Source organism: Corapipo altera, unplaced genomic scaffold (assembly GCF_003945725.1).
Source record: "Corapipo altera isolate COAL_440 unplaced genomic scaffold, ASM394572v1 255, whole genome shotgun sequence".
Taxonomy (NCBI): Eukaryota; Metazoa; Chordata; class Aves; order Passeriformes; family Pipridae; genus Corapipo; species Corapipo altera.
Window position 1 is genome coordinate 3,045,374 of NW_020884929.1, and position 71,119 is coordinate 3,116,492.

General features: G+C 43.7%; 1 protein-coding gene and 2 long non-coding RNA genes across 6 annotated transcripts; 2 read left to right on the forward strand and 1 right to left on the reverse strand.

Moving 5' to 3' along the window:
• The first annotated feature begins 1,089 nt into the window (after positions 1–1,089).
• On the forward strand, positions 1,090–19,235 carry SPRY1 (sprouty RTK signaling antagonist 1). 4 transcript variants are annotated; one of them, XM_027658916.1, is made up of 3 exons: positions 1,090–1,645; positions 1,898–2,089; positions 16,326–19,235. In XM_027658916.1, the coding sequence occupies exon 3, from the start codon at positions 16,381–16,383 to the stop codon at positions 17,341–17,343; it is 963 nt and encodes a 320-aa protein (XP_027514717.1). In that variant the 5' UTR covers positions 1,090–1,645; positions 1,898–2,089; positions 16,326–16,380; the 3' UTR covers positions 17,344–19,235. The 4 variants fall into 4 exon arrangements, with proteins under 4 accessions (XP_027514717.1, XP_027514716.1, XP_027514718.1 ...); XM_027658915.1 differs by lacking the exons at positions 1,090–1,645; positions 1,898–2,089 and adding an exon at positions 13,478–13,581 and having other exon boundaries at positions 16,326–19,081; XM_027658917.1 differs by lacking the exons at positions 1,090–1,645; positions 1,898–2,089 and adding an exon at positions 14,226–14,288.
• Positions 19,236–29,367: 10,132 nt separating this feature from the next.
• On the forward strand, positions 29,368–33,198 carry LOC113954518. The gene is made up of 2 exons (XR_003530254.1): positions 29,368–29,405; positions 31,212–33,198. It is a non-coding gene; the product is annotated as an uncharacterized LOC113954518 (long non-coding RNA).
• LOC113954517 lies at positions 33,080–44,760 on the reverse strand. Its single transcript, XR_003530253.1, has 4 exons — positions 41,124–44,760; positions 36,224–39,813; positions 33,464–34,229; positions 33,080–33,191 (listed from the first exon to the last, which is right to left on the reverse strand). It is a non-coding gene; the product is annotated as an uncharacterized LOC113954517 (long non-coding RNA).
• Positions 44,761–71,119: the final 26,359 nt, after the last annotated feature.

Sequence of the window (71,119 nt, forward strand, 5' to 3'; positions counted from 1 at the left end):
AGGAATTGAGAGCAGCAACTCTCAAAATACTGAGAAAAATGTTTTATCATCTTGTGCAAATATATCCTGTTTGCATAAATGTTTCTGGAAATGCCATTGGTATCTTCCTCTCATACCTGTGTGTGTGTGTGGGATGGCAATGTGCTCTTAACCACACAACCCCTGATTTTTTTTATCTCCTTTACCAATACAGAGGAGTTTTCACATCCCTCTTTGGTAAAATGGCTCTGCATCAGCCAAGTGTGGAAAGGGCTTTGATAACCTTCAAGGTGAAACACTTGTCAGCTCTCACTTTATCCAGGAAAGGATTATCTGGGCTGTGGAATAATGAGGTCATGTCTTTCCTCCACACCGCTGGCAAGAGCTTCAAATTTCACACAGGAGCAGCTGCTTACATCAAGCCTGCTCTGCTTAATGCTGCTTAAAGCTACCCCCCTTCTCTGTCAGCGAGTTCTCCCCAAACTGAGGGTGTGAAACGTGTTCACACAGCCTTGTTTGCAGGACGTGTGAGGGGTTTTCATGGTGCTTGGGTTGCTGTCTTGCCCCAGAGTTGGTTGGGTTGGATGCAAGAGTGCAGGATGCAAGCAGCAGAATGATTTGTGTGTGCTGCTGCAGCAACAAACACTGCCTGTGAGGGATGTAGAGGAGGATTTGGTGGGTGGCTGGACCAAAGCCATGTAGCTCTTTGCAGGTGAGTGTCCCATCCTCAGCTTGCTGCACTGCCTCGGGTCTAAACCTGCAGCTTTAATGCAGAGCTGTTGCACTGAGAGTGGCCACGGACATGAAAGATCCCTAAAGCACACAAATTGTGGGTGTTAAAGCCTATGGGTGCTTAAGTAGATTAGCAAACAAACAAATCCTTTAATATTCTGGAATGCTTCCTCACCACCTAAGTAGGGATTATTCCACCAAGCCAGCAAATTCTACCCTTCTACCTAGTGTACAGTCTGCCCTGCAGATAACTGTGCTCTTTAATAAGCAGTTCTCTTAGGCTAAAAAAAAAAAAAAAGGAAAAAAGAAAAATATGAAAGCATCTTGAAAACTTCAAGAAAAGTACAAAAATGGGAGAGACACCTGTTAAAAATGTTCAAGACCCCGTGAAAATTGAGGTTACTACAGTGCTGGCAGTAGCACACATAGGATGCTGCACCAGAAAGGTCCCTACAGCAGAAAAACATTAGTCTTAAAATTTGTTTTACAGAACTCTCCACCCTTTTTTTGTACAGATATGTGACATAGCTCATCCACCACTTTCTTCCTTGCACTGTAAAAATCTTGGTTAAACTGTCAGCTTTTTATCTGAAACATGTAGAAACAACTGGTTACCTTGGTCTGATTCCTCTTCCAGGCTTTCATCATCTGTAATTTTGGTAAAAAGCTGCTTTTGTTGATGTGTAATGCATCATAGTAACCGGTTACACTTTTACTACAAAAGGGTGTTTTATTTTCCCGAGGGATGAATAGTAATCAAGGATCAGCTGGTAGTGCCAAGTGCCTTGATAACACAATTGGCTGCATACAGCTTTGTTAGGCCCCTTCCTGCTTGCCGGGGAGACTTAAGAGAAGATGTTGGGAGAGCTGTTCTTTACCTACTTGGCTGTTGGGGAGCTGAATTTTGGGATCACTTTGTCTGCTGGGTGAGAAGGTAAGCTCCTGCTTTGAGCACGTGAAGCCCTTACTGATTAATGATGGTGAGGGGAGGGTGAAAGAGGAGAACAGATAGAGAGCATGCTTGAAAATAAACATGTGATTTGGGAAAATTACCCCGAAATTAATCACTGTCTGATTTTAATGTGGAGAGGTGAGGGGGCTGATGGAGTTGGAAGGAGACAGAAAGTGGGAATACTGATTCTAATCACAGTAGGGTCTGATTTGTGTTATTTTGATGCTGATTTAGGTGAGCTGGAGGAGGGCTACAGTGACCCTGGCCCTGTGGTAGGAAGTGTCTCACTGCTAAGCACAGAGTGGAATCTCTCTTTGATCTCATTAACCCCATCAGCACTGGATTAGCAGATGTGTTTCTGGAGCTTGACTCTCTCAGACACTTGAGGTGTATAGAAGGTGGCCGAGATTACTTCAGTAGAAAAAGGTAAGACACAGATTCTTCTCTTCTGAATTTTTGAGAAAATTTAGTATCTAGTAGAGGTATCATGAGGGAGGAGGGGAATTGTTCCCCTTTTCTCAATGAGAAGAGGATATGTTGGGAGAATAAAAATCTAAGAAAAAGCAGGGAGGAAGAGAGATGAGTAGAAAGCACGTGTGGACAGTTTCCTCCTTTCTTCAAAGTCTGCTCATTGTTTGTTTCTAAACTCCACAAGAAAAACAATGAGATGGAGAAGAAGGAAAACCCGCAGCAACAATAACAGGAAGAGCATCTTGGAGATGGTTTTGCACAAAGGTGGGCTTTATGTCTTGCAGTCAGTTCTGTTAGGACTGGACTTAGCCTGAATTTTTTGGGAATAGTCAATATCCTTAAGTGCCCTATAATTTTAAGCTGGATTTATCCTAATGCATTGTCTTGGGAAGAAGGGACACAAACCACAGAAGCTGAGACCAAGCTGTGCAGATCACTTTGAGATTTCTGATTAAAGAATAGAATATAAAAGTAAAGTTCTGTGTTAGCTCTAAAATTCCACTGTTACATCAATTAAAGATCCCCCTTCATGACCTTCATCGTGGTGTGTGTGAAGGGAAAATAATGGTGATTGTGGCTTGCTGAGACCCTCCAGTTGTAGCACACTTGTGCTGTCTTATGCGAGGGCTGGAGACAAAGCTCATATAATAACCTCAGGTTTTTAATCTCTGCAAAACATAATTAACTGTTTGAAAGGGTGGTTGGAGGGTTAAGCTAGGAAGAATAGACTAGTAGTATAATAACATCCATATTAAAAATAAAAAAAACCCCAACCAACACAGATGTAACGTGTTATATAATCTGTGTTAAACTTGCTCTGGGAAACCCTCCAAGAGCCAATGTCAGTCTCCATTTTGTACAAGTCTGTACATAACCTCTATAAGAATTCGTGTGAAGTTGGGTGGGGAGACAGTGAAAGAAAAAGTCAGAACAGAATGTAGCCTGACCAAAGTCTTTCTGTGGCGGCGCACTCAGAGCAGGGACGGAGGGACGTTTGTTCCTTCGCGGGTCTTTCCGCCAATCCACCCCCTCGGCACAGGTGGTTTCCAGAGCCTTGTCCCTGGCAGTGAGCTTCCCATCACCATCACATCTCACTCATCCTCAAGCAGCAGTCTGAAAGGCTTCTAGGTGTATTAACCTCTTAAGTAATTACTGGTTTGAGATGTTATGTTAAAAAATAGCCACCCTTCTCTCAGCAGGGTGCTGCCGTGCCTCTGGGAACCATGTAGTGTGTTGTCTCTGGCCCTGTCAGCCACACAGATGGTGCCTATCAGCTTGTGTTTGTTGCTTGATTTAATGATCACTAATAAATAATATATATAATAATAATAATAATATATGGACCATGCCACAGAGTGACTTGTTCTCCAGGAGCTCGGTCATTGTTTATGTTACCATTCACTTACTTCTAATCAGAGACTAACTTGGAGCAAAGTTTGAAGCATGTTGTTTGGATACAAGGGGGAAAGGTGCTGAAAACAGAGGAATTACAGTAATGTGTCCTTTTGTGAAATGTCAAAGAAGCTTTTAACACATTTCTGACAAAAGACAAGTCCATCTGTACCGATCTACTCCTCCCACTGAGCTCCTGTCAACTTCTGTTCCGTCCTTTCCACTGTCCTCCTTCCCTTGAACTACTGTCATGACACCTTTGGAAGCCATTTCTCTTAATAGAGATGTTGTAATGCTGCTTCCTTCCCATTCCCTGCCAGGAAGGATTGTTTTCCTCAAGCAGCAAGTAGCGCTGAAAATATTGATGATGTGGAAGTGATTTGGAACATGGCACATTTCCCCAAACAAACGAGTGATGCAGTAACATTCATAAGCTTTGGCTGAAGGCAGTGGGATATCCAGAGAAATGTGTAAGGAGATCAAGATTTGACTTTCCTGCTTTCATTTGCCTAAGGCCAGACTTCCTCTGATAAAGACATGAAGTTCTCCCCAGGGAAACAAAACTGTGACAAAGTGTATTGCAAAAAGTTACATCGTGTTTGGCTTTGCAAACAGCTCAGTTGATCTCCAAGAGTTTGACTCTTCAGTGAGGCTGTGACACTCATTTTGTATTATCAAGATTAAAAATGCATTTGACCTTTGTGAAGTCCACAGCACTGGGAACTCCAGTGTCTTTATTTTTAGCCAGAACCTGACTGAGCAGCATTTCAAGCATTCACTTGAAATCAAGTGAAATACACTGAGAAAATATATATATATATATATTTTATTTTTTTTTTAGTTCAAAGCCTAAGTTTATAACAGAGCCAATGGGTGAGCCATCTTCTGTCTTAACTATCTTTAATAGCCACAGTAGAGCTAGTTCAGCTGTTCCCCAAGGAACAAATTTGAAGTAAACAGTGAATAATTCCACATTTAATGCATCTCTCACATTTGCTTTGCATCTCTGTAGGTACAAACCAGTATACATAAGGGCATCTGAGTACCTAACTGCACATGGAAAGATGGATATGACTCCTAAGTCATGCATACCTTGGAAGTTCTCAGCTTCTCAGCTTGCTTTTCCTGACATGTTTTTTCCTTTCAACCTCCCTTTTCTTTGCCCAGGGAGGTTAGACAATAGGAACTCTCCCTTCCTGCCTTAGAAAGAACTCTCTGATCAAATGATTCTGTGTCTTCCTAAGAAGTGCTGAGTACTGTTACTTTAAAGCAGTTGGTACCCTGGAAAATTAAGTCTACAGCAGCTAATGAGTCTTCAGGAGTGTTTGTAATTGATTCAAAGTTGTTGTTTTTTCATGTGGCAAGTTTAAAAAATACAGCAAATGGTTTTGAAAGGTAATTCTTGACACCAGTCCAGCTTCAAAAATGTTGTTTTCCATTTACTTCCCATGTTTCAAACTGTTTTTGTGTGATGAAATATGAGTAGTGCTACTGCTATGCTCTTGCAGACTTGTGGTGAGAGATCTTTTCCATGTCTTTTCAACCATAAAAGAGAAAAAGAAAGGTGTGGTGTTGGTTTGTTTGGGTTTTTTCCCTGTACAGTACCCTCAGCATAGACTCAGAGTATGGTAAAATATACTGAAAATTGGATCTTACTTGCGGAAGGTTTCAATTTTCTGAAAATGGGGCATTTGGAGGAGAATTAGAAAAGTCATGTCAGTTTGCTATGAGGACAGAGTGGTGTTTAAGTTCTAACAGATTGATGTTTAGGTTTTGATAATTGCCCTCTACAGAGCTGAAATCCAGCCTGGTGATGACAGGTATTTCACTACTTTGAGAGGAATGGACATAAATAATAGCTGAGCAGTTGACCTCAATATCTGCTGAAGCTGAGGATGACCTTTTTTAAATACCCAGAGGTCTCTGTCTGGCCTTCCATGTAGAAAAGACTAGAACACACTGGGGAACTGTTATCAGGGATTTTTTTTCTTTTATTTAATAAACAGGACGTGGAATTACTGCAAAGACCGCCAGGCAATGATGTCCACAGTTCTAAGCTAAGGTAAAATGTGCTTTCTGTTTTTCAGCTGGGCACACTTGGCAATTTTGTCTTTATTCAGAGGCTTTTTAGGTTGGATTATGCCACTGTAAATCTACATGAATACCAACAGTGCAGTCCCTCCCTTGTGAATGCTTCAGTATTCCGGCAATGCTCCAAGAACTGTCACCTTGCAGTAGCATCACTGCAGTGTTCTGGAAGGTTAGTGGGTTACTTTAGGTGGAAATTCCATTTTCTGCATAGATTTTCAAAACTGCTGACCTTGGGAAGCAACAGATACAGGATCCTCATCAGGCTTTGAGGTGCTTTAAGCAGGGTACGTTTCAGTAGAAGGTGTGGCCTTTATACTTCGCAGTTCTTTTTGGCTTTTCAAGAACAATGTTTGATTGGTCGCAGAGAGAAACAAGAATCACAGGAGTGGTTTCAAAATAGAGGGTTATTGAGGGAATGGAAGAGAGGGGCCACCCTCCTCCCCAACACACACACACACAGAGCTTTTGGTGTCATAACCTCCCCGTGTTAAGTGTGTGTCTGTACACGTCCTGCTGGGTGAGAGCCAGCAGGAGAGGCAGTGCAAGCGTTCCCTATGGCCTGTGTGGAATTGGAGCAGCACAGCTACAGCCTGTCTCCCACCCCGATGGAAATGAGGGGGGTTTACATTAGCAGCGTGACAGTATGTGCATGGGCATGTGTGTTTTATGTTCTTCGTTGTCAAGGGTTTTCCCAGTTCTTTTTGGTGGGAGAAATCTGGCCTTTTCAACCCAAAAGCTCTTTGAGGGATGGTATTTTTTAATACTATCTCCAAAAGGAAGCCTCCTGACTTCATCAATCCCAAAGGAAACCGGTAATAACTTTGATTTCCCTAGGAGCAGAATCCAGCCCTTGACACTGAATATTCCTTGGCAGGTAGTTTTTGTTATTGTAGAGCACAGTTTCAAGATGTGACTAGCAAGCTCTCCTGGAGTACAACAGACCTGAGTACAACATGCAAGGGGCCCTTGACACTTGAATTGCCAAATGCAAAACAGAATCTCTCAGAGAAGTAAGACAGAGAAAATGAGAAAAGGAAGAAAAAATGCAGGTGAATAACAAATTATATTTTATCATTCTCACAATGGGATGCAACAAAATACCGGTGAGGTCACTGTGGAGTTGTAGTGAGAGATTTTCCATGTCTTTTCCACCATAAAAGAGTAAAGCAAAGGTGTGAGGTTTGTTTGTTTGTTTTTTCCTGTGAGAAGTCAAAATCTGTAAATATTTATGTACTGAAGTGGATGATGCTGCAGCCAGAAATCCATGTTGCATGTTCCTTTTCCTGTAGCCAATTTCTGATCCAAAAGCAATGACAACACCTAAGCTGTTTGAGAACTGGCTCTCTAGGCACACACTTTTATAGCATCATTTGGTATCATACACCTGTGCAAAGGCTCAGGGGAAGAAGTTTCTGTGAAAAGAACCCCTTGGTGCAAACTTCTCATCATGGGATCCGTGGAAAAGCTTCCTCCCTGTTTGCATTCCAGGGAATCCAAGGTGGTCTGTTAAAATCTCACTGAAATGCCTTTTGACTGGTAAAGCAGAACCAAGAACGTGACATAGATGTTAAGTTACTGCTTCTCCACAGAAGCTCCTACGGCCGTGGAGGGAACCTAAACTTTGGTTGTTGACACACCGTTCTTGAGAACGACAAGAGAGATTGTGTTCATTAGGCCAACCCCATCACTCTTGCTAAAAGCAGGCTCAGGTTTCCATGTATATTTTCAAATCAAATTAGAAACGCTGCTGCTGAGACCTCCTTCAGCTGACAGTGACGGATTGCACAACCTGATAAACAGGAGGCATTCCTGGAGCTGTGCTAACACCCGAGTCACCACAAGTGGTTGGATAATAGAAATCACACACAGAGCCATGTATTTAAATTAGCAGAGAGCTTTACCTCTTCCTCCAATAAAGCAGCCCACACCTGGGGAGCGGCCACTTCTCCAACAGCAATGGGAAAGGTTCGTTTCTGTGCAAGGACTCGTGTCTTAGTGGGTAGTAAAAGGCAATTTGCTTAGTGATAAGGCAGGAAACAATGAGTTGCAGGTAGCATAATTTACAATAGATGTGAACAAGTTATTTTTGCTATTAAGCAATAATGACAATTTTCCTTTTTTCATGTTTTTTTTTAATGCAGGCAGATGAAATAATATTAGTTAAATAGTTAACAATGAATGCAAAGTAACAAAGACATGGTCAGTACCTTAGCAGAGTGTCTTGTGGAAGCGCAGACAATTAGTGTAGCAGCTAAACATGAAGGCTACAGAGACAGTTCTCCGAGGAAGAATTAAACTTGTTCAGGAAACAAATAACTGTGGATACCTGAAGGAGAGAGGTAAAGGTACCCATTGCCTTTATGGCAAGTGAATAGTGAAAAATGAAGAGACAGGCCGTGGCCTGCACTTACGAGAATGAAGCTTTGCCTCTTGTTACCCAAGGAAAACACTGGTTTCTCTGATATGGTGCAAAAGATGGGGAAGGGAAAGCATGTTCTCAAACTCTCAACCTATTGTACAGACCCTGGCATTTTCTTTCTGTTTAGTTTGTGCTGAATTTGGGCACAGACCTTGTTCTGCTGCGTTTCCCCTGTGCTTTGATTCCACGTTTGAGTGCTCCTGAAGTAGGTTCACGCTGAGGTTCGTCCCTTTGTTCTCAGGTTTGCCTGGCTGCTGCCTGTTACTGTCTCTTCTGCCCCTAAGAAAAACTGATGTTATCTTTTGAAGTGAAAACCCCATGTTCTATTTGTAACTGAGGGTTTCCTGTGTGCCCTTCCCCAGCCTGCGCAGTGACGCCAAGGGGTAGCGGCGCACGGGCTGCGCTTCTTCAGAGAGCTTTGAGAGCAGTCCCTGCACAGAAGCTGAAGAAATCCCCAGCTACTGGTGCCTTTGATCTCAGATAAAGGTCAACCTGTCTGGCAGAAAGTGTGATCGGAAACGCTACCACATCAGCCTTCACTTTCTCTTCCTTACCCTGAAGTGATTCACTGTACCTGTCAGGGTAGTCCTTCACCACAGCACCCGTGGTTTTTACTTCGGCTCTTGGGAATACCTTCATTCATCTCATGCTCCAGCTTAAGCCAGGACTGCCAAGAATTTCTGTGAGCTGCTAAGAAACTGTCCACAGTGCTTATGATTAGAGTGGTGTTTCATAACTACTGTAGGATTTGATTTTGTTGGTTTGCTGGGGTTTTCCTAATTATAGAATCAATTAGGCTGGAAAAGACCTTTAAGATCATTGAGTTCAGCCATCAACCCAGCACTGCCAAGTCACCACTAAACCATGTCCCTAAGTACCACATCTGCATACCTTTTAAATCCCTCCACAGTTGGTGACTCAACCACCTCCCTGGGCAGCCTGTTCCAGTGCTTTTGGTGAAGAAATTTTTCATAATTTCCAATCTAAACCTTCACTGGTGAACTTCAGGCTGTTTCCACTTGTCTTGTAGTATTTGTAGGCCTACTAGTGTGTTAAAAAGTCAGTTATGGTGGTGTCGCACCAACAAGCACATACTGGTTCCTTGCACTGAGAGTTTCTGAGGCTCTTTGAGCATTAACACCTACAAAGTTCCATCGAGTGCAACCTCAAAGCTCTGGGGAGCTGCAGGTTCCAGTTGTTTCTCCTGACACCCACCTCTGCAAGATCATCGCTGCATGGCTGGTGGGGGGAATACCTGACTTACACATGCTACAGGTAAGGCTGGCACAACAATTCTGTTTGTAATTTCATTATAAATGCTAATGTGTGTGGGATTTTTTAATTGCTTTTGAATTCCTCTTAACTTCAGAAGTGTTGATGCATCTGTGGAGATTGGTTACTAACTGATAAGTAACTTGCACAAAGGGAAACGCATTATCTGCTGAGTTTCCTCAAAGCCATATTGGCTTTGTGACTGGGAGTGAGTGCATGTCCTCCTTCTGGACTGGGATCTGTGCCTTAGCAAGGGCTAAGAGATACTGCTTAGGGCGATTTATAATGGTATTCCCAGGTGGGAAGCAGTTTCTCATTACTGATAGTGGGAGGATCACAGTTTATCCGATTCATCTTTACAAAGGTATAGTTTGCTACCTATAAAGGTCAGTCAAGTGACCTAGAAATAAAAGTTGCTTCTAGGGGTGGATTAGGAAGAAAAGCAACCAAAAACCTAAAGATGGACTCTGCTTTTATTCTGCCCAATGTGCCTTTTGGCACGCTGAAGCTTGCATGAGGGAGAAGTAGCATCTGCCTGCAGAGGGTGGAGATTATCTCCAGTCTGTGATCCTCAAAGTGAAAGTGGAAATGGGAATTGAGTCACGGCTCTCAGCCATCGTTCAGTCCCTTGAACTCCGTTCTGGGAGGTTTTTTAGAAGGATTGACTTTGGGCATAGAGGGCTGGTCTCTCTTGACTTGTTGTCAGTGCAGGAGACGGGCACCTTTAGATGGCAGTTTGGAGATGGAAAATAACTTGGTTGCATCGGATTCCTGTCTGTGTGTCAATCCTCGAGTTCAGGCTGTGCCAGGATGTAGTCATAAGGTGTGTCAGCCCTCTTCCAAAGTGCCAGTTTATTCTCCAGAATGTAGCCCTCCTTTTTCTAACCCAAACTTCTGGCTGCTATAATTTCCAGGAAAAATCTAACGAGATGGCTTGTGTGAGGTGCAGGTATATCTGCTTGACTCTGTGGAGAGCCCTCTGAATCCACTGGAGGGTTTTCCCTTCTTTCAGTGAAGTATTAATTCGGGTGCCCGGTGATAGTAAACAGCTGCCAGTGTTCTTGGTGATTTTACTGACCCATTTAAGCCCAGTACTGTGTTTCTAAAATCAACCTCTTACACTTGGCATAGGTTTTTTAAGGTGGTATTAGTTTAGAGATGTGAAAAGAAAGGTGCTGAGATGTTTTTATGGTAGTATTCTAGGAAAAGTGCATATGGACTTCTGTGAGAACAAAGACAATTGCTAAATGTATTTTCAGTGGTGGAACAGAGCCCTGCTACCCCCAAAGGCTCCAAGATGGACTCACACCACCAAGGACTAACTCTGAAGGAGTAGGTTTTTTTCATTTTCTTAGTAATTTTGGGTCTTTGGTTGGATTTTTTTGTTGTTGTTGTTGTTAATTTGAACTCTGATAGGTTCCAAACTTATCAGATGGAGTTCACTGAAAATGGTTATGTAATTTGTGCTCGAGGTCTATCTGAGAATGCTTTTGGTGAGCAACCACATTTTCTAAATCCCCCAGCAACATTAATGCTGAATTGGGGTATTTTTATTCCATGCCAAAGATTTGTATGCCATTTTTTGCCCTTGAGCCTCTGTAATTGGCAGATGGTATTTGTGATTTGTCTATATCAGCAAACTGTTAATTACAAACTCAGAAGTATTAGAAGTCATATCATTACTAATATTAGTATTTTAGTATTCAGTATAGAACCTTTAATGCACAAAGATTTTATTTCCTAGAGAAATATGTGCTTGAGGTAAAGTTTTTGTATAATGATGAGATTTTCAAAATTTCAGTTTTGGTGTTCTTTCCAAGCTTAGTGAAGTTTAATGAAACACAACTGTGCTACGTCCATGAGTGTGAGCTGGGTGGACAGACTGTCACTGAGTGCCACCTCTGTACCAGTGTGTTCTGGTTTGTAGGGATTCTTTGCTTTTGGATGAACGTTCCTGCTAAGCAACTCCATGTATATTCTTTTTGTTGAGGCAAAAGGTGGGAGAATATGATTTGTGTGAAAGACACTGTAAAAAGCCAGTTAGAATGTTTCCGATAAACTTGGGGCTGCAGTGATGTTCAGCCAAGCACTGGAAGTCTCAACTTCTCCAATACTCTGCATGTTGTTATGAAATAATTCTCAGAATTTTGATGTCCTTTACATCATTTTCCCATATTCTTTTAGTTGCTTTTTAAAATTCTCCACTCAAAAAAAAAAAAAATAAAAAAATCAAAGATAGTATTTGGCCATAAAACTAATGGCTTGGAAGGCACCCCTGTACCTCTTCAGCACCATGGCAGGGATGCAGTGGTGAGCTTTGAATGGGACCTTGCTGAGGCTGGGCTGGAAAGGCGGGAGAGAAAGACAACCGGGTAAATAACCCGTGTCATGCCTCGGTGCTTCAGCGCCAGCTGTAACGCGGTGGGAAGCGCCGTTTCCTATCTCATGGAAGGATGACAGGAGCGAGTGCTTTCCGAGGTGCTCAGCTGCCTCTGTAACGGGCTGAAAGAAGCAGAAGATATCTTGTGAATATAAATAAGCGCGTGGCTGTTCCACCTGGCCAGACCCCGCTGGGAAGGCGCTGACGGTAAGAGACAGACCAGAATCTCTCTGCAGGGCTGTCAGGGGAGCGTGGCAGGACTTCAGCCCCTCGGCAGAGCCTCTGCGCGGCGGTGCCCCGGCGGCAGCGCGGCTGTGCCCGCCCGGCCGGCGCACGGGGGCGGCTGCGGGAGCGTGTGCGGGCCGGGCAGCGCCGGGACGAGCCCCCGGGGCGCTCCCTCTGCCGGCCGGGCCCCGGGGGCCGGGACAACGCGGGTCGGGGCCCGCAGAGGGGCCGGTTCTCCCTCCCGCCCCCGTCCCGGCGCGGAGAGCGGCGGTGACCCGCGCGGGGAGCGGCTCCCGGCGGGAGGGCGGGGAATCCACGCCGGGATTTCGGTGACACGCTGACATCAGGGGGGCGCGGCCGGCGGCGGGCGGGGGCTGCGCGCTGAAAGCGGCGGGGCGCGGCCCGGCTCACTCCGGCACGGCGGCGGGGCAGCGCGGAGCGGCCCCGGCACTGCCCCGGCGGCATCCGCGCCGCCAATGTGCCGCGGGAGGCGGGCGCTCACCCCGGCCCTAGGTAAGCCCGGGCGGCGCTCGCACAGCCCGTCCCGCCGGGTCAGGTGCGGGCGGGCGGCGGGGGCTCCCCGAGCCCGGGCTGCGCTCGGCTGGGCTGGGGGCGGCCGCCGGGCGAGGCGTGCGGGAGGTGCGGGAGAGCTGAGCTCCGCTGCGGGGCAGCGGGCGGGAGAGCCGGGGGGTCGGCTCCCCGGGCGAGCAGCGCCGAGCTGGTCGCGATTCGCTGGTCGTGTAGAACCTCCGGGTCGGTGCTTTGCCTGTCCCGCCCGACCTGACGGGGGGTCTCTCTGGCGTGACCCTCTCGGGATAGCGAGGAGCCTGCGGAGCCCCCGGTGCCAGGCTGCGGTGTGCGTGGCCACCAGGTTCTGCCCGTGCCCCGAGCCTGTCACCCGGCCCCCGGCAGCGACAGCCAGCACATGGCTGCGTGCAGGGAGCTCGCAGGGCCATTGCGCGCTGCCGCTGGCTTCGTTCGCAGCTTGCTCTGGAGAGCGAGAGCAGCTTCGTGGTTGGTTTAGAAAGGAAAAAAAAAAAAAAAAAAAAAGGGGGGCAAAAAACTGAAACGAAAAACCCCAACCAAAATTTCTCGCACCAGGGGTTGTGGTTGCACTTTGCCAGACGGGACTTGCGGCGAGGACCATGCGGTGAAGCCGAGCGCCGGAGCGGGACCGCAGCCCTGCACTCACGGGCCGAGGAGAACAAACAGCCCGAGCAGGAGCCGCGCACCCGCCGCCTCTTTCCAGAGACCTGCATCGCAACAGCTCCGCTGCCTGCCGCAGCCTGCCGCTGCCTGAGGCTCGATCCAGACACACCGCTCTGCAGGAAGGGCTGGATTTGCTGCCCGTCGCCTCCGGACCGAGAGCCCCGCTGCCGAAGCAGAGCACTGCTCCCCTGGGCGCCCCGCGGAGGAGCGAGCCCGGGGCGGGCGGCTGATGCTGACCCCCGGGAGAGGGGGGCTGCGCCGGGCAGCACAGCGGGGCTTCCCTCCGCTGGCCCACTAGGACGTGGAGATCGGCGAGCGAGGGCTGTGCGGGGACGAGGAGCGCAGCCCGCCGGCCTTCCCCGCCCCGCGGGGCCGGGAGGGCGAGGAGCCGGGGCCGCGGCCCCGCCGCCCCCCGCCCGCTGGATTTGCCGTTCCCGGTGACTCCCCGCAGATATATCAGTAAGTTGGGGACCCGCCGAGCGCTCGCAGCGGGGCCGGCGCTGCCGCGGCGAGCAGGTGCCGCGGGGCGCAGAGGCGCCCGCCTGGCGAGGGGCGGCCCCGGCCCCCCTCCCACCGGCCCCCTCCCGAAATACTGGGACCGGGATCCCGCGGGAGGGCTCGCGGGGGACCGCAGTGGGCTGGGAGCGAGCAGGAGGTCAAAAACACCCGGCAAACGCTCCTGGCAGGCGGGGGGCGGAGGGTGCCGGACCGCGGCGCGGGGAACCCCCGGGGCTGAGTGGCCTCTCTCCCCCCGGCGCTGCCGCTTTAAGCGCCGGGTATTCCGCCCTCCCGAGGCAGCGCCGGGCTGGGCTCTGCCCTCCCCTGCGGAAAGGAGAGAAGGAGGGAAAGAAAAATAAAAAAAAAAAAAAAAAGCCCATTTTCATTCATAACTTTTTTTTTTTTTTTTTTTTTCCCCTTTCCCCTCCTCTTCCTTCCTCTCCGTCAGCGCCGCGATCCGCTCCGCTCGGGGCGCAGAGGGCGCCGCGCCGCCGCCCGCCCGGGGCTGCGGGAGCGGGGCGGGACGGGGCGGGGGGGCTGGCGGCGCGTCCGAGCGGGTGCGGGGAAGGGGAGAGAAAGGAAGGGAAGGGGGATCCCACGCCCCGAGGTGTGCGGGGAGGGAGCGCAGCCCCGGGTGCAGAACCGTGAGGGCTCTCGCCGCCTGCACCGTACGTTGTTTTATTATTTTATCTTGCTTACTTTTATTTTATTGTCGGGGGGGGGGAACCAGTTTACGACCGATCTGCGCGGGGGTGGAGGTGGCTGGTTCAACTCTCGCCCCGGTCTGCAGCTGGGCTTGTCAGTCTGCGCCGCGTTGATGTTGCGCTTTCCCCCCAAAGATGGCACTGGATGTCTTTCGCATTTTCTTGGGATATTGTTTTTCATCCCCTGGGTAGCCCGGCTCCTGGCTGGTACAGCTGTAAATCTTTCCCTTTTCGCATTCATTCACCCTTGGTCTGTTGTGGATTTGTATTCAGTGCTCGTGAAGAAGGCGGCTTGTTGTGTGGGGTAGGAGGAAATTCTTTGCTGTGAGGGTGGTGAGGCCCTGGCACAGGTTGCCCAGAGAAGCTGTGGTTGCTCCATCCCTGGAAGTGTCCAAGGCCAGGTTGGATGGGGCTCTGAGCAACCTGGGCTAGTGGAAGGTGTCACTGCCCTTGGCCAGGGAGGTTGGAACTGGTTGGATGGTCTTTAAGGTCCCTTCCAACCCAAACCATTCTGAGATTGCATTTTATGAATTAGAAGTGAGCGTGTTTGGTTTTCTTTTTAATCTGGTGGCCCTAAAGCCCACACAGGTGACACTAGATGTAAAATGAAGTCTTTGACTGCTGGCTGAGCACAAAGACTTTGTGTCCTGGCAGAAGCTGTCGCTCACTGTTCATGCTGACTGTGTTAGAAGAAGCTTTCCTGTTCTTGTTGTCCCTGTTCTTCCACGACACAGTGCCCTTTTCTCTGTGGAGTGGGGAACAGCTCTGTGCTAGTTGTGTTCTGGGTAGATAAGACACTTTCTTAGGATTACTGGATGAATTTTGGAAATGCTAGATACCACTTAGCTTTCCCTGCTTTTCAGGTAAACAGGTATGACATCTTGGAGGGGAGTGAAAAGGGACTTTTCCTCTGGCTGACAGTAAAGAAAATCAGGTTTTTTTCTTTGGTTTCCTGTATAAGTGTGGCATTTAAATACTCAGCTAAATTTCTGTATAGGTCCAGAACTGTCACTGCAGTTTTCTGAGTGAGCATTGCAATCTTCATGTTGCCAGCTAGGCAGGATGAAAAGGGAAATATGTGACAGTTCTACTATTCTTCCACTATTTAAAAGACTAGAAGATGTTCTATTTATTTGAGAAGCTTTTAATCTGTCTGGTGAAAATGGATTTGTTCTTTGTTTGTGTTTTGAGGTTGTTGTTGGGGTTTTTTAATCTGCTCTTAACACTCTTAGGAATCCTCAGGTACTTTTTGTCTGACAGTTCATCTTAGCCTTTTCTACCCCATTTTTCTTTCACATCTTGGCCTGTGGTCAGGAAATACTTGAAAACAGGTTGTTTGCACCCTTGCTTTAATTTTATAAGGAGCCTGTTAGATCTGTAGGCTGAGTTACTTTCTCATAGAAAATGTCTTGGCCACTTGACAGCACTTAGTTCAGGACTCTGTAATGCATATACGTCACTTTAAGAAGGAGACTTTCCAAAGGCACTAGGAAGCAAATTTGTTGAGCTTTCTGATGCTGCAGATTCAGAGAGAAGAGAATTGGTCACGTTCCTTGCTCTGCCATGTGGAACACTAACACGGTGGTGTTCTTGCCTGTTTCCAACTCAGTTTTGGGGGCATTCAAAATTGCTATTGCTAGTTAGGCAGATGTTGAGTTCAGTAGCAAGGGAGAAGCACTTCCCATGACTTGCCAAGCAAGCATACCAGCTAATACTGGTTTTTTTTAGATGGCATGGGGTCTCCTTTGCATTCCTCATCTATGATGCCATATCCATGCTCTCCCCACTACTGGACTTTGGCCAGATCCTCAGCGTTGCTGTAATCCCCTGCTGAAAGAGATCAGTACCAGGTGGCTCAGGCAATTTGGGCTTTGTCAGATCATTTCTGTTTTCAGAAAGTCTCCGGTGCTTTATCCCTCTTCTGCCCTTGATCTTGTGTATGTGTGTGTACATGTACACACGCAGTGTTTATTTACACCTTCTGTCTTCTTCTTACTTTAGGGTTTCAGATGCATGCCAGGTTCCTGCTGAATGCCAGCAGTAGAGATCACTCCAGATGGAGCCCCAAGGTCAGCATGGCAGCGGCGGTTCCGTGGTGGTGATTCAGCAGCCCTCCTTGGACAGCCGGCAGCGCTTGGACTATGAAAGGGAGAGCCAGCCCACGACGATCTTGTCACTGGACCAGATCAAGGCCATCAGGGGTAGCAACGAATACACCGAAGGTCCTTCTGTGGTGAAAAAGTCTGCTCCGCGGACAGCACCGAGGCAGGAGAAGCATGAAAGGACTCACGAGATTATACCAATTAATGTGAATAATAATTACGAACACAGGTCCAGCCATGTGGGGCACGTGGCACATCAGCATAACGCGAGGGCTCCCGTCCTGAGCCGGTCGACCAGCACGGGGAGCGCGGCCAGCTCTGGGAGCAACAGCAGCGCCTCCTCGGAGCAAGGGCTGCTGGGGCGGTCACCCCCGTCCCGGCCGGGCTCCGGCCACAGATCCGATCGGACAATCCGGGCGCAGCCCAAGCAGTCGTCTCTGATTGTGGATGATCTGAAGGGTCCTTTGAAAGAGGACTTGACGCAGCACAAGTTCATCTGCGAACAGTGTGGGAAGTGCAAGTGCGGGGAGTGCACGGCGCCGAGGGCGCTGCCGTCCTGCCTGGCCTGCAACCGGCAGTGCCTGTGCTCGGCCGAGAGCATGGTGGAGTACGGCACCTGCATGTGCCTGGTCAAAGGGATCTTCTACCACTGTTCCAACGACGATGAAGGGGACTCTTACGCGGATAATCCCTGCTCCTGCTCCCAGTCACACTGCTGTTCTAGGTACCTGTGCATGGGAGCCATGTCCTTGTTCCTGCCTTGCTTGCTCTGCTACCCTCCGGCCAAAGGATGCCTAAAACTCTGCCGAGGATGCTACGACCGCGTCAATCGTCCGGGTTGCCGGTGCAAGAACTCCAACACAGTCTATTGTAAACTGGAGAGCTGCCCCTCCCGGGGTCAGGGCAAGCCCTCATGATTTTGGGAGGGAGGTTTACTTCCTCCAACTTCAGTTTTTCAGGTTGTAGCTGATTTTTTTTTTTTCCCCTTTCCTTCTTCCCCTTCCTCTCCCGTTTTGGGAGGACTGTTCTTTTCCTTTCCCTTCTGTCTCCCCAGCTTCAGATACACAAGTTCTTCCCTTTGCATCTTTGCTCTCCTCTTCCTATTGACTTGGCTGAGTGTGGAGCGTTTCACATAGTCGTTGCTGCTCTTTGGTAAGTGTGGACCTGGTATCTGCACCTGTTGCTCACTTGGGCAGGGTCTTTGAGTTTGTAACTGAACCACTCCTGAGAGAGACAGTGAGGGCTCACTGGGCTCTTGAAGCTTCTTGCTCTGTGAATATCTCTTCCCAAAGATGCTTTTCCTTCTCAGCAATTTATGTTGGTTTTTTTTTACTTAACCTTCCGGTAGCCAAGGAAGAATATCTTTCCTGAGTGAGCTGGATTGTGAAATAATTTTTTGTGTGTGTTCTTTCTGGAAAGGGATGTAAAATAAAGGCTTCACCAAATGAAAGGTCTGACTCTTCTATAAGCAGCCTGCTTCTTTTTGCATCTTTTTTTTCCCCACCCTCTCTTTTTGTCTGAACTTTCAGAACATTCTCATACCTGAGAATTACCCTGCCTCCTGCCTTTTTTTTTTTTTTTTTTTTACATTTTCAATGTAACTTCAGTTTTTGCTACACTGTGTAGATCTTCACATTGGAGACATTGTGGCTGCAGCATACTCATTTGTTTCTTTTGCTGTCCAATCTTTGAAGGATATTGCTCTCTCCACTCTCCTAATCCCGTTCTTATAGTCTGTCAGTATCAGCTGATATTAAAGTTGGTGGTGTTCATATATCCAAACAGCCTTCAGGTGTCATTGAGTCACCTAAATGTTCTTGAATCCTTCAAGTTTCTTGTGATCCTTTGGTTTAGTGAGTTTAGCTCTGCTCTGTACTTTATAATTTTATTCTGTCCCTGTTTTATTGCCTTAGCCACAAATTGTGGTCCTTTTTTGTATATTTTATGTATAAAACACAAAGTTGAATCCCAACTATTTTTAAGACAAAAGTCTGTTAAAACTTTTTTTATTGTAAAGAATATTTATTATGTGAATCTCTATTATTTTATGATATTTATTGCAAAAGACTTTGAAAATGTACTCATGTCTGAATATAACAAAATATCAATACTTAACGAAATAAGGATGACACGAAGAAAGTACATATGTTAACTATAATGCAGAAAATATATTAATTAATGAAAATGGCTCTTGAGTTCTTTTGTTACAACAACAGGCTGTGAGCTATGTGTGGAGTTTCTCCTTGAGGTCTGTCAGGTGGCAAATAACCTCCTATTGATACTTCAAAACCACTAGTCTGTGCTCTAGTTTATTTTACCTAATTTTAAGTTCACTAACTATATATCAAATAAGTTTTTTGCTATGGGATATTTAATACAATTGAATATATGTTGTGCTTAACAGTGCCAGAAAGTGGAGGCTCTATTTATTTATCAAAGCATTTGGAGGAATACAGTTGTGGAGGAGGAAACCACAACTTCCAAGTTCGTTGGTTTGTTTGTTTTTTTTTTTCCTTAAGGAATATCACATTAACATGTAAAGCCATTTTAAATTTTTCCTACATAAAACTTCCTGGCTGGTTAAATTGTGCAGCAACTGAAGAAATTAACCTCCCAAGCTCAAATCCAAATAAAAAGCAAGAGGCAGTATAAAAATAGTGGTTGTGTTGCTGCAGTTTTGCTAGCTTTGAAATTTGGGAATGTGTGTGTTTGGGCCTATGTCTATGGCTTATTTGGTTCTTTTCCCATACGTTTTCCAATGTCAGCTGAAACTATCTTCTGTCTTCAAATTAAAGGCTCTTAAGGGTGACCTAAGTGTCACAGCTACTTGTGGCCATTTAACACACATTCAACAGAAAAAGCTTTTCATTAGGAGTGAATGGGGAGACCTTATTCTTCTCCTCATGTGGGTCAAGGTTACATTGCAGTTCTCCTGAACTTAAAAGTTTATTAAATGGATGTAATTTCACATGGTGTTCAGAGTAAGTGGTTCTAGAGAAACTCCAGAACACAGTAATGACTTGACAAATGTGCCATATCTTGCTTTTTTGAGTCCTGATGCTTTGAATTGCCATATTCAAGCTGTCCTTACTCCCAGCACGCTGATGATTTGAATAAGCTCGTCTTTTTTAGTTAATGCTGTCAAAGCTGATTCAATGTCATGTAAAAGAGCTGACTGAAAAGCTGCATTTTTATCAAATGGCACAGATGACCTCTGGGAGGTATGAAGTGAAATGATCACGTGGCTACATCTAGGAAAGCCCTTGCTTTGCAGTGTGCATTTGGTACTGCTGCTCTCCCGGCCTCCGTGTGACAAATGTGTCGGGCTGGGAGACTTGTGGGGCAGTGGTGGACGTATAGGAATTCTGCTTTCCAAGATTTACTCTTCCTGAGATGAAGCAAAGCCAAGAGAAGAATGTTTCTGAGGAGCAGGCGACTTGCTTTGCACTACTTTGCCATCACTGATGCGTCTGTAACAGCAACAGCTGCAAACAGGCCTTGTGAGACAATGAAGTCCTTGTCCTGCAGTCGCCGCTGGTCAGATCTGTCCATTTGTAACTGTACTGACACCCAAAAACACCCAGCCAACTGCCTCTTCATAGCTGGATGGGGTCCAGCTCTGTGTTGAGTAAGTTTGCTCGAAGGGTGTAAGTTGTGCCTCTTCAAGAAAAATGTTACACTGTGTATCTGTCTCTTTTTTTTCAGCCAGGTGACTTATCTGGGGGTTTGGTTTGGTTCCTAGCAGAAGAAAACCCAAAGGGCCCACATGTACTTCATCTTTTAATTCTTCTCTTCCATCACAAGCTATATCACAGCATTGTTTTAGATTTCTTTTTAAAAAAATCAACAAAACCTAAGGTATAGTTAGTCCCACTAATGCTCCCTTTCACAACTAGACTTTGGGAATAACCTCAGGTTGCAGTCCCTTTGGAAGAAAATTTGGCTTGACCTACACAGCAATGAGAAAATAACAGTTCCTTGGATGTCTTAAATGGTTTTCTAATTGCCAGGTGTTACCTAGACAGGGCAGTGTTAAAACAATGAGAATAATGAGGGGTTTTTTTCTTGTGTTAGTTGATATATCATTTGTACTTAATATACGTGTGTATTTGAGTTCACTTTCAGGTCCTCTAGTTGTTGCCTTATGTTATGGAAATGACTGTGAATTCATTCAGGCAGGTGGATTTTGTTGTGTAGAACCATGCAGGGTTGCATGAGAGCACATGAATGTCTTTCTAGTGGAATAAGAATTGAGCAAGCTGACAGATGGATGAAGTAACTCCACAGCTTGAAGAGACAAAAGTTACTTTAAATATGCCCTGAGTGGTCAGTCATTGTAGCCCTGTTCTGCTTTCCACAATATAGCAACTGGAATGGCCTTCCAAGGGTGCTGTGTTCTGTTGTAAGGGGGTGTGCTGAGGCCCAATGGGATTTCTGGCGATTAGGAGGCTGAAATGCAAATTTCAGTCCTCCAGCCCAAAATTTGCCAGTAGGTGGTCCAGGGTTACTCCAACAGGTCTGTAGAGTGTCAGACTGTCACTGTTACAATGCAGGTCATAAAAATTACTTCTTGATTGTTTTCTGATAGTGTTGAGATCTTGTTTTGAAAAATAAAGAGAACTCTATATAAATGATGGTGTAATTAGTTGATAAGTTCAGCTGACCTACTAACCTAATTGTAAGGGTTGGTGATGGATTTGGCCAAGGCTGCCATCTGGTCATACGCAGCAGAGGCCTCAGATGTGTTACATAAGGTCTGGGCTGAAGGAAAAAGGGAAGTCCCTTCAGCAAGCCGGAATCCAAGTCTTGCTTTGCTTAGTGTCTTGAAACTCAGGGTAAGAGATGAGTTTTGGAAATGATAATTTACCAATAAAACCAGTTGGTAAATAATGTTTCCACATTTCCTGCTGGAGGAATCCATGGCTAGGGTGAGAATCTGAGCTCAGGGTTGGGGTGTTTCTCTAAAGACGGCTTCATTACACTAATGCTGGTGTGGGTGATAGCGTTATCCGAGGGGGGATAATGCTTAACAAATGAAAAGGACTTGCTCTTGTTTATGGTTCCATATCATAGAGACAGGTGGGAGAGGATTAGCTCCTCTGCCTGTGATAAAGCAAATCTGTTAAGAGGGATTAAAGGGGCTAGATGAAGTGTTTTAATGGACTTATATGAAGTAATAGATTTTTGTCCTGGAGGAATGTTCAGCACTCACTGATACTTCTGCATTTCTTGTTCTGCTAAAATTACCTCCAAATTCTAAGGAATCCTGATTAATTGTTGGCTTTCTTCCAGCTGCAGCATTTGTGTCAGTCATGTTGGTGCTTCAGAAACCTGGAATAAAATTTTGTTCTGCTGTCACACAGCTGGATTTACCAGCCTGACACAGCAAACGGGTTGCACAGGTCTCATTCTGATGAGCCTTCATTTGGTGGACAAGTTGCTTTCAGGGCAGATCTTCATCATTTGTACTTCCTTGCTGTGGCTGTTTCACCTTCCTCTGGTTTATGAGAGGAGCCAAGGCATGGCTTCTCCCCTTGGCATTAGTTACCCAGCCATATGAAGCCTTTGTTAACAAGCTCCGTACTTACTGGAAGGATCTATTCAAAAAACTTGTAATCTCCAGAGTGATATTTACAGCTTGGTTTATATTGGTGATAAAGAGATGCAGTGCTGTTGGTTTTCTCAGTATGATGCTTGCAGCTGCCATTCACACTCCTCCTGGTGAAGGTGTCTTGAGGTGAGATTCTTATTTACTTGTTGATAAATACAAATTCAGGACAGGTTTCCTGCAGACCACACATGGTCTTACTTCTTAGGTTTAATTATATGGGGGTGAAACCCTAATCTTAGTGAATAACTTTTGATTTTAGCATCAAAGAAGAACTAGAAGTTACCTGCATCTTTCAGTATCATCCTGATACATGAATGTGAGAGTATTAGAAAAGGAAGAGAAACAGTGTACTTCCAGGGGAAGTAATTCCAAAATTAGCTTGAAAGTGCGTGAATTGCTCTTTTTTTGAAGCAAGGAAACATACATTTGGTTAGTCCTTAGAGAAAGGTGTGCCCGATAGCAGTGCCTCTGGCATTGGAAGCACGCCCTGTTTTGTAAACCTTTGTATACACTTACAGTGCTGCGACCTGAAAACAAACATCCTCCAGAACACGTTGTCCGGAGGCACAAACGTCTGACAGAGGCTCTGCCCCAAGGGGCTGAACCCCATTGTGTTTGTGCAAGAAGGAGCACAATGGGACATCCTGCCTGACCCCTCGGGGTCGCTGCCATAGTATGACTGGGTTTATTCCATGGAATATTTCTTCTGAATGGAGTTGATGGATTTACACCAGTGATTGAGTTGGCCAGGGGACAGAGCTCTTACACTGCCTTAGGAATGTTGAGCGTTCATAAGTGTTAGGATGTGCTCAGTCTGTAGGATAAAGTGACTGAGAAGTAGCTGGAATACCCAAAACATTTGCTGAAATTACATAACTGATTAACTATTTAATGGATGTTTTGAATGAAACTGCTGGGGTTTTATGCTTCAGCTTTCGAACCACCTCACAGTTCTTCCAGTGCCACAAGGATTTGTCTTCCACAGTTCAAACAGGAGGAAGAGATGAATTTACATGACCTGGTAAAGGTCCTCTCTAAAGCATCGTTTCTTGTGTGATGTTTGATTTGTTGCTTTTTGATCCATGCACTTTATGTGTAGGACACTTCCAAATGAAAATGAATAAACGAGTTGCCTGGAAGGAAGGGGGAAGTGCTGGAGCTTTTCTCTAAACTGGATACTGGGAGATTGCAATGTACCTTCTTTTTATATCAAGGTCTCCTTATCTAAGTCTGGTCTCATTTGTCCAACCTCTTTTCTCTGAGAGAATAATTGTACACTTATTCACTTTTCTACATAGCATGGAAAGTTCTTCTGGATGAAATGACTTATGATTACATGAGCACCTGTGCTGTCACTGAGGCACTTGCTGATTTAATACATTTCTACATATTCTGTATCTTGTCCTAATCATGGTGAGGATCAGCCCGGTCAGTCAGGGTGGGAAATACATGTAGTTGGATCTTATGATATTGTTTCAGTCCAAAGTCCAGCTCTAGGTATGAACTTTGCCAAATTTTGGCCCTACCTGGGCTTGAATTTACTGATCTGCAAGAGATTGTGAGGAAATACTGTTATAGTTGAAAACGCATCAATTCTGCTGTGTCAAATAGTCAAAGGGTCTCTCTGGGAGCAAGTGGTAGACACATAAGACCCCCTTCTGGAGCCTCCACAGACATTTTTGTATGGGCTTTCAAACCTGGAGCTTTAAAGCCTGTGTGCTTGTTTCCTCCCTTTCCATCCCTTGCCCTGTACTGCAGCAGGAGCATTTGCCATGGTAGCTCTAGAGTCACCCATCACTGCTGCCAGGTGCAGATAACATCCCCTGGAAAAGTTGACCTGATTTGCTCTTCCTGCTGACAACTCTAATGCACTGGGTTTGGGAGAACTTTATCTGTTCAGGTGGAAAAATTGCAATACCTCCTTAGCAAGTAGCTGAAAGCATTCTGCACTTGGACTTATGTTATTTGAAATCAACTATGCCTGGTGACACAGCTCTGAGGGAAATACTCCCCTTTGGCTGGTGGGAAGAGCGAGGCTGGAGGGCTGCGAGGAGCCACGCTGTGAGGCACTGACACAACCAGGAGCCTTTGACCAGCAGTGGTTTAATTACTGAGTCATTCTTCTGTACAGAGAGATGAATGGATGGATAGAAGGATAGATGGGAAAACCTCTTCCTGCCTGAAACTGTAGCACTTTTTGGAGAATATTTCAAAGTCGTAGGTTGTAATATGCCATAGGTGGGTGGGTGTGATGGCTTAGAAGGATTGTTAATACTCTAGGGGGAAAATACATAATCCTAACACAGGGACCAATTTGAATTGGTCTTGGTACAACACACTGTACAGTGTGATCCATCTGTAATGAACAGTTTCCACATTTATTAGTTTTTGGGGTCTTTTTTTTTTTAAATAATATTTGAAAATGGCAGTGATGCTGATCTCTGGGTGTCAGCGTTTGGGTATGTGGGAAACGAGGCAGGAGCCTAAATAATACATGTTGCTTGCAGGGCTGGAAACTAGAGCCATATCCTATGGCCTTCTAATTAAAACTCTTTATTTCCACAGATTTATTCTGTGGGCCTTACTAAATAGATCAGCCTTGGGTTTCTAATGGTGACTACTTGAGGAGGAATGTCGCCTTTGTTCCCCTGAATGGTGGGGAGCAGATTACCGGGCTGCCAATTTCCTGCTGCCTTTCAGAGCTGCAATTTGAGCCCTATTTGCTCCTGGCTCTTGCACAATTGGAAACAATGGGTGGCTTCTTTCAGGTTTCACTTCAGAGCTCTTAGAAACTGGGGAAGTGGCAAAAGCCCTACTTTACAGGTAATTAACAATAGATAATGTTTGCTCTGTGTTTCCCCCCCTCTTTTTTTTTTTCTTTTTTTGAAAGCTGATAAAAGTAGAAGTACACACCGAGCCTCCCAATATAGATACTGCACGGGCAGTCTTGTGGATGCAGTCCCAGCCATAACCCCAGCAAGGTGATGGTGTGGGTCAAACCTCCAGGCAAACACATGAAAAGGCAGACCAGAAGAGCTGCTGGGTTGCCAGCAATGCTGAAGGCTGAGCAGCACAGTCTGGACAAGCTTTCAATCAGCCCAGTATGTGTGAGTGTTTGCTGGTGTGAACCTGCTCTTTGATTTAGGGCCCCTTTTTATTGTGGCCTCTATCTCCTTTATTAGGTGCACTCTTCTCATACCTTGTTGACGTTTATGTACGGTAGTTAAATGTTTTCTTGTGGATATTCCAGTCTAGGAAACCACCTGTCCTGTAAAGTTTATCTTAAATACAGAAGCTTGTTTTACCACATAAAGATGTAAGTAGCTGTTGTTTAGCCTTATCTTGTTAATGGAGAGCTGTGGATACCTACAAGGAAGAGAAAGACATGCTTCTTGCACTGTTATTAGTATTTATCTAAAAATTAATTGGGTCAGATGGAACTCCTCTAAATTGGGATGCTCAGGCTCCTTGCAGGTAAGAAATGGAGAACAGAGTAAGAGTCACCTGCCCTCAGAAGTGAATCCCATGTGCACATTGCAGGCTGTGAGGTAACGTGGTGGCAAGTTATGAAAAAAGAAATGGGGAAACTGAAAATAGAGCTTTGAACATGCTGATAGCAGAGATTTCTCTTTGGGAATGTAGAGCTAACATCTATCTGGCCTTCCTGTGTGTGTGAAGACTTCCTGAGAACTCAGGAGATTTGTGCACACACATAATGTAGTTGCTGGGTATGTAAATGCCCACTTGCATTCTGTATCTGCCGACTGACTGTATGTGTGCAGAAACTGGAGGAGAGATGGAAAAGCTCAGTCTGGTAAAACCTGCTCCAGTAAATCCTGCAATGGCAGAGGGCAGGTTTACATTAGATATTAGGAAGAAATTCTACCCTGTGAGGCCCTGGCACAGGTTGCCCAGAGAAGCTGTGGCTGCCCCATTCCTAGAAGTGTTCAAGGCCAGGTTGGATGGGTCTCAGAGCAACCTGGTCTAGTGCAAGGTGTTCCTGCCCATGGCAGGAGGTTGGAACTGGATGGTCTTTAAGGTACCTTCCAACCCAAACCATTGTGGGATTCTCAGCGAGGGCCCAGTTTGGTGGAGGGACCACTGGCCTGAGGAGTTGCTGCCTCTTTTGGTAATGCTGATGCAACTGTTTATAACAGACAGGGCACCCAGGAGAGAAGAAGGGAAGGAACTTCTTGTGCCTGACTGTGGTGGCAGGTGCCATACAGTGCCACACCTGGAGGCAGCACGTGGTCTTCAGGGCTGCCTCTCTGTGTTAAATGTGCTCTCAGGCACCGAGGCAGTCACCTGCTTTCCTTCCTTACCTCCCTGCCTGAAGACACAGCGTTGTGGGTGGTTACTGAGACTGCAGACATGGATACATGGCTATGATCCAAAAATGGGACATATCTAGCAGCACCTGAGGAAGTTCAGTCCCTGCACTCCATCCACATGCATTTTAACAAGTAAACAAGTAAAGTATTAAAAAGGAAACAAAACCAAGAAGGAATTCTGCACTTAATGCCTGTGTTTCTGAGTTTCCCATGAGGCTTGTAGAATTTCATTAGCTTTAACTGTGAACATGACTTTTGCTTCTTGTTCTCACCATCTGCTAGGCTTGGAAAAACTGTCTGACTCAATAACTTACTTCTGTTTCTCCTCCTTTCTGTTGTACCTGCCCCTCTTACTACTGTGACTTCAGTGATATCTTTTAGACTGCAAGTCTTACCATAGAAACTATCCCAGAAGGAGAAAAGGATTGCAGAGTTGCAACACTTTGGATGTACCTCTTCTCCAGAGTGGGAGCAGATGGAAGGATGCCCATGCCCTCTGTTGCTCATCTTCATCAGGAGCTCTAAAAAAGAGGAGGAAGAGATTCTGAGCAGAGGCTTAGAGCCAAGCTGTAGAACTGCCTCATTGATAGTGGTAGGTTTGTTCGGGGATTCTGATCGTTTCCTCCTTTCTGCAGTTCGTTGCAAATAGTTGAGGAATATACAGAGATATAAATGAAAAAAAAAGGTTTCCTTTCTTTAGAAAACCACAAAACATTTTAGCAGAAGTTCAATAATTTTGGCTTTTGGTATTAGTGCTCTAAATCCTGTACCCTTGTATTAGGGAAATGTGAGTTGCTATAACACTAAATGTATTTATGTGTATTTATGACATAAACTTACAATGTAGTTGTATTTGTAAACACAAGCTGCTTTGAACCACCACAGTCCACTTAAAATCCAGCCCTCTGTTCTCCATTATTCCACATTGAGGTGTTTCAAGTACCTTCCTTGGGCCTGTGCTTAGTTTCCAGGTTTCTTAGGTTCTGTTCTCCAGAGGGGAAGAAGAACTAGCCCTTGGTAACCAGTGTGCACTGCAGAGACCAGGCTGCTGTACCTCTGTGGTCTCTATGCTGTCAGAGCCCTTCCCAGGTATGTGCCCATCACCTTTCCCAGCTGTAACTGCAGCAGTACTTCCACGAGATGCCAATGTAAAGGGTCTTTCTGGCTCTTCTGTGTTTATGTACAATACAATTATATAATAAAATAATAATAAAAATGTCTCCCATGAAAGGAGCTGGGTGATAGATAACCCTTTCCTCCTCCTACGTTCTGTGGGCACAGAGATGTGTGGGGATATTTGCATATGCACTCAGCATAAGGCAAAGATTTTCCTCTCTTGCCTCTAACTCCCCCAGTGCCTTTGGGCAGACACTGCTGTTTGTCAGCCTCGCTCGTACATGATGTTCTGCTGTGGAAAATGATGCCTCTGTTATGTTTTCCAGAGGACGTAAATTTGCCAAAACAAATGATGGGCAGAGGAACACCTGACAACTCTGGTTTGATTTTACATAACCTTTACGGTATCTTCCTGCAATGCCTCCCAGATAAGGAGGTGCTGTGCCAGAAAGAGAGAATAGTTAAGACTCCTGGTGACCTCATCTGATCGCTCTCTTTTAAACAAGGCACTTGTTGATGGGTTATGAGACATGACATCAGAGTTTTCGGTTTCATGCCTGCAGCAACAATGGGAAGCATCCCACGGAGGTGAACCCCCTCGCTGGGTGGTGAGGGCAGCAGTAAGACACCACAAGTGTGAGCAACGACAGCAACAAAGCAATGGATGAGTTGGACAAGGTTGTGCGATGATACACCAGAGTCAGAAGGGAAAATGTTTTTTAAGGTTCCTTAAACTGGCTCGAGGCTTGGCTGAGACGCAAGGGTTAGGTTTCATCTCCTATTATTTAGAGATATTGCTCTTCCTGGCATTTTTGGACAAGTGGTAACATTTGTTTTTGCTTCCCCATCCTTTCCTGCTGTTGCACACCATCTCACCATGCTGTACCTCAGAGCAAGGCTGTGGGTTTTGTGCACCATAATCCGTACATCCTTCTTCTTTGGCCATCACCTTACTTTTAAAGCTGTCTGTCACAACAGGACAGCTACAGGGCATGGAATGGGCTGGAAGCTAAAGGCTGTCAGGCTCAGCCATAATTGGAGTTAAATACTTCCCCAAGTGAAGGAGCCAGACTGTACCAGGATATGGTTATAAAGGGAGCGTTTCAGGTGGCTCTGTCTGCTTTGCCCTCTTGCACTGAAAATGCAGGGATGGCCTGTAAAGCCAAGTTCAAGATGGCATTTCTTGTCTAAGGAGTCTTTGCTTCAAGTTTCTGCTGAAGCTTCTGCTCAGTCCAGGCATGGAGAGGAGATGCTACCTGGCAAAGAGAAACAGGTGAAAGCACTTAGTCATCTGCAATCATTTCCTTAACAAAAGGCCTTGGTGCTGTCAGCTGGTGCATAGCCTGGGGGGTATATTCTTATCTAGACTTAGGCAGGAAACGGTTTGATTTACAACTGGATGTAAGAAAGACTGGTGGCTTGCCTCATCGGCAAAGTACATTACTGGAATATATTTCCCTTAGGTTACAAACCTAAAGGATCCCACATCAGCAAGACAGAGCAGTGCCTGTGTGTGTTGTTGGCTAAACCAGTTAGGATACTGAGAGTATGGCAGACTAATGCACCAGGATCTGTAAATTCAGAGTAAAACGAAAAAAATCTGCTCTGAAAGCTTTTAGTAACACTCAGCTGGTGGAAAACTCATTTGTGCCTCTTGAGAGCAGCTGGGGTACTCCACAGAATTAGGAGATCCAAATTCACCACAGCTGAGGGGAGACACCCAGGACATGAGCCTTTGCTTATATATAGGGGCATTAAGCAGGCCTGTTCTTTTTGAGACAGGTTATGGTTTGTCTTGGTCTTCTTCAGGTTTGCCCTGAGACCTGCAGCCTTAAACCCAGGAGGTTATTTATTAAAGGAGAGCTGTGCTGTGTGCCTGAATCCCTTCTGGAGTCCCACTGGAGTACATGGTCTGCATTTGGTGAGTCTGTGCTAAGGATATCACATAAAAATGGTCTATAATCTGTGACCAAGCTACAGGGGTTTGGTAGAGAATTACAGTATCTGCTCTTGGCAAAGTGCTGGTTTTGGGTCAGCCAGAGAGACAAATCGAAGTTCTTACCAACTTAGTCTTTGTTGGGTGCCTAACTAGAGCTGAGCCTCCTCCAGAACAGGGGCTTTGAGTGGCTTTTGTGATACAAATGGGGCATGTTTAAAGCCTTGCAAGCCCTGTTTGTGACTGGGAATGGGAAGCTGTTTGTTTGAGGGTATTAACTGTCTGATAGCTTGGCCCTCCTCGAGGTGGCCCCAGGAGCAGGGTAGCTTGGAAATGCCACTTGCAATTAAAACCTGTATTTTTAAGTGCAGCTCTGCTGTTTGTTCATGCTGAGAAGGGTTTCCTATCTTTCAGAATCTTTTGGTCGCTGGGCTACACTTAATAGGATGAGATTTTATTTTTTTTTTCCCTTTCCCCCTTGAACCACAAAGCTGCCAAGCTATCCAAGAAAGAGGCTTGTAATTAATGCTAAGTGGAGTGGAAAGCAGGGTGGCTGCTCAGCATAGGGCATGCTCTGGCCTCAAAGAATGCTGGTGAAGCTCTGAAATAACTGTGGATCTCTAGGTTTTTAATCATGGTACGTGGGAGTAGGAACTGCCTCCACTGCAGTGAAGATGTTTGGCTCCGTTGCGACTGGAATGTGAATATTGTGCTGATGGCCATGGAAGCATCCCTTTGGGTGGATTTTTTTTTTTTTTTTTGGGCAATCCAGGAAAGGTTGGATTTGCTTCTCTTTAAAAGCTTTGTGGAAGTTCCTGTGGGTTGTGACCTTGGAGTTTGGGGCTGTGATCTTCCTGATGATAACCTTGTCATCTCCCCTTGTCTTGTCCCTAGAGGGGCTGTTCCAGGGACACATTTTCTTAGATATCCCCTCCTCCTTGCACAGAGCTTTGTTGTTCCAGTAAGTGGTTTCACTTTCTGAAGTGCTGAAAGTGGCTGTTAAAGAAGCAGTTGTCTTAACCTGAGGCTCACCTGCTTTACATTTGGTTTTGGTTTTTTTACCCCCCTCACCTTCAGCTTGTTTTCTCATTGGGTTTGATGAGCAAGTGGAATGCAGTTTCCACGTCTGATGTATGGGTTATAGACCTCACTATGAGCAACAGGACAGGGCTTTTGGCTCAACTCTAGAAGAAATAGGGAATGTGGTGGGAAAGTCCTTTGCCTGCGCTTTTCTAACACCTTCTGGTGTCCAAAAATCCTTAGAGAAAAATGTTTGTGACTGCTTAGAAACCCTTAGCTGGGTAAAAACTGAGAATAGATCAGTACTGAGTGGCAAAAAACTCATTTGACGAGCAGGAGGAGTGACACTGGGTTTTTTAACCTACTTTGTAATGGTCCATTTCAACTCCATAGTTTTCCTTGTTGTTTGTGTGTCCCAATTATGTTCTGCATTTCTATATCTGTTTGATGTCTAGACTTGTGTTGAGACTATAGTGGAACTCTACAATAGCAGAAACTCTGGTATCTTTGCACTGCCTTAACTTGCAGAGCTGTAGAGAATAAATACCACAGCTGTTGGCTTTGACCATTTGGTCAACTTGCTGTTGGGAGTGGGATTTTTTGGTCTTGTAACAAATAGGCTACAGCAGAGGACCTGCTGTGTCACGTTTCTCAGTTTTTACTCCTGCTTTGTGGGTTTTTTGTTTGTTTGTTTTTGCTTTTAAGACAAAGCCCCTCAGTTGTCAACCCATGTCTGGCTTAGAATTCCTGAGGTTTTTTTCCTTTTTGGAGGTGGGTGTATAGAGAATCAACGTATGGAATATTTTTCTCCTCCAACGTCTTCATGGATCTCTCTCTAAACTGTATGTCGGTGTTTCCCAGCTGCCTTGGTTTCTCATGCAGATGAGCCCTGCCAAACGGTTTCCTACTGCACCCTCTTAGGACAAAGGCTCAGTTGTTGTTTTCTGTTGATAAACTGGACATTTAACTGCTTCGTTTCCCCCCTACTACAGCAGAATTAGTCGGGGGCTATTTGCTCAGGCCCCAATCCCTGGGATTGCTGGGACAATCGCTCAAGAGGTTCCGATTTAGAAACCAATGAATGTCAAGCTGAGCCTCTGAACTAAACTTTCTTTGAGATGAGCCAGAGTGACCTGCAGCGAGCTGTAAAGAAGAGTGCAATGAACCCCCCCCCCCTCCCGTTCCCTTCCCCAAAGGAAAAATATTTCCCAGACCACTGGGAACCCTCCTGACTTCCTCTCCTGTGAATTCTGGATTAGTGTGATTTGCATGCTTAAAGTTAATTCACTAGTGAACGGAGGAGGTGTCTGGGCACTTGAATAGATTCAGCTCCTCGCTGCTGAGTGCCAAGGGCCTCCGGTGCAAACCACAGAGTGAGGGAAAGTGAGGACATGGAGGACAACTGCAGGGGTGAAGGGAGGGAGGAGGGATTGTACCATTTGTACTGAAGTGTTTGCAATTCTGCCCTCCCACAGGCCATGGCAACTGGACTGAATGTAATCTGGCCCTTTTATTTTCTTGCTTTCATTCAAGTGAGGCCATATAACAAGTGGAGAGCGAGAGGAAGGGGGGAAATGCATGAAGTATACATAATAAAGGTGATACTGCTGAAAACGCTGTTTGCTGTTGAAAAATGCAATCAAACTTGGTTTATTGGGAATTTGAGTGTGCTCGGTCCTTGGGAGCTTTCTCCTGAAGCCATTCTTAAAAACAAAGCAAACAAAAAAAAGCCTTGTCTGGTTATCCCCAGGCCTTGCTCCCTGATAAGAGCCATCTCTCATGACCAAATTAAAACGTGGGCTCCATCTTGCATCTTGCACTTGATAAGACACGTCCATCCGCGTGTTGGGAAAGTTCCCATTTCCAATTTTTTGGTGCCTGGGAAAAGCCTCTTTTAAATTGATGGGGGAGGAAGAAAAAAAAAAAGAAGAAAAGTTTGAATCATTGCATGGAGTCACTGGCCCCGCTGAGGGGGCTTTCTCTCTCCTCTGAAGAACAGACCACGCACAAAGCCAGATGGTTCCCGTCTGCTGGCTTTATTCAATGCACTTCCTCCCACAGACGGGAGCCCTTTTGCCCTCCTTCCACCCCCCTCTTTCAAGCATCCACCACTGGGCCTTTCTGTTCTGCGGCTGGAAATAATCTTTTATTGCCCAGTTGTTCGGAAGTGACCTTTTGCCCTTGATTAGATAGCACCAGGCTCTATCGCCGGATTGCTTTTGAGCTGGCAGTTGCTTTTTTGTGTCCGCTGATCCGGTGTCAGGGAGAACAATGCAAGGCTTTGCAAAATTTTAGTCCGGCTAAGGCTCCATGTGGGATGGCTGGGGGTAGGGAGGAACTGCGTTGGATAAAGCAGCCTCGCGGACCATGATTAATTATATGAAAACATTTCCTTTAATAAACTGCAAAACAAATCGTGCTTTGGTTTGGTTTTTATATTCATCTCGCGCACTGATGCGAACCGCTGCGTGCTCCTTTCCAAGCCGTTAGCTCCTCATTGGAGACAGGGAGCAAAACTGCTCCTTGTTTCTCTTCTATGGGATTTTTTGTGCCCAGCTGTGCAGGCAGGTGAGCTGAAATCTGCCCCAAAACCCTCCAGCTGGTGTTGAGCTGTGAAACCACTGTGTTTCACTGATGAAGTGGCCAGAGGAGTTATTTCAGGGAGATGCTCTCAGGCCCTGGTGGAAATAACTGATCCTTTTCCAAAAAGCAGTTTTGATAGCTTTAGAAACGGGGAATCTTTCCAGTTACCTGTAGACAAAAAAAAAAAAAAAAGAGGTGGTATTTATGTAAGGTTATGGAAATTCTGTAAAATGTAGTAAGGAGGAAAATAGGGTTTCTAGAGAAATTTTGACCCCCAAAACCTAGAACTGATTGTGCTTTATGCCTCCCTTGACATATCCTGTATTATTTTCTATTAAATATAAAATGTACTGCATCTATTTATGGGGGTGGGAATCTTTCCTAAGTAAACAGACCTTGAGTTTTAGCCTACAACCAAATGAAACAAACCCCAAACCTACCTTTCTCCTTCAGCTTGACCTGGACTGGCTTAGAAACAGCAGGAAAGAAGCTGGCGTCCTGTAGGTTGTTCAGTGATCCGAAAGCTAAAATTAAGGAAGTTGTTTTTTGAATTAAGTTTTCAATATGTATTCAAGACAGCTTAGTCTTTAGCAGTCTGGCAAAATAAATAAATTTTAAAAAAAGTAAATACATCTGGTTTCCAGTCCTGTAGAAGTTAAAGGAGAAAGATCACTGTTCTGCAAGGTTTTTATTCTTTGTATTTCAGTTTGAGTTTTTTAATTTATTTTTTTTATTTTTTTTTTACCCTGATGGAGCTTTTCTTTGGGATTCTATCACTACCCAGTTTTGGAAGAATTGTCTACAGGGGATAATTTGTTGGTTACCACAATCCCTTTGTTAGTAGTGGGCACTACACTGCTCCCTTGAATAGTAACCTTTAAAAAATTATGTATTAGCTCTCTTGGACTCAGTGATTCATCAGCAGCTTTTTAATTCTGTCAAGGCCACCCCTTCATCTGGTAAATAACACGAATGTCTGTGGTGTGGATTGGGCGTGTTCTGTGTCACGAAGGCAGCTTGTGAGCTCTGTTCCCTGCCTGACTGGGCTGCAGCTGCTGGAAACCTGGGCCCAGTGAGGAATGTTGCCAAGCCAAGGTGGCAGCAGGGAGCTGGGGCAGGTGCCTCCACCTGGGTCCTACCTGCTCTCAGACCAATCTGCTACAGGAGCCTGTTGGTTTCATCGTTGTTAGATGTCATAGGACTTCTCTGTGAGGAAGAGTTTGCTTATGATTCTTAATTAATTCCATGCATTTTCCCTTGCACACCCAGTTTATCCATTAAAGTGTTATTTTTAGACAGTAAGAAATACTGAAATATTTGTATAGGTTCAGTTGCACTGCTTGGAAGACTTGTCAGGGCAGCTGAGAAGCAGAGGTTGTGTCACCTGTAGCTCTCAAGGCTACAAGAACTGTTCAATTAACACAAGCTGTGTTAATTGAACCCAGATCTGTACCCATATCTTTTGGTTGTATTCAGAGTAATGACTGCTGCTCTGTCTTCTCCCCTATGCCAAAGTTATTGCTATTATAAGGAATTTACATATTTAAATATTTTAGGTTGGAAGGAACCTCAAAGCAATAGTTCCAGCCTAAATTGCTTTTATACAGTTTCTAATTTGTGCGACTTCAGGATACTTTTTTTAATGAGAATTGATGAAGAACAGCTATAGGAAAATTTCTACCAGCAAATTTATTTTAATTCTTTCCACTTGTCAAATCTCTCATGTGGGTTCAGTGATGGCAGTTACTCAGTCAGGTTTGAAAGATGTCAGTAATAGCAGAAGAGACTCCAGAGTAACTCATGACTTTTTACCAAGTGGAAAAAAACATAACCCGGTATAAGGCAAAGTAGTATATCTGTTCTCATTGTCCTGCGTAGGAACCCGCATATTTGTAACAGGGCTATTTCCACTTGCTAATATCTCTGCTGATGTTAGCCAGTAAGATGCCCACGACTGTCAGCAATGTTGTTTTCAACTTCTGTGCGTGTTTTCAGATTTTTTTCCGCAGATAGTGACACCTCTTTGCCCACTGACTACATCTTGTGGGCCACTGACTACATCTTGTGGGCTGGGCTGCAGCCCACGGCAGCTCTTACCCCGTGCCATACGCACGTCAGGGGGCTTAAGTGTATGTCAACACTTGTGGCTGTGGTGTTGTAGGACAGAGACAGGCAAGCCAGCTGAAACTTCTGCAAGCCAACCACAGCAGTGTGGGCTTTGATGTGGGCTACCTTAGCTGGCTTCTCACGTTATACTGTGATAACGTGCTCACAGAGGAAGTCATGCTCTAAAACACATCAAGTGGTCATTTCATGCCCTTAAATCAAGGGTGTTATCATCCACAGGTTTCTCTTGGACTAAAGCTTGATCTTCCCCATCCTCTTTGGGGGGTGGGGGGGTGGATTCCTTATCAAGGTTGTGAGCTCCTCCTCCTCGGTTAGAGAGGGCACCTGGGAGATTCCTTGTGCTCAGGCCAAAATTGCTCTGGCTTGGCTGCTTATCCTTGCCTTGTTCCTACGGGGTCCAAGTACATTTTCAGCTCACAACACGAGACAGGACAAGGGGGAATGGTTTTAAAATGAAAGAAGGTGGGTTTAGATTGGACGCAAGGAAGAAATTCTTCCCTATGAGGGTGGTGAGGCCCTGGCACAGGTTGCCCAGAGAAGCTGTGGATATCCCTCCCATCCCTGGAAGGGTCCAAGGCCAGGTTGGATGGGGCTTTGAGAACCCTGGTCTAGTGGAAGGTGTCCCTCCCCATGGTGGGGGTTGGGGTGGGGTGGAATGAGATGGTTTTTGAGGTCCTTCCCAACCCAAGCCATTCTGTGATTCAGTCCTGCCAGCTCTAGCCTAGAGTGGCTTTAACTGAAGCAATATACAATATGCAATTATCCTGCAGAGAGGAAAAGGGGATGGAGCTAACTGGGAAGACTGGTTTGACTTATTTAAATTCTACAGAGTTTAAATACACTTCTGCTTCCTTGATAGTTGTTTGAATTTTTTATTTTTTTTTTTTTTACTACTTACAGGAGACTGAATATTAGAGTTGGTTTTTGCTTGCTCACACTGTTTTGTCCTGAACAATCTTTGAAAGCTTTTTTCTTTTACCATATTAAATCTGCCTAAATAAATTGCCTTGGAAAATTAATGAAGCATTAAGATGCTGAAAAACTGGGTTGCATACAGGAGAAACTTTAGATACCTGAAGTCGTTTCAGGATATGTGTGCATATGATGGGAGACAGGAAATGAGTTAATTTTCTATATTCCTAACTTGTTCCTTTCTTCTCCAGCACTGTTTGCCTGGGAAAACAATGATTGCCTTTCAGTCTTTTCTTTCCTTTCAAAGAACTGGGATTTAGTCAATGGGACTATTTACATGCAAAACGTGAAGCATATGCATAAGTGCTTGCAGGACTGTGGTCTTTCATTGTCACTAAAGCATCTCTGCTTTCCGGTGGCAGATGAACTTGTCATTTTAAAAGTCGTAATAAACAAAATTGAGTCATTGCGAGCAGGTAATTAGCCTTAAGAAAAATAAACAAGCTTTAAGCACTTTAAGAAATGTTTTCCCCACCCCCTAGCTGGGGAAAATGAGGCACTGCCCTTTGAAATGATGTTACAGTGCAGGAATAAACGTATTGAAATACAACTGGTGATGACGGTAAGCGGGGTAGAATCTGCTCTTGATTGTGCTGAAAGCAAAACTTTGAATAAGACGCTGACAGCATTGGGTTTTCTTTACTCAGTTTATATTTAGGTTTGACTTATCTTCCTGCCTGTACTGGAAGACGTGCAGATACCACAGCGCTCCTCTGATGGTTTGCTGAGCAGCGTAGTCTGCTGTGTAAAACAACAACAAAAGCAGGACAACCTAAATATCCCCCCTCCCCGCCCTGCTATCGTTCCGACCGGCATTTTTAATTTGGGTAGATTAACCAAAGTACTTGTTTTCTGTCTAATTTGATGACTACAGAAGACAGCTGCGACAGGAAACTTGCTTATCAAGATATGTCGTGGAAATAGCTGTGTGAGATGATGTCACAGTGATTGTGCTCTTGTTAAGGCTCCTTGAGGTGAGAAAAGCTTTGTTGTAAAACTATTTTCCATGTAATCTTCATGTTGTGAGTACACTACTTGAATTGTGCTGGGATCTAATCCCAAAAATTCACTCTTTCGTTGGGTGTTCAGCTAGGATTTTACAGTGTGTAAATATTCAAGCCTGAGGTAGGCTACAAAAATCACTGGCTTCCCAGATGACTTCTCTCTGCCTCTATCACCTCCCACCCTCACTGCAATAACCAAAACCATTCAAAATAAAGCCCAGAGATCACTATGCTCCTTACTACGAGCGAGGACTCTATGTCCTATTCCTTGTACAGCACTGAGCACTTTGAAAACTAAACAAATAACAACCCTATCAAAATGAACCAATTTAAAATGGTAGCAAATAAAAGGAGGAATACAATCATGTGCTCCTTTGCCTGACTAATGTTTCTATGTGCTCAGCCCTTGGTGTTATTGCCTTTATGAGATTTACATAAATTAGTCATTACATTTTATCATTTTCCTTTTACATATGTATGGCTGTTAGATGCGTGTGAAAAAATGTCATGAGTATCAGAGGTCTATTTGCATTAGAATTTCCAGTGGAAATGTCAAGTATGACCTTTCTCTTGTCCGGGTGGCTAATCCCATTTGAAATTCCTGCCATGCTCCTAGGGAGGGTCACTGCGCTTGTGAATTCAAGCGCAGCACCTGCTGCAGCCTCCGCTCCTCCTCTTCCTCCCTGAGCTCAGATGACAGAGCTGGCAGCCTGCAGGGTCGGGCTGATGCTCGGCCTGGCTGCGGTTCACTGCAATCTCTACTCCCCAGTTATGGGACTAAAATGCTTTGTTATGGTTTTTTTTTTTTTTTCTCGACATGTTGTTTCTGGAGCGTCTAAAGAACATAAAGGAAAGATGCAGCAGACATTAATGGTGACTGCTTACTTTTGAAATAGAGGAATAGCGATTTGGAAATCTTAGAGCAGAAAAGTAAGACTTTTTCATATTAAAAGAAAAAAGCAAGAATAAAGTCGTGTCTGGGTCCATGATTCCTCCTGGATTATTGGATAACAGATCCACCTGTCATGATGAGTGACTTAAGTCTTCCCTTGTGGCAAATCAACCAGGAGGCTGCAAGTAGATGCAAATATATTGGCAGGACATCCAAATGTAATAAACTACCCCTGCTTTGCCACTACATTGGTCTGTTGACAATTTCTCACTATAGGAAATGCTTTTTGATATTAAGAGAAAACCTGCTCTTGGGTTAAAATGTCTATTTCTGTCACAGTGACTTTTTAATCCCCTTGTACGCTGAGAGGATTTGGAAGCAAAATTTCCTGCAGCCTACGAGAGAATAGCTTTTATAACCTTGCTTATCTCTTATTAAATTTCATTATTTTTTAGATGTTAGTTTATTTAAATATTTAGTTTGGGAAATAACCATCACAGATTAAGTTCTTGGTTCCTGTGGTCACGTGGGTATTATCAGTTTATGGCTCCTTTCTGAACCAGCCCTCAGTCAAATAATTTTCTATCAGACTGGAGCTGTATTGGCAAGAACAAGAACCACTGGTGCCTTTGTAATCAGTTCCTGACATTAGAGATAGAACGGCCAGTTCCTGGGCCTCCTTGATCTTATATAAAGTTTGATTAAAGCACAAAGCCAAGTGAGTGGGAATGCCAAACTTGCTCCTAACTCTGCTGCCAGATTGCTGCATGAGCTGTAGCAAACAACCCATTTATAATCCTTAAACTTTGCACCCACCTATGAATTGAAAAAAATACCCTGTAATGTGTGGAGGAGGCTTGGTGAATGAAGATTCTTAGGAAAAAAAAATTAACTTCACTAAATAAAATTCAATAGTAGCTTGTGCAATACTGTTGGGAACTTACCACTCCTGCAGCCTTCTCCTGCTCCTGGTTTAGACCTCCTGGCCTGGGTGGGGACCTACTCCCCGTGGGATGCTGCGAACATCCAGGGTTCACGGGGAGCCTACCTGTTCCTGTGACTCATGAACAGCTTCCCATCCGTGGTTTACACTGCACTGTAGCGTGTAAAACCACTTAAATTAGTGCATGACAGCAGGATGTTAACTCTGGATGACAAAACTGGCCACCATGCCAACTGAATTATTTCCCTTCCTCTTCAGTCTAAGAGGATCCCTTTCCCACAACGTCTGATTGAGATTGGTCCCAATCCCTTTACTGTTCCTGAAGTATAAGCGTATGTCTTACAGCAAGCGTTTTGGTGGGCGACTGGCATTCTCTTAGAGCGTAACCTTCAGTGCTTTTCCTGAGGAAGTGAGCTGTACTGACAAATGAAGCATGTTTATCTGTTGAATAGAAAAAATACAAATAAGAAATGTATTTAACTGGGAGGTGACTCAGTATGTGACAGGTGGGATGCTGGTTACATATTTTCCTTAAGGAGTGGTGAAAGATGACGGGAACAAATCTGTCATGTCCTCCCAGGGTGTGTATGTGGGCACTGTGAATCAATATATTACAAACACGGAGACCATGGGGGGTGGTTTTAAATTCAGTGCTTCTAAATCACTGGGGGCTAAAGCTGAGGTCTTTAGGCAGCCACCTGCCCTAAAGCACTTTGCTGAAACGCTCCCCGTGGGTTTCAGTGAAGTTACTTTTGGCTGATGTCTAAGCAAGTGCAGTCAAGACAGTCCACTGAGAGCAGGGCAGAGATTCCTTTGTGAAAGGTCTTGTTTCATCATGCTCCATGTGTTTATCTGAAAACAGAACGTATTCTTGAAATGACTAGTTATTGTCTACTGACATTTTCTCAGTAAAGAGCACTGCTTGCCTCCCTGGGGAGCAGCAGGGCCTGCTGCCAGTACAGCACCTGGAGGGAAGACTGTGGACATGGCAGTTCCCCTTCTGTCTTTCTAAAAGTCTGGATGTGACATAATCTGCAATGTTTACCATCAGCTAGACAGGCCAACAGACACCATAGGTGTGTGTACTGGGCAAAAACCAGCTCATTAAAACTTTAGGAAATATATATATATTTTTAATAGGAATTTTTGTATGTCACTGTTAGTTTGTCGGGCCTTTCTGTGGCTTTTTGCTACTAAGACAGAAGAGGAAGGGATCCCCCAAGGCATGAAAGCAGAACTTACCCTACATAGGCAGTAGTGGCAGTGGCTCCTGTTCCATTCTCTTCCCATTAGACTCCCTAATAACCACTCCTGGTGCCCCACATCACTCTTACAAGAGGAATCTGACATGGATGAAGGCAGTGATGATTGCTGTACTGCCACGAGCCCCTTAGCAAACTTGTCTTTTTGCTGCCTGGCCATTCCTATGAGCTCTTAGGAGTATTCCCCATGTTGGACAGATGGCTCCAGCCAACTGGGCTCACGGGAAGTGTTCTCATGTCCTCAGATCTTCCCGTAAGTCTAGCTTTTCCTTTAACACAGAGCCTGTTTCCTTATATAGGAGGTTGCACTTAGAAGTGTAACCTCCTGTGAAGATTTAGGAGCCTCTCCAGGCTGCTGTATCTCTTCCAGGCGCTGTGCTGATACAAACAGGCTGGGCTTTTGATGCTGTGGAGACCTTACAAGGTAGCGGCCAGAGCCTCTGTAATAAAACCTTTCTATTTATTAGTGGCTTTCGCAGCTTTCACACGCTACGATCCTGCTGAAAACAGCCTTTCTCCAACAACACTATTTCCAATGGCTTCACCTACTTGGGTTAAAAGTTCAAGTCAGATCAGAAATATTCTTCAGCACTGCGTTACTAACAAAAGCTTCGCGATATATCAGTTAAATGGCACAGGCATGACATGATGTGATTATACTTAAGGAAAATAGAGGACAAATAGGGTCATAAACAATTTTTATAGTACTAGGAGTGGGAACAGAGAACTTAACATTCTAAGGCATGCTATTACATTTGAGCTACGTTTCCCTCTCCTTGATTTTTTTTTTTTTTTATAATATATATAGCGTTTCTGAAGAAATAAGAGAACTAGTTATGGAGTTTGCTTTTGTGTCCAGGCTACCATCACGCTTCCTCATGCAGCTGAAAATCGATTTACCTCTACACTAGCAGAGGGGCTGAGCATCAGATATCACTGATGGCTCTGGTAACCTGCTAGGTGTGACCTGTATCAACGCAGCTTGAGTGAAATTGAGGTGCAGTCCATTGCCTTCCTGACTCACTGGGATAAACAGGAGCTAATTAATTGTCATGCTGCCTTGTGAGGTCACTCTCAACCTCGGGGAAAAAACTCCACAGTTCTGACCTCATAAAGGCTAAGTGTCAATCTGTTCATTCCACCTGCGAGATATTTCTTCATGTGTTCAGAATTTAGGTCCAAAGTTGCCCCCAACACACAATGTTTGACAAATGCTGCTTAAGTACTAGATAAAATAAATAAGTGATTGCATGACAAGTAGGGTCTTTTTTTAAAATTTCTATATTTTATGTTACTTCAAACATATGCGGTTAAGCTTATCAGATTTCTAAAAATGAACGTTCTATAAAAATCACACTGGGCCCCTCAGCTGTGTTTTCCTCTATTATTTATAGACAAATTGAAAACAAATGGTCTTCTCTTTTTCAAAAACAAAAAGCACAATGAAATGGAAACAGCTGTCAGAATGTGCTTTTCCTCCCAAAGTCGTCTGCAATACAAACTAAATGAGAGATTATTTCCTTTAATCTGAAGTGCATTGCCATTTAATGGTGGTTTCGGTGGCAATTCCAGTGGAAACTAAAGGGAAAAGTGTCAAGACTGTTGTAATGGGAGAGAGCTTAAAGCCCCCTTTCTTGGCCCTGCCACATCTTTAAAGGCTTGTGTTTTGCATGCAGAGAAAGAGATCAAGAATTCAACCTATTTAGCTTATCACAAAGAAAGGTTGAGGAGCGACTTGATTGCAGCACTTAAACACCTTTTTGGAGAGGAAATCTGTACTAAAGGACTCTGTAATTTAGCAGGATAAGTCACAAGACTGAGCTTGAAACCAGAAATCTCAGAGTACAGGCATGTATCTTTAGCAGTGACGTTTAATAACCATTATAATAAACTACCAAGCAAAGGGATAAATTCCCCAGCTCTTGATTTACGCAGCCCTACTTGGAAGCAATGCTTAAACCAAATGCAAGCTGCAGGGATGAGCAGAGAGGTAACAGCAATTAAATGGCCTCTTGTACAGCAGACTACGGGATCTTAGGTGGCACAATAGTTAAACTTCATGAATGCATGAAATAAAGTGGTTCTCTTGCTGGGCTCACCCATTCCAACAACAAAGAGCAGCCTGAATCTGCTGCAGAGATCACCTCACAGAGAGAAAAGAACCACAGAAGAGCAAAGTGTGACATCATCTTTAGAAATAACTACATAGCAATGGCAAGTGTTATATAACTCCTCACTGTATCATGAGACTACTGGAATTCTTCCGGGTTTAGATCCTGTTGGAAAAGATCCAGTCTGAGCTTTCATTTCTATCCAGATTCCAAACTCAGATATTCCAACTTGTATTAGCAAGCAAAGTCATATTTTATTTGTATAAGAAAGAAAACTGCTAATTTTTTAAGATAGTTATCTTTTATGAAATAAGTGCACAAACTTTTATAAAACAAGCATACATATAAAATCTCAGGCACCAGATGAACTAATCTGCTTGAGTTACTGGAGTGTCTATTTGCCTCCAGACAATCTTCTGTGAGCCTACTAAGAACAGTGACTGTATGTAAGTGAGCAAAAGGTAGTAAAATAGAGTTTACAATGGGAGGGGCAAGAAATCAAGATGATGAATGAATGCTTTGATAGTGTAGAATGTCATTAAATTTCTGAAAGCTGAAACAAGGGCAACAGGAAAAAAAAATCCACCCTATAACCTTTGATTTTAAACTGAAGCGTGTGTTGCTTGCAAGATGTCTCTATTTCTGAGTTTTGGAGGCTTCAGGAAGAGTTAACTGAAAGCCTTCTACTGATTCAATTGCATTTTGCATGCTTCATAGCCTCTCCTCATTACTGTGCTTCTGTTTCTCCAGTGTCCAGCTTTTCATTCCATCCCCAAGTGGCACCATGTGTAATCAATACAAGTCCAAGTAGCTCTATGAAGGTAGGTGACTGTATGAAGAACTCTGACATCCTCTTACATTGTTGTTAATTTAAAAAAAAAAAATAAATTTATTTTAGGTGGCCATTGCCTTCTTGTCCACTGCATTGTCCAAGGTTACTGTCAGGGACGAGCTTATGGCCAAAAGGAACTCTTGTTCTGATAACGTATGGCAAATCTTATTTTCCTTACAAGAAAAAGGAATCAAAATTAGAATTAGTTAGGAACTAGAATATCTTATCTAGCGAAGGTGCTTTGCCACCCCTTCTATTTAATTTTTGAATCTTGCCAGCAATACTACAGAGTTAATAGCAATGACTGAAGAAAAATATCCATTAGCACAGTGCTACTGTGTGGTATGCACTCCATAGCCATTACTTTCAGAAATCACTTAGTTTAGGGCACTTTCTTATGACTTTTCTCTCAAACACACCCTATTAACAATGCACTTTGTCTCTGACTGTATTGCAGCTGATGATAAACAGATGGATCTCAGTCACTGGATGAATATGAGAAAGCTGCTGGAGCATGGTATGGTTTGTATTCCCATCCAGCTGCCTCGGGCTTCTGTCCTCTTGAAACCCTGCTAAACAGCAAAGGCTTCTAATTAGAGTGAGGGTGAGGGTCTCTTTCTGACCATTTATCACTTTCTTAGGCAGGGCTTCCATGGATTTGCAAGAGGGAAAATGCATGATGCTGTCAAAACAGCATCTTCTTCAGAGTGACCTGAAGAAAAATGGGGTTTGTGTGAAACAAACACATAAGATTGCTATGTGGGTGGGGAAGGGAAAAGAAGTAAGAAAGATGGTGAAAATCGCTGATATCTCACATAAAACAGCTCCTGACATACTAATTGGTTTGAAATGATGCTGTGAGTCACTGGGGACACAAACCAATATCACAGGCTTCAACAGTGGACATTATGCAACACTAAGTGATGATCTCTGGATGTTTGAATTGTGGTTTGGGGTTTTTTTTTAGGGCTGTTTGCTTCCATAATAAAACTTCCTTTTGTGGCAGTAAGGTCTAATGTGCCACTCTGGGTATGAGATTTTTATCTGTGTGAAGTTGAGTGAGGTGATTGTAAGTCTACTAACATCTGTTGGAAAAAACATTTTCACGTCGCCAATGCCTCCTGAGGCTGAAATGGAGCGCTGGCACTGTGTAGGTGTGCCGGACCAGCTGCCAGCCTTAGATTTTTCTTTTTTTTTTTTATCCCAGTTCTTAGAAGATGATGACAATAGTAAAGATATTGATATCGAGATAATAGAAAATGGAGACACTGTCTGCATTTTGCTAATTCTTTGCCCACTTTCTGTCTGGAGGTCTGAGCTCATCTCATGCGGGGAGTGCCCCTCGCTGTGAGGCGAAAGCAGAGGTGATGAGGGGAAGGTGGAGATAATACAGGTTTTTCTCCCCTCATACCTCCTCTTTCAGGGCACCATAAGGGGGAGGGCGGGCGATGGTGCCAGGCATTGACTCCATTTGCATCTCAATGGCAGCTGCCCCGGTGTGTCCCCTCATGGCGCCTGCCCGGGTCAAGACTGTGAGGGGGGACAGGAAATGGCGGCGCCTCCTTCCCCCCCATTGAGCTGCCTCGCGCGCCCGCCCAGCCTGAGGTCACCCGGGGCCGGCCAGGCGGTGCTGAACCCCTCTGTGAAAATGGCTGGAATTGGGCTTCATCCAGCAGCCTTCTGCCCCAGGACTGGCTTAGGAGGCAGGCAATTCCGTGCCGCCATGAAGCGTGGAAAGCCCTGTGTGCCTGGTTGCAGCTTTGTCTCAGTGTTGCCATGAAGGTGTAGGTGTCGCGCTGTCTCCTGGGCTGAAGGGCTGAGGTGATGTGCGGAGCCTCCCTGGCTGTGCCCGTGGGGAGGATGGTGCCCCAGACTTTGCCTGTGTATTTACAGCTGTGTGATGTGTCAGAAGGCTTGGTCACCGTTTTGTGGCAAGTTAATAAGGTTTTATACCTGCCTTGAGACAGCCTCCTAAGGAGAGGAGAGAGGCTGCCTCAGGCTCCTGGAGCTTTCCCTATACTCACAAAGTTGCCCTGCTGGGCTGTTTCCGCTCCCAGCCGTGCTGATAACCCTCACCTCCCTGACAGCAAATAAACCCAAACGTTGGGACACATCCTGCAATTCCGCCTAGAACGGGGTCAGTCAACTGTCAGCGAGTGACCCATTTTTCCAGCTGCTGCCCAGCGCGTTTAGCCGAGGCAACCGGGCTTCGAGCTGTGTCCCTCCCCCAAAAAGTGTTGATGTGTGAAAAGAAAATAGGAGTTTTAGTAGTAACAATATTTGAAAACCGAAAGGAGGCTGAGGTGGGTACTAAAAAGTCACTGTAAAATCACAAGACCTAATTCTGGAATAAATGTGTGCTTCCCCAGTATTTTTGCTTGCCATAGGGACCATGACAGTTCAGAAAATTTTAGAGGGACATTTTTAAAATACTCAAGACTGATTCTAGTGGAGGGAAGTGGGGTGAGCAGCTATTTGAAATGAGGCTCTTGCAGTGTCCATGAAAATCAGATGTTTCTTCTGTTTTAGTTTTACCTCATCTGGATTGTAGATTTCCCGGAGACTTGGATACGTTTGTGCGTGAAGGACATCCATCTCAACAAAATGTGTTATTGCTGCATACAGGAAGAAGGACCTGTTGTTTCCATGTGCATTTCTTTCCCTTTCTCTTTCATATCTTATTGCTCTCTCAGACAAACCCCAGATGGTCACTTTTGCGCTGATTTTGCCAAAGTCTTCTGAGCTGTTTTTGGACGACAGGAAAACCTTAAAATATTTTTCTCACCTTGAGGTCGGTATACTTCTAACATATGGATTGGGACTGAATGTTTTCAAACACAGACTAAATAGATTGTTTATTTCTACTGAACGATTAGAAATAATCTTAAAGACCTGCTTGGAGTGTATTTTGTACATGAGTTAAAATAATTTGTAAATAGTTTTTCAAAAAATGATGCTTGTAATGTTTTAGGTGTGAGAAATATCTGTTACTATTTGATCTTTCTCCTTAGTAATGGAAAGCATTCATATCTATATAAAAAACTGATATTGATATCAATATATATATAAATTTCATACACATCTCCCAATTTGTTCCTCTTACTTGCATAACAATACTTTTACATTATGCTCTTGTGTGTTACAGTAATCTTTCCCACTTTGGGAGTAAAAAAAAAAAAATCACCTGCACATCTGTCCCCACTCTCATAATAATAAAACTTTTATGCTCCAGTGAATATTTTATCTCCAAGCACTGACACCAAAGTCCTCCGATGGGGCTGCACAGAGAGTTTAAAAGTAGGATGCCCTGTGGCAGTTAATCATAGCTAATGCAGAGCTCAGGAGGAAGGGGAAATGATTTTATGACTGTAAATGGAAAAAGGACAAATAAACAGGGCTGGGAAGAGGAGCTGCCGTGTGCAGGGGAGCCTCAGGCTTTTGGCGTGGTTGCAGGAAATGGGCTCTTTGCATCAGGAGGGGCGCCCACAAATGCACTCAGGGCTTTCAGAGATGTATTTAGGTCACTGACACTTTGAAAGCTTTATACTTTTTGAGTCTAGGGGCTGTGACAAAGGCCTGTAAACTCAGAGTGAAGGCTAGCATCCATCCGTGGCTGGCCTTATTGTATCCCCAGGAATTTCGGATCAATGAAGGATGTTAGCAATTATGTGCTGAAATAACTAAGTACAATGGGATGAGGTAAGGAAAGCAACTCAGCCTTGAATTTGAATTTCTTTTGGTTTCTGTCAGTTTGTGCCAACATCCCTCGCAAAGCGTGGTGTGTCTCTGGGACTGCCCTATATTGTTCAGTACAGGAAATTTGAGAGATGCAAGTTCAGCAGCAAATGTCAAAAGTTCCATGTGTGGATGCAATCTTTTCCCTGGTATATGGGGCAGTTTTGCTGCTGGGCTTGTGAAGATATTTTGTGGATGAGATGCTGGTTTCTCTCTTTTGGCACAAAATCTTTTATAGCAGGTGTTGTTCTGGTTTTTAAGGCTGAGAAGAAGTAGCCGTGATGTCACTTGACTTCCTTGCAAAGCTCCAACCCCCAGCGTGCTGTGAAGAAAGTCCCGTGTGCCGCCTCATGCTCTGCTTGTTCCCTGTGGTTCTTTCCGCTTGTAATTCCCAAAGGGCCAAAGCCAGGGTTGTATGCCTGACCCCCGTATCCAGGCCACTGGGCAGACTGAAGCAAGGAGGAGGAATTCCTTTGAAGTTGTGGAGCTGCTCCCCAGTAGCTGACTTGAGCCCAGTGGTGGGTGCAGTGTCCCATGGTCCTCACGCTGTCTCCCTGAAAGGGATCTGATTCCCGCTGCTCTGTGCGGCTCAACCATATCAGTTCCACTGCAGTGCAGCCTTCTCCCATTGCTGAGTAGTGGGCTGAGCCTGGCTCTGAGCTATCTCAGGATGACAGACTCTCACAGAAAACCCCATAACAAACTTCCTTTCTTAAAAGCCAAAACACACGCTAGGAGAGCCCAGAGTCTGTGACTTCCAGTTAGGGCAGTTAATCAAAACATTTGCCATGTATTGTGTGAGCTCCTTCACAGTTTGTGCATTTATCTTTTAAACATCTGCGGAACAGCATGGCTTAGATAGGTTTCTGTTACTACTCTGAGCCTTCATTGGCTTTCAAGAATGAGTGAAGAGGAGCCAGACAACATAAAGGGCAGGCAATCAAAGCTTTTGACTCTTAGATCCTCGCAGATGGGCCTCCTGATGAAATGACTAACAACTGTTGCCAGATCAGCAAGTAGCAACCACAAGGCACCTGTATTTATTTAACTTTCATTTTACCAGATAACTTGTCTTTATGCTTTGGAGTTTTAACTATGGATTATAAGTCACAAGGCTTCCTTCAGATCTCCCTAGCACAAGTGTAAAATGAGTCACTTGAGATTGGTTGGTGATAAGAGCTCTTCTACTGTACAAGCAGTAGATGCAAAGGCAGGATCAGGCCAAGGTGCAGATCATGGGTCCAGTGTCTAGTTTGTTTGAAACATCTTTATTGCCCGCCTCCGGGGTGAAGTCTTCAATGGGCACGCACTAAAGGGAGGAAAGGTTTCTAGCAGCAGCCTTTGGTTATCGTTAAAATAAATAAAAATCAGTGACCTCATTTTTCTTTTCTGAATGGCTTTGCATCTTGTGAATTCCACTGTGCAGAAGGAGACTATCTGCATCCAGGGCCCCCCAGCTCCTTCAGTTCTGCCTGGGTGAGACGCAAGGTGAGGGGCAGCTGGCTTCCCTGACCTTGCAAGCTGCCTGCCAAAACCGAGATGTTGCCAGATGCCTCAGGCTACAAACCTTGCACCTCAGAGCACCAGTTCCAGGAATGACTTGCAGGTGGTGTTGCCAGCAGCTCCACAGGAGCTTTGTTGCTCCGGCCATTATGGAAAGGAACAAAGCTGAGTAGGTGGCTGTGCCCCAGGATGACCGAGTGGTGTTGGCTTCAGTGGCTCCTGCTGTCTTGCAGCCTTTCACAGGCACTGACTCTGATTGCCCAGTCACCCTGGTGCCAATCCAGCCCTGCTGCCAGACACCTCAGTGTAGCCCTGGCATGTGAAGTCTACTGCTTGCTCATGAGCAATAATGAGGTTTACCTGTTCCCCTGCCTTCCCTGAAGGCAAATATCAAAAATGTGCCAGGCTGAATATTGGATATATATTGGATATTCTATCTGGACAGGTTAGAACACACTTTGTGGCTCTGATTGCTACTGGTTTTGGGTGCTGTGAAGGGACCCATGGTGGGTGCTCAGCTGTTCCTGGAAAGTAGTCAGCTCCTCTGTTCCTGGAGTCAGATATCTGAACAATGGCAAATGCCAAATCCGTAATTATTTCTGTATGTACCATTCTCCAGTTTTATAGCTGATGCTTTACCTGTGTGCTTTTGGTCACTAGCGGCTTTTGTTCAGCAAATAGCATCCTGCTCATATGTGTGATACAGCCTGTTGACATTGGATAAAGTCACAAAGTGAACGTGCTCAAGTGTTAAGAAGCAATGTTGCAGCACTACTATGAGACTTGGCCTATGGGTTTTAGCAACCTGTGCAGCTGTGCCTGTATTTAGGGATATGCTTTGGTGTCTAAATGAGCATACGTATTCTCTTTCTGATAGTGGAAACTAGTTAGAACATTGAGTTCTGCCAAATTCAATCATATGTTTATTTATTTTTTTTTTTTATGTCTACAACAAGATCTGATAGTTTAAAAGGCTTTCATGTGCCTCTTGCTGGGGATGGTTTTCTTTGGTCACTTCTGTCTATCTCTCTTCTGATTCCAAATATGATGAAGAGGAAATGTAGCTGATTTAAGTACTTCAAGCTAGTGAAATTAGACCAGATTGATTAAGAGCATGTGTGGCAAGCATAGCACTTGGAAGCAAACCTGCTGTTCCTCCTGAGAAATATTCTTACTGAGGGACTTAAAATTCAGATCGATCCCAAGTTTTCAGTATCAGGATTATTTAAATATTCAGCTCTGCCTTATTGCTAACTTTAGGCTATAGGGTGTGATCTGTCTTCATGTTAAGTAAAGCTTTCTTTTGCAAGGAATTTTGCAGAAAGAAGTGAAATTGAGTAGAGCCGGGGGAAGCTGTGGCATATGGTGTGTCATCCAAGCAAGAATGGTCCAGTCTTTCCCCGGCTCCCCAGGTAATGCATTTGCTTCACTGTGGCTTCTTTTCCTGGAGTCATCTGCAGGGAGTAGCTTGGATCTGAATTTATGCAAATATAAAAGCACTGGAGTGTCTTCCATTGTCCAGAATCATGATCATGAAATGAAAGTGCAGGTTAGAACTAAGGTTAACTGCGAATTTCCTGGGCTTTGTGAATTTTAAAAATCAAATTTACTTTTGCCTTACCATCACATCTTAGAATCAAATTTCCTTGTTTGTTTTTAAGATAAGGAGAAAAAAACAGGAACACAGGATTTTATTTCACCAAGAAAAATGTGGTGAGGCTAATTTTTGTTAGGTTTTGCTAAAACAAGCAGGCAAACTCACCGGCTGCAATCATTATTTGTAAATCGATGGACATCTTCAGCCAGGAATATCTATATTTATTTTTCTCTTATAAAGTAAAGCATCTGATCTTTGCTTCTGTGCAGAGACTTTGGCAATACTGACAGCTTTTTCCGTAAGTTACCACTGGCAGCAAGAGTCACATAAAGGTGCATCAATCTGGCCAGTAACTCCAGACTTTCATTCCCAGGAAATGTTAGGAAAAAACACCAGCATAGGACTTAGAGGCTGAAAATGAGACCATTACGTAGATACGTGGTTTTTCTTCAATAAGCACAGCTAAAATTTGCTTCTTCTGGAAATAAATGTGTGTAGTACGAGATAGGATCAAATGAGGCATCGTTCACTGTTGCTGATATTGGAGTCATGAGTGACCACACAAATCCAAACCTTTGCATGGTTGTGGACATGCTGTTGAGCATACCAGCAAAGAACAAGAGCAGGTCTGAGTTTGGGAGGGTAAAGCTGCTGCAGGAAATGTTTTTCAGTTGTGGCATGTGCTGGACTTGCTCATGTTCTGTGAAGAGCTGGTTTGTCCAGCTTTACAGATAAAACGTGTGATCTACTTCTGACAGAAAAAAATGTACGAAGGAGTTGACAAAACTTCTGTTTTTTTACTGTGCAGTTCCTGTACCTGTCAAAAGGATTTTATGAGATGGAGAATGAGGTGGGTACGTGGTTTCCTGAACTGTGACTGAAAGGAGATGGATTTGTTGAGACAATTTTGACAGTGCGTTTGTTGCTATAAAGGAACATTTGGGAAATCCTGTTTGGTGTGTTTGAGTGTGGCAATCCTCTGATGCTCTTCCTCATGGCAAACTGCAGCAACCCTGACTGGGATCAGAGCAGGTGTTGCCCCATTCATAATAAAGGTGTTGAAACCCTTTCTGCAGCAGTGTCTCTAACGTGGTACCTTGGGGTGTACTTGCTGAGTCAGCAGTGTTACTGGTTCACTGGCAGCTCTGCACATGCTGTGTCTAAAATTAGGGCAGGCTCTGCTTCTCTCCTGGTGGGTAGGAAAAGAGCACAGGAGTGGGAGAGCTAAGAATGAACAACGTAAGCGTAAGGAAGAGGATTCCCATTTTTCTTCAGTGGCTCGCACAGAGTAACCTGAACTTTGTTGCCCTGCTCTTGCTGCTGATTATGTGACAGCTTTCCCATTGCTTTGCCATTAACTAATTGGACCTCAGACTGCCTGTTAACGAAGTAATTTGCCGCATCTGCTTCCACTTTCCGTGTCATGGACAGTTGCCGGTTTTGCAAAGTGTTGTGTGTTTGTCAACTTGCTCTGCCTGCCTGCAAATGTTTTGCCTGCTCAAATTTTTTAGGCTCATACCTCAAGGACTTGTTACTAGGTAACAGAGTTCCATTTGCCAATTGCCCCCTATTTCCTTCTCACCGTATTACAGGCCTGATTATTAACATTTAGTTCAGAGAAATTGCTGTCATTATGTGAAGTAACTTCCTTTAGAGGTTACTCATTAACCTTAGGTATTTTACTGTGCGATTATAATTGCCAAATGCCATAGGTATGGAAAACCTTTGAACTCCTCAAGGTATTAGTGTATGGGAGAAATGGTATCAGCTGAGATTTTTGTACATTCTCCACATCTCCCCCAGCCCCCAGTTATTTTTCCTTTTGACTGTATTCTTGTTCCATTTCTGTTGACATGCTTCGTAGCATACAGGGCCTGCTCAGCTGCTGGAGAAGAGAATGTTTTCCCTCTGTAAGGGAATGGGTTTCTTCCATTCCTCTACAGATCAGAGATTAGGCCTAGCCAGCTTAACGGTGTATCTGCTTTCCAGTGCAACTAAGAACAGAACTTGATTCCTTGCCCTTGTGTGAGAAGTGAAATAATTGGAAAGCCAACAGTCTTGTGTGGCATGGTCCATACTGTTTACCATGTACAGTGTTCCAGCACTTGGGATGGCTCTTCCATATTTGCTTTGGGGGGACTCTCAATCAACTCTACTATTCTAGATTGTGTTCAAGGAAATTTTCAGACAAAACCCCACCATTCCTCTGGTTTTTTTCTCTCATTGTCTATACAAACAAAATCAGCTGCATACTAAAACATTTGCCTCGGGACAACATGTGTTCACTGGAAAAATCTTACTAAATATGTTTGTCTTTCTCCCCTAACCCATCTCTCCTCAGAAGTGCATTGACATTCCTGGTAATTTGATTCCTCTGACAGGATAGAGCAAAGCTGCTCTAGCTGTAGTGTGGGCCTGTGTTGTCATGTGACTTCAGTGAGGAAATATCATATCCAGGAAATTAGGGAACAAGTGAGATACATACATAGTGTTTAAATAGAACTAAAAAAAATACAGAAAAATTACCCAGGCAATAGGCACGTCTTTACATGGAGTCACACCTAGTTTTGGTGATAGGAAACAACATGTTGTGGTGGACAATGAAACCATTGGTCTGATAAATCTTCTAAAATACAACAGTAGAAAAACCAGTTCTATAAATAAAAAGTGGGGAAAGCAAAGGTGGAATTAACAAATGAGTTACCCCAAGCCCAAGGAGAATAAAACAAGAAGATATGATAGAGCAACTTCTATAGAGCCCTTGATTTTACATTGTTTGTCCACTCTGCTCTGTCCTTTTAATCTCAGCATGAGCTTTGGGGTTTTTTTGAAGGGGGAAAAAGTGAGGAAAAAACCTGAAAAACAGTTATGTCTGTGCATGATGCACGTAGTACAATCTCCATGATGAAAGCGCCAAGTCAGTACCTGGATATTTTTAATGAAAAACGTTTAGCAACATAGTTTTTGATAGTGCCCTAACTCTCATTTTTTCGTGGTAATTTGGTTTTTTTTGCATTCTCTAGAACAAATTTTACTCCTGATTTCAGTGGATTTTCTCAGTTGACAGTGTGTCAGCTGTAACTTCTCAACTACTGTGTGTTGCAATGAGCTAAGCAGTGGAATTTGTGTTGACATCTAATGTTACTCTCTGGGATGAATTTAGTGATCCGTGAAGTCCAAGCAGTGCAGAATGTGGGTAACACTTTAAAACGTCTATTAGTAAAACTGTGCTTCACTAAATTCCTGTCTGCTCCTTTTATTTAACCTGCTCACCTGCAGCTCCAGGTCTGATTCATGGATACGTAATTCAGCGCTGTAGGAATAGCTCGGTTTTTACTTTATAGGTTTATTGTCAATAAATCTACATCATTTAATGCAGACTAGTAGTAGCATTTAAAAGCAAGCACACCTCCATCTAGCAACCATTACTTAGAGCCCTTCTGTGTTACATTTTTCACATGTGTTGAGTTTGCAAGTGCAGAAGAAAGAGATTTATTTTTAGATCAAAATTAGACTACGTGGTAATACACAGTGAAGTACTTTCTCCCACGGAAGTTGTGGCAAATTTTATGTTAAACAATCATTATTAGGTTTCCACAGAAGACAGTGCAATAGGAATAAATCTCTCTTGTAGCAACTTTCATTGTAACTCCACTTAAGGGTGAAAAAAAAAAAAGGAAACAAAAAGAGGCTTAGAGTACAGCATGAACTGTGCTGTCCTTAGGACATACAATATCAGGCTAAAGTTGTAAACACTCTTTATTTCCTTAAGGTCTGGATACGTGCCTTTGTGAGTCTCATTGGAAGCAGGATTTATTGATCTGGAATCTCTTAGAAACACCTGTGAGGTTCAGTGTGTTATTTGCTTATACAAGTTTGTTTCTTTTGGAAAATGAAATGCCTATCAATCCCATAAAATGGACAAAATGTTACTGATTGGACCCCAGAAAGGTTACATTTAAGCTTATTGGGGGGAAAAATATTTTCAAGATGCTTGGTAAAGTATTCCAGCTTGCTTGCTTATTTATTTATTTATTTGTCTGTTTGTATATGTATTTATTTATTTATTTATTTTAATTAATTCCTCTTTACTAGTCCTGATGTGGTCATGTTTTATTCCTTTCATCAAGAAGGAAAAAATGGAACCTGTGACTGATGGTGTATTGAAGAAGAGAGGATTGTTTGTTTGGGGATTTTGTTTGCTTGTTTTTCCCTGGAGGGGAGAGAATTAGAAGAAATCTTGGTCTCTTAAAAACAAAAAAAAAAAGCAAGAGACTGATTAAACTTCCTGATTTCAATAACATCCGACTTGCTGCATTGTGATGATGTTTGATTTTTCTATTTGCTTTTCCCCCCTTTGAATGCAAAGCTGGGATCTGTTGTTTCTGATTAAATGTGTGGTGAGCTGTGTGCCTTCAGAAAATCGCAAACTGGGCTATCCCTGCACCTTCATTCCTTGTGTCCTCTGTTGCCCAATGTGGAAGTTGTGGCTCTGTGGGGATTTACTGTTTCCTCTTAGGATCACCTGTGCTGTGGCTTAAATAAAAGTTTGTTTCTTCAGCTGTCTGACTTCAGAGTTTATCTGACTCAGGCTGACCCCTCAGTTTTATAATGAGCTAGTTTATTTGCTTGTGCAAATTGGGTTTTCTTAGACAGAAATATAACAGACTGTAAAGAGGCCAATCTTTTGATCATTTCACCTCCGGAAGGGGGAAAGCTACAATGCCTTTCTGCACTCACTGGGCACTCCCTGGGTTGTTAATAACATTAAGTTACTGTTCCTGAACGCTTTGTGGTAGGATTTTTTTTTTAATACCGTGTTGTAAAAGTCTGGTGTGTAGAAAAATGTTGTTTCTTCTGTCCATGCTAGAAATATTGATGGGGTTTAGAGTTTAATTACTTCTCTATTCGCAGGAAATAGAGAGCCTTTGCTTAGCAACCAGTCTGACTGTTTCTAATTCTTCTTTAAATATATCTTTGTGTTACACCTATAGTTGTGCACACAGGGAAGAATGAGGCAGAATGCTGGAAGAAAAGGAGGAGTAAATAATTGTGAGTAAATAAATTGTGAAAATGGTGCCAGTTTTTCCTCGATGGGCCTTGATCCTCCAATACAACCCGACAAAGCTGGGAGTGATACACCAAAATATCTTTTTAATAAACAACGTAGGCAGTAGGAAATAATACTGGTCAGGGCTTGTTTTTCTGGCTCAGGGCCTCATTCCAACCTGTTGCAACCAGCTATTGAACGTCTTTGGGGACACCCCCACACAGGAGGCCCCACGGAGGAAAGGAACTTTTACATTTGTGTTTGACTGGGAGCCTTGCCAGTGGCTAAGTTCAAAGTGCAGTTTCCAGTAATTTGCTGTTACTACTCCGTGTGTTTGATAGGCCAGGACAGAAGCATGCAACCCGAAGTAATATTTCCTGATTTCTGACATTTCTCAAGATATGAATGGAGGTTGCTGAGGCACTAAAACTTGGAAGGGTTTTCCTGACTCCAACACCTTTGATGCTTTCCTTTTCTCCTCTCTCATAGCCCCTTTCCCTGCCCCCATCTCCTCCTTTAGATCACGTTCCCTGCTGTTGTCAGTTCCGTATTTGGATGACATTCATATTGATTGTTTCCCTATGCAAACACTGTGCGGCTGGTCTTATGCAACTAGAGAAATCCTATTGATTTACTGAGTGTGAGGGTTATTTAGATTGATATCCTTCTGTAGTAGAGGTAACACTTTCATCTCCCCTTAGAATTGTGGTTAACCTTTCCATTTTTGGGGGGAGAGGGTGCAAATGAATTTCTTTTGCCCTGTTAACTGTGATAAGAGAGAGGTAAGCACAGGGAGAAGCCAGTGGAATAGCTACTGTTCTCTCCAACATATGCAGTTGTAGGCCATGTGTATGCCATTGTGGTTATGGAAGAAGCATCCTCTGTAATTAAGATTATATAAGCATTCCTATTGTAATTCTTTGTTTTCTGCTTTCCAAAATTTGCCTCTTTTGGGCTGATGTTTTCCTGGCTTGTTCTTTGCCATGTCACAACTTAATTATTTATTTTCCAAGCACGGATACAAATGTTGGAGAGAGCTGAGGAAACGGACCTCTCTTGGCTGCTTGAAAAAGAAAGATCTTGACATTTTTTAAAATTAGATCTAAAGTCCAAATGAGCTTTAGGTACAAAGTTTCCTGGATGTGACTGTCAATGAGTGGAAAAACCTTTTGGTGAACACTAATTGCTGAATAATCTACATCTGTGCAAAAAGTAATGCCAATGTGCTCTGTGAGGGCAGCCTGAAATGCTTAAAATCCTAATTCCCCATTTTTTACAGCTTAAATGTGCAGACTTCCTAGGCCCACAGGGGCGTGGGTGTATTAGTACAGTTACCTACAAAAGCAGAGCAGCAGGAAATTTAAAGGTGCAGTATTCAGCTCTAACTGCACCCCTTCAGCAAAGTGAATGCCTACAGCAACAAAAGCTGAGTGCTGAAACTCTGTCCTGCTTTTGCACTGAAGCTTTACTTTTCAGCTGAAACTGTCATCTCACTTCTAAAATTCCTTTGGCTAGTACGTAGCTTGAGTTTTCAAATAAATAAGCAAACAAATACCTTTTCTTCCAGAGAGCACTGACAGGTGTTCACACAATCCAAGCACTCCTGAGGTTTTAATTATTAAACTAAATGGTTCCTTGAAAGCAGAGGAATTTGGAGTTAATTCTGATCTTTATACTTGTGCTGATCACTTTGCATCTACTCCAGTGTGTCCACTGTGGTGACATCCATGAGACTGCCTGAACAGCAACTGAAGGAAACACTGAGAACATATTTTGGAGCTGAACGTTTCTAGTACTGTAATTGGAATTGCATTATTCATGATTAGTGCCTTTTTTCCGATGTTTAGTCAAGAATTCTCAAGGGGGGGCAGTGGGAGAAAGCACTGAGTAGCAAATAATCACAAGATGATCTTCAGTGGCAGTTAATTTGCCCACAGTGCATCACTGGTACCAGGGTGTTTGTCATGTGGCAGGCAGCTGTGTTCCACTGCCGGATGCTCAGCCCTCCTCCTCTTTAACCAGCTGCAGTGCTTTGGCCTCCCTCTGTTTTGGTTTCCAGCCAGAAGGATATGAGTGGAGTGGAAGGGAGAAACCTGCAAACTGGTCCATGTTTTTTTAAAAATTTTTTTTTTTATTTATTTAATTGTGTGCAAGAATAATTCAACGATGGCTAGGCTGCACAAATGTGTTAAACTCACACTCTCCTGTGTGTACCAAAGCCTCTGGCTGTGTTACCTGTGCTGTGAAGTGACTGAAGAATGTTAGGTTGCATCACGAGACCAAACAGCAGGTAAACAAAAGGAGCATGCCATGTTCAAATGAAATAACTCCTCATAAACCTGGAAGATTGCAGCGAACTTTGTTGCTGAGTGGTTTCCTGGCCAGGAGAAGCACCAAAGATGTTACACTGAATAACTGTAAGGGGTTACTACACTGAAACTGCAGCCTAACTATTGAGGAAGAAGTAGGGCTCACCAGATCCCACAGGAAGTTTTCAGTATAGTCCCTCGTGCCTTCGTTGTTGATATGTGAAACCAGAATAATATTCCAGAGGCTTTCTTTGGTTTCCATAATATTTGCTTGGATGTGAATTGTACAGAGGGAGCTGGATTCAAGCTTTGAGATCGTCTGTACAAAACAAGAAATAGCGAAAGAAGGAACGTGCCCTGTTGTTCACTGTAACAATAAACATGGAAAATGATTCAATGATCTGTGAAGTTCAGCACAAGTCTCACTCAAATAGTGAAATTTCTGAGAACAGATCAACTGTCACACTACTTTAGATCAGATTATTGTGACCATGTATCCTGTCTCCTGCAGAGGCTGGTGAGAGTGGGATTGGGAAAGAGCCCGTGAAAAGAGGTATATATTTGAAATGATTTTTCCCTGCTGTACTTTCCGATGGAGAGTTGTACAGCAAATTGTATTCTGACATTTGCTTTCAGACCATTGTGCTTGAGACCAGCTCCTGGATGTATTCATCCTTCATTTTTCTGATCTCCATTTGAACCTGTGTGTTTCCTTGCCTCAACCAGCCCCTGTGGGCACTGAGTTCCACACTGTAATTGTTTCATGAAAAAGCACTTCCTTTTGTTCCTAAATTGCTGCCAGTTTAAAACAGGCTTCCCGACTTCCTTTATTACATACAGTAAATAATTCCCTTTTTTTTACCACATCATTCCATTCATTATTTTTCAGATGTTGATTCTGTCCTCTCTTAGCCAGCTGGCATGCCCTAATTTATTTATTTTCTACTTGTCCAGAAGTTGTTCTTTACTTTCCACATTGCCTTTTCCTCTAATCTTTTCTAGTCCTTCTGTGTGCTTTGTGGGATGCACAGTGTGGAGGTGAATGCAGCAGTGTAATCAAAGGGCTCTAATGAGTAACCCCGTAGGTTGCTTGTATGAGCAAAATGCCTGTGGACTTGAGCCAAAGGTTGTGCTGATTAGCCTGGGAGGACCGGTACTGTCAGGCTTTGTCTGTGTGGTGTCAGAACAAGATAAAGCTGTACAAGCGCTCCTTGTTACATGCTTTAAGTTCATCATCTCTGTTCTGAAGTTACAGCTGTGATGCCAAAGCTCTAAATAAACAGTACTTCAAGTTTCAGTACCTGAAAGAGTGGGTGCCAAAAGAAAAGGATGATACCAGCCATGATGGGGTGATGAAAGTCTGTGAGGTGCTAGGGAATGAGGGGAGAAGTTTCTAATGTCTTCAACAAAAAGCTATTGCACCCTCCAGACCCTGCAATCAATAAATGAGTGGTTTTTTAGGGTCTTTCATGATCCTTTAAGTTATTTGCATATGTGAATTTTTGCCTGAATGCTGATACGCACTGCCCTTAAAAAGGGATTTTGTAGTGGAAGGTGGGGATATATATATGTTCGAGACTCCTCTCAAGTCTTGGCTTCATAGAGCCCTGAAATCCCCGTGCACTTCAGTTAACAGCCATTTGCACAAGCCTTACAACGCAGCGAAAATTCAAATGGTTCCTTTTGTGGCGAGGTTACAAGCCAATAATTTGAGCTCGGATTGTGTCCATATCCGGTGAAGAGCGAGGATTACATGCCCCCCGCCTTCCCCTCGCTGTCCTGCCTAACGAATCCAGACCCATTCCCCGCAGGGAGCCGAGCGGGCGAAAGGAAGGGAGTGTCGTCCTCCTGGGAGCTGTAACAGCATCCGCTCCCCCCAGGAAAGAGGAGGGAGGAATTCCGACAATTCCTTGCCAAGCTATTCCAAGGATAGAGCACTTACACCCCACCAGCTAATCAGGGCTGTTCCTTAAGGCTTTATTTTAGCATCTGGACTTCAGTAACTTTTTTAAGCCTAGTTTTGTACTGCGGATTACTGTGAATTTAGATCCAAACCATTGCTTGAGTTGCACATCCAAAATAAGCATTGTTAACAAAAGCCAAGTGCCTTATGCATTTTATTCAGTGCTAAGAGCAGCTTGACTGCTAATATTTCATGTGCTGAATGAAATGGAGCTGCAGTGTTTCAAGCTAATTCTGGAATTTCGAGGCATGTCCTGCATGGCAAACTGTAATGCCCCATGGTTATGCCAGTGGTGATCAGTTTGAGGCCAGTGAGACATGAGTGTGGAAAGATACAGGATGGAGTCCTTATAAGAAGGCAAACGCACGCTTTGCCATGTTTGTTTAATATTGTCCTATTCGTTTTTTGAAGTGCCTTTGTGTATAATGTCTGCCCGTGTTACCTTTTTAAAATTTTTTCCAGGTCTGCTACCATTCAAATAAATCATATATCCAAGCAAGAATTTATCCTGTCTCCTCCTAAGGCTTAATACTTTTACTACCTAAGTCACAGTTGTGGTGTTAGAAAGGTTTAAACACAATTCTGCTGTATATCCCAGCAGTGACTTCAGAGAAATGTATGGGGAAGTGGGAAGCAAGGTAAGAAAGGAGAGAGTGGCTGGCTGAGGGAAAGAGGAGAGCATTTACCTCTCTTCTCTTGCTGTACCAGTCCAGCCTGAGTGTCTGCATGAAGGAGTTTTGAGTTTTTCACTTTGTAGGAATCATCCATGAACAAAACTGGGTAGAACTAAGCAGGACTGAACTAGTCCAGAAGGTGAGTTGCTTTGTTGTGCCACAAGAGTGTTTCTCTCTAGCTCCAGTTGAGCGTTCTGGCTTTACAGAGCTGATAGCTACACAAACAAAAGAAAAGCTCAGTTTTCCTTGCATTGCTTTTTGCCCTTTATGCTCTAGATTTTACAAGGAATGTCATTTTTTTGTGTGTTGAACCAAAAAATTCCTAAGTGAACGAGCAGATTATTTGTTCCCCATTGTGCATGTTAGTGAAAAATGCAGAACAATGAGTGTAGCCCATTTCATGGCTATTAAGCTGTATAGATCATGGGTGTAGCGACAGCTTCAACTTGCATGGGTGCCTTTTTGGCGAATACAAGGCTGCAAAAAGAAATGGAACAACTCTACCAGTGTGTTGGAAGACAAGGCCCAGATAAGTAGTGTTATTAGCCAGTGGGGAGAGCAACTAATGACCAGGTGGAGAGCATCTGCTCCAGGTGCAGGATCTGAGTATGGAAACAGCACTGACCTTGCACACCCTGACTTTTACAGTAGAGTATTTAATAGGAATGGAATATGCAGGTGAATGAAAGCTAACTTAGTGATGTCTGGCTATAATCCCTTTGTCACAACCCCCTTTGTTATCTAACACACTTACAAGGTGTGGACATCAAATTGTAAGTGCAAAAGGACTCTAAATTGTCTCTCTTTATTGCCCTTCCAGGGAGAAAATGGTGTTGATGAATGTATACCTCTGAAGAAGAGTGAGACAATAATTTGAGTATGTGTATAATGTAATATATTGTTATTACTCAAAAGGTAGAAAAATGCCTGTCAGGAAACTACTCTCAAAGCTTTTAATTGTAAATTGGGATTCCCCTAAATTCTGTAGGGACTTGATTAGATTTGCTGTCTTCCCCCCTCAACACTCTGGGATAATGATTAGTTCACTATCCTAAGCTGTCTCTCATAATGGAATGAATCTATTAGTTGTATGTTTCTGTTACAGTTATTTGCAATAAAATAATTGTTTCAAGTTACATTTGCATGGTAACGGACAGGCTTTGGCTGTTCAGGAAGGATGAACAGATCAAATTGCAGGGTTGCTTACAGAATCAGGAACATGGGGTGGTGTTGGCTTTATAGTTTGTTTGTTCTTTTGGAGATTGTTCTACTGTTCATAATGAAGCATTTGGGAAACTAAAGAGATGATATAGTGGTCTGGTATCTAGGACACTTCACTGTCTGGAGGGGGACACCAGCTCCTTGCTTCAGTGAACATTTGGAATACTAATTTCTCACCTCATCTTTCCTCTCTTGTCCTGCTGCTTATACTTTTCGTCCCCTATCACCAGTCTTCCGGGATATGGAAACTGTACGGAAACAGCTGTTGGCTATGCTGGGGATGCCTGCTCTACCTACCTGCTGCCAAGAAATCTTTTTGAAAGATTTCTGGGGCTAGATCTTATCCTGTGATCACAGCCAAGGTGTTTTCTGGAGCAAGGCTTGCAAGTGCAGTAGGCAGAAGAAAAGTTAGCCTGAAAATCCCATCAAAAGGAAATAAAGAAGGACCTGAGATTGGTGTCTTAGGACTTAAATTCTGAATTTATCTGCTAATGAAAATCTAGAGACCTGCAGGATTAAGATTAGCTAGGTCAGGGTGTGAAAGCAGATGGTGTTACCATAGAGAGATGTCCAAATCCATCTTTTGGATTTTGGATTTAACTTTGTATGTTAACTCCTAGAAAGATGTAATGTGCTAACCACACAGTTAAGCTCAGAGCATCCCTTTCCTATTTCCCTTGGCAGCCAGTTTGTTTAACTGTAGGTCATGCCAGGAAACTAAAAAATGAAACAAATCAAAGCTGCTCTTCATTTTCTAGTCTGACTCTCTCACCTGATACATTGTGGAGCATCACCGTGGGAAGCTCAAATTCTGCCTCATGCTGTGGGATGTGATACAGCACAAACTGACTTACACAGGCTGTGTCAGCTGCAGGAAGTCTGAGAATGTGATTTCCTGAAAAACAAGTGAAAGGAGGGGAAGTACACAGCTTATGTTTTGAAGATGGCATTATTGGAAACTCCATGAGCACTTATGTCAAAATACCTATGAAGTAGCTATTTAGTCATAGGAGTAGTTGCCGTTTATTTACAAGGCATCTGTGTGTGAATTAGGAAAAATCCTTTGACATGTATCAGACCTCACAGAGATGAGTAATTCTATGGAAACAGTGTGCGTGTCAGACGTGACTGATCGCTTGCTACCCTGTATTCTCTCCTTTGTTTTTGAGTTAGACTCAAATGTAAGTGCTAGGAATAATTCAGTATGAACCAGGGAGTGTCTAGTAGAATCTGCTTGTCTCTTGCATTTCAATAGAAGATGCAAAATTTTCCTACCGAGGAAGTATTTCCCTGACACAATCAAATTGTGAGGCACTTGTCCAGCTGATGTTAGCTGGTTTGCATCAGGTTAGAATCTGAACTCTTTACTTTTAGATAACCCTAACCCTAATGGCTATTTTAAAAATACACTTACCAAAATGCACGTGCAGCTGTTGGTGAAACCACCCTGTGCTGTGCAGGGGTGGTTGTGATTGTTATCTGTCCTCGATCTCTTAATTCTATTTGTAGAATATAAGGCCCTTGCTTTCAGCACCTGTGGTGTAAGGTAGGAGCGGGATCTGTGGTACGTGGCTGATGTGTGAGCTAGGAACTGGAATCAAACTCAAGGCCTCTCTTTAGGCTCCATATGTTAACTTTAATTACTTTTCTGTGTGATTTCCTTGAAATGTTTCATGGTTTTCCCAGTGCTTAAATACTGAATCTCCTATTTCCTGGACAAGTCCCTGAGCAACCTGATCTAACTGGACCTGCTCAGAGCAGGGAATTGGATTAGATGACCTCCCAGGGGTCCTTTCCAGTGCAAACTATTTTATGGAAAGTAAAAGATGCCTTTGGGACTGATAGATGAGGGATAGCAGGGGAAGCCACAAGCACTCCATTTTACGCAAAGATATGAAGCAGTTATTTTCCTGTATTTGTTGTTTCCATCTTTTTGCAGTAAATTTAATTACCATTGTGCAAGACTTTTTCACAAGAGGCTAGCCAGGAAATGATCTACAGAGGGCTGGAGATAGAATTTCTGGTTGGTAATTTGTGTTAAGTCAACCTTTCTTAACACCAGTTCTAATTCAATGAATGTAACTTCTGTATCTTGAGTGCATGTATAGTTTAAGTGCAGGCGGAAAGTAAATGTTTGGCAATCAAAATGATGCACATCTGCTGAGAGCTTTAATGTGAAGTGATGCAACTTTCCTGAGCAAAGAAACATCTGGAGATGCCAGCAATAAGAAATCAGAGTATAGATTTTTTTTTTAAGCAGACAGAAGGGCCAGGGAAGATCTGATGCATAAGACACCTTATCCCCACTGAAGACAGTGACAGAATGAGGGACCACAGCAGACCTTGCTTCCCCTTGTGTTTCTCCAGGGATTTCAATCCAGCCAATACTCCTGCATAATTTGAGACAAAGAAGGCAGAGAGGAGTTCAGTCCTGTCTGCAGTGAGCTAATTTGACTTGTTTCTCATCTGGCTGAGTAGTTGCAGCCTCCAGGGCAGTTGTAGGGCAGCTTTGTGCCGAATACTTCCCTCTATTTACACTGGTCATCCAATTGTAGAGAGAAAGTATTTCTCCTGGGCCTCTATTAAACCACTTTGAGCTCTCTACTAACACAGGTGGCTTATGTTGGGCATGTCATTTGGGGGGACAAAAAGGGCTAAACTATGCACCTTGAATATGCACAGGTATGCTTTAAATACAAACCAGAATAGCTGTAAAAGCTCATCTGGGAGTTTTGCATCATAAGCTAAAATGTCACAGTCCTTCAGTGTTATGCATGGATTATGCACAGGGATGATTTCAGTGTTTTGTGAAATCAGTGTTGCAGACACTTGCAATAGTGGATTTTTATCAAAATATGTGCAAGGTAAATTTATTAATTCAGCAGTCAAGGATTGTTGACTTAATATTAGCACTTTTGTATGCTTATGAGTTATTCTGCATAACTGTGGTTAGAAGTGTGTCTGTGCCTAAAGAAAATATATGGTAATAGAAGCATCTCTGTTTCATAGTTCAATACTTTGCCGTTCACCAAGATGTCCAAGTCCTACCTCATGCTTTGGACAAAGGCCCTGTGTAAGCACAGCACTTACACTTCCTACCTGCAGAAAAGCTTCCTGTTCAGGCTTTGTCAACAGATGCACCGAGCGCAAGAATTACTGTTGACAGTGAACACTTTATTATGGGGCAGAAGATCCTCTTAAGAATGTGAGGTCAGCAGTCTGCGAGTGAAGAATTTCTTATGCACATCAACACACAAATGCTTGATGTCTAATCCTTTAATATGATTTTTATGGATTGATTTCAACAGGAATTCAAGGACAAGTCTTCAGTAGCTGAGCAACCTTCTAGCAACAGGCTGGCTTTGTTGGAATTCATGCTCAGAAATTATCTCACTCTAGTTACTTTTTAATTTTGTGATGGCCAGGATCCAATCCTGTAGCTCATCTTCCACTTTTGAATGACTCCTTACTGAAGCAAACTCCTATTGAACTTTTTGATTATTTTGCTAAACTAAGTATGTCTGTTTATGGAGGGATGTCTTAGGGCTGTAATAACGTGGATGACTAGGTGACAATGTTTCATTGCTGTGAGGTTTGTCAGTCTTTTAAAGCAGCTACTTCTGATTCAGAACATAATTTCCATTTTAGATGTGCTCAACAGCTTTCTTGCTTTCAGCTTTCACCTTGCATGGCAAATTGCAGCTGGTTTGAGAGCAAACTCTTAGTCCTTTGATAATTTCTGTGTGAGAGTCTGTCCTGAGTGTCTGTAGAGCTCTGGCTTGTTATTCTGAAACTTGCTTAGTCCTTCCCTTCCAAAAATAACCTTGTAGCTGTAAGTCTGTTCTCTAAGCTGTCACTACTTTTCTGTTCTGTGTTAGAAAATCTTTCTGCTGTATCTCATTTTTATGTGGAACAGAGCCCTTCTCTAAACTGTCACGTAGTTTGTAGAGAGCTCAGGAAGAAGAGGCATCTGAAAGCTACTACAACCATCGTGTTTCAAAACCAGTTGTCAGAAATAAAAGATACCTTCTGTTCTAAGTGATGGCTAAACTTTTTCCAGCTGTTGCTCTTGTCAAAGAGTTTGAATTTGGAAGGAAGTGAAGGCTTTTTGCTGTGTTGCTCCTCCACGTGAGGTACTGCTTTAGTTCATTGCACTCCAGATATTCACTAATCTCTTGTAGCAGAGGAGCTGGACATGGGTTTGTTTTGTTTGGTGTGCAGGTTCTGCCTGATCCACCCTGTTTCCTGTGATCTGCCTATTCAAGGACAGCGAGCCCCTTAGACGATGCCTGATTGCATGACCCAGGAGGTCTTTGCAATTCCTGGGACTAGGTGTGTGTGCCAGACATGCTCTGAATCTATATTAGGGTGAGATTCTGGGCTCAGATTGGCTTCCAGTTTCTCCTTAGAGGAAATCCAGGTGAATAGACTGGATGTGAGCCTTAACACACTCTGACAGGTCTCAGATCTGGATGGTTTGAGGGCAAATAGGGAATGTCAAGGCTGGAAAGCATGCCAGGCTATCTCCAGCAAGGATCTGGGCAAGACCTTAGAAGATCTGTTACCTACAAAGTATATGAAGAGATTTCATCTGTTTAATTTCTTATGTTTCTTGAGTTTATTTCATTACAAACATTCTGGACATTTAACATAATGTTGCAAAGATTATGCCGTGGATTCTTCATGGGATCCCTGGAAGATGCGAGCAATTCCTAGGAGAGAAGAGATTCTTAAATCCATTTTCAGTAGCACAAAATCAGTCATGCTTTCTTTACTGGGGCATGTTCACCACTGTAAATCCTGAACATTACCTACCTTTCTGCTAATGCCTGGGGCTTTGCTGTCATTGCTGATACTGCATTTCTGGCACTGAAGACCTGTGCCCAAAATTAAAATAAGTGTGTTCAGTTTGCTGATTGTTTTTCCAGAAAATATTTCTTAGGCTGAATTAATATATTGTTGTCTGTTTGAAAATCTGAACTTTATACAGAAATTACTTCAGGCCTTTTCTTCTGTAGGTGAGAACGTTCAACAAAATGGTAAAAATGTAGAAAATAAGCTTTTATTTTTTTTTTTTTTTTGATGTGTGGACAATCAGAAGTAGAAAATTAAGAAGCACAAATAAATATATGCAGTGGCTATGAAGTAAATGGCTTGAAAAATCCATTTATTTTGAGGGTGTTGAGGTGCTGGAACAGGCTGGCCAAAGAAGGTGTGTATGCCCCATCCCTGGAAGTGGTCAAGGCCAGGTTGGATGGGGCTTTGAGCAACCTGGTCTAGTGGAAGATGTCTCTGCCTGTGGCAGAAGGGTTGGAACTGGATGGTCTTTAAGGTCCCTTCCAACCCAAACCATTCTATGATTCTATGACTTTATACTCAGCTTCCCTTACATTTATTTTTGATCTAGTAGGCCTGTGCTAAAAGTATTTTTATTCTATGATCTGAGGGTAGAAAACGACACTAATAAACCTTTCAGGTCGCCTCTTTTAGTAGCAGCTGCTGCAATCAAAGGCATTCGGTGCCTTTCCTGCAAGGAAAGGGTTATCTCTCCTCTCCAGTGTGAGAGCACACCCTGCTCTAGCCTGCAGGCACAGATAATAATAACATGGAAGGATGGCAGCCTGTGCTCTGGAACGGTTTATGAGGAGGAAGTCCGCAATTACATATTTCTGGGCAAACATTAACCAAGACTGAAGCCTAGCTTCGAAGAAAAACAACAGACTGGAACCTCCAGTAATATAGCTGTTATGTGGACTGGAAACAGCAGCCATGCATTCATGGTGCATTAGAAACAAAGTATGAATAGCCTAACAACAAAGCAAAAGGCTTGATAATATTAGCACATCCTGGTGTGTGCTTGCAGAAAGTATCTCTGCCCCTACCCAGCCCTCCAGTGGTATTGGAAAGAGCAAGGAGGATTTTTTTTTTTTTCTGAGTACTCTCTAGCTCTGTGAAAACAGACCTAAGCCAAAGTAATGGGACTATTGTTTGCTGTGCTCACGGCCTAATCCATTTATATCGGTGGTTTCAGAGCTTGCCACCACACACTGAAGTTTCTCCTTTAAAAAACAAGTTACTTTGGGCATCTCTCAATCACTGCGGTTACCAGGCTAGAAACAATTGCTATTCTGTGCTGTGGTTTTGTAAAGCAGCAGTCTTATTTAGAGCTTTGTGTGCTAAACTCGGATATGCCCATTCTATTATGGACTCTGTGTACCTAAAAATGGAATTGTTACACTAAAATTAAGGAGACAGCCAAATGATACATACTTCCTCTCCTTTGTTTTTTCTGACAGACCACAATTACTGGGGAGAAGCTGTCCACTCATTACTGCAAGCTCTGGGGAAAAGGAGTGACAGAATATAGACCTGCATAGGAGAGGAGCGTTAGTCTAAAGAGACACTTGCTGTGGCAAGCATAATATGTAAATTCCAAAGTTAAGCACTTTGGAAAAAGTCCAAAAGATGAAGATACATACATTACTGCTGCTGGGGGAAGGAAGGGAATCTTAAATGTCTCCACAGAGAATATTTACTTGGCTTTTTTTCCTCTCCTTTTCTTAAAGGGCAAGACAGCTGTGACTCAGAAACCTTACACTTGGATTAGGGTAATAGGTTCAGGTTTAATGCTAAAAGTTAGCTTATGCTGTTGTTAGCTAGGCTAAAATAAGCTGGACATTGTAGAAGATAGGTTTAGTGTCCTAACATCATTCCCTGCTAGGGCAGGCACATACTTACCCACTCCTCTTAGTGACCTGGAATCGCTAACATCTAATAGCCCATAAGAAAGCTAGACTGAAGTTACTGGTTCAGCTGGCTTCTTCGTGGACAGTTGTTCCTGCCCCAGTGCTGTCTTCACAATTAGCAGTGATTAACAGTCACGCTGTTAACCAATACCCCATAGCGAGACCGGAATGGAAAATGCAGCCGTGGGGACTCTGTGATGTCTCTCACAACAACAAATTACCTTCAAAAAGCAGCTGATTCTGCTTTGCCTTTATGATAATGGAAAACCGTGTTCTTTGTTTATGTCTTTTCCCTTCTCTCCTGTGCCTGATACTGCCCATTTTTTAGTGCCAAAGCAGCTTTTGGAAGCCTCCTCCCTGCACCCTTGAGCACTTTAGCAGGTTAATCTGGAAGTATTTTAACAAAACACAAACTAAACAGTGGTTTCTGTCTTAGAATGATTTCTGCCATGCTTATGCTTGCATTTTGAAAACCCAGAATATTTCTAGATAAGTACTAGTAGAATGTTTTTGATACAGCTGAAGGGATCTATTTCTGGCATTTTTGAAAGGGCCAGGTCCAGAGGGATAGAAAGAAGTGTCCTGTTGTGATCAGTATAGCTGGATTGTGTTGGAATAAAGGAATAAAGAATACTGACCTCTACATAGGTATCACTCTAAATATTTTAATCTAACTAAAATAAAACTATACTTGTGTTAAAATAGGACAGATGATTAATGGGATAATGGGAGGGGACATAGTTTCACCTCTTGTAAAAGGAGTACAAGTATAAACTTGACAAAAGGTTGCTTTTTTCAGTTTGTTTTGAGGATGGACAAATCGTGGATAGCTTACAGATTTAGAGTTGTCTTTTGGCTTATCCTTTCATAGTTTATAGCATCTTTCAAATTATGTTTTTGGAGATTGTACAAGGATTTAAGTTAATCTTTTAGTGATGTGTCTATACAAGCTTTTATAAGTTGATGCCGTTATCTCCTGAATGGTAGCAAATTTGGCCCCTGCTGAAGCAGACTGTCTTATACTGTGTCCTTCTCCTTTTGGGAACCTTAGCAGCACGCCAGTGAACCAGCAAAGGATGAGAATCTAAGCAGAATATTCAAGTCAGATTCTTTTTTTGCCTATTTAAGAAGTTACTCATTGCATTGTCATTCATGATCATCTTCCCGTGTGACAGGATGGGCTTGTCAGATCCCAGGGAGATAAAGCGGAATTTGTCAGCTCCTAGGGGGCCAAAGTAAGCATCCTTCTGACTAACAGTCTCTGAGCATTGGGAGTTATGGGAATTGGGAGTTACGTGCTGTTGAGTGGCACAGCAAAATATGGTTGTGTAAGTATGGTTAGTGGTTAATGATTTTTTTTTTTTTGTCTTCTCTGCTTTCTGTGCTCTGTATGTGAGAGCAGAAAGGAGGATTTGGATGGAGCAATGCAGCCTCTTCATCTTTTCCTAATTGAGTCAATGTTTTTGCTATTTCTAGAAATCATCTTTGATCTTCTCTAAAGGGCCATCAAGACATGAGAGATGTCTTGTGACATGGCAGTGTGGAAGCTGGGACTTCTCCAGCCCACTGGGAGCTCTGCCTGATGGCTCTTCTCCCATCTTTGCTTACATCAAGACATGAGATTGCCCACATTTTTTCCCGAATAAGCTGCCCCTTTAAAAAGGGAAATTCCCACGAAGAATCTGTTTACAGTCTGAGGGTCCCTATATGCAGCTGTCCCCACAAACCAAAATGAAATGCAGAGATATGTGAGCTTCTAACAGGAGAGAGAGGGAGCCCTGAACTCAGTATCTGATTTGGAAGAGGGCCTTTATCATCTTTATGCTGGTGACCATAGTTGATAATAAGGGTGAATGAAGCAGATCTTCAGCGGGTGCAGTGGTTACCTTCAAATGAAACAAAACACCGAGAATCACCTAAAATCTTACCAGTGGTTGTGAACATACTATGTGACACTTTAAATCCTCCCAGAGAGTCTCATATTTTGACTCCCTAATGGTTTGCTTCAGAGCACGAGCCTCTGCAGCACTGGATGTGAGAGAGAGCCTTGTGTAGGCAATGCTGTGTTGACAAGTGCCTTGTACCATCTGCCTCCTTCCTCCACAAATCCGTCAGCATCCATGCAGCAGCTTGTACTTGGTAAGAGCACTGAAAGGAGATGTGATTTAGATTTAATCATTAGCAAATGTCCCTTGACTGTTTCTCAGTTGCCCATCTGAGTTTAATTCCATGAGAAGGAAACTCTGATGTATTCCTGCCTTCAGGTATAATTACTTCAAGACAGATTGACCGTTTAAGCACACACGACACTGCTTAGCTTTAATTAGAGTAAATTGGCAGAATTTATATGACCGGTAGTTTTGGGGACTGTCAGATGCATGAAAGTATATTTTGCATATCATTTCCTGCTGAGGCTAAGACCAAGGTACTAGCTGAAAGGCTTGTAATTAGGATAAAAACACTTTGTAAATTTAACCCTATCTCCATTAGGAGCAGAGTGGGACTGGCTGGGGAAGGGGGTGGTGCTCCAGGGAGACAAAAACATTTGAAACAGAATGTGAAGGAAGAAGTTGCTGGAGACTGTGCAATAATAGAGACAAGTGTTATTACCAAACTGAAATCTTTGTAGGCAGGCATAGGTGATTTGTAAGTGTGTAAATAAGATTTATAAACCTAAAGTTAATTTTTTTTGAAGGTTGTTCTAGTATATCATATAACACCAATGTTGATATAACTGAGATTAAAAAGAAAAAGAGGTTTGGCTGGATGATCTGTCACAACAATTCCTAGTGCACCGATTCAGAGCACCCTGGAATAACATCAGTCTGTGCTGGATCCACTCCTGACTTGACCCTCAGCTGTCACAACAGTGCAAGAAATGAGGATTTAGTACATAAAAAGATCCCAAATCCTTGACTGAACAGTAAGTGAAGATCAGGAGTGCTCTTGAGTCCCTTCTGTACTGAGCCCTGAGAGGCAATGCTCAGAGAAACATGAAGGGAAGAGCCTCTCATTGCTGTGCCCTAGATGTCTTGGTTCGAGCAGCACTTTCCCAAACCAGAAGCAGGGAGCTGTAGGGTACCAAGCACCTGCTGATGCTGGTGGATCTTGTCCTTGCAGTTTGGATGCAGTTTACAGTCTGTCTCTGCCTGGCA

What these genes read in the sequence shown, in the direction of transcription:
- SPRY1 (XM_027658916.1), top strand. Translation starts at nt 16,381, where the DNA reads ATGGAGCCCCAAGGTCAGCATGGCAGCGGCGGTTCCGTGGTGGTGATT.